At 39.1% G+C, this 72,089-nt stretch overlaps 1 protein-coding gene across 1 annotated transcript; it reads right to left on the bottom strand.

Moving 5' to 3' along the window:
- Positions 1-2,426: 2,426 nt before the first annotated feature.
- EGFL6 (EGF like domain multiple 6) lies at positions 2,427-35,473 on the bottom strand. The gene is made up of 11 exons (XM_032226157.1): positions 35,286-35,473; positions 31,689-31,781; positions 25,650-25,769; positions 23,829-23,948; positions 16,424-16,558; positions 16,104-16,226; positions 13,937-14,266; positions 6,078-6,140; positions 4,697-4,802; positions 4,087-4,303; positions 2,427-3,103 (listed from the first exon to the last, which is right to left on the bottom strand). The coding sequence occupies exons 1-11, from the start codon at positions 35,416-35,418 to the stop codon at positions 2,993-2,995; spliced, it is 1,551 nt and encodes a 516-aa protein (XP_032082048.1). The 5' UTR covers positions 35,419-35,473; the 3' UTR covers positions 2,427-2,992.
- Between the last annotated feature and the right edge of the window lie 36,616 nt (positions 35,474-72,089).

Below are 72,089 nucleotides of genomic sequence, written 5' to 3' on the forward strand. Positions count from 1 at the left end.
AATAAAACATTTGAAACAAACAAAAAAAAAAAGAACCCACATTTAAATCATGATTTATGGTGATAAACCATCCTTAAAGCAAATCATAAGGTGGCACCATATGTGAATTTGGTTGTTGAATGTTATCAACAATGCAGGAGTGATGTTGCTGTTATCTCATGATGATATCCCAGCTTGTTAATAAGTCCTGGTTAATACCTAAATTAAATTAATCTGAGTCTTCCCAACCTAAACCGACTATGAGCTATGAGATTTGGTTTAATATATCTAAAAGGATTTGGACAGTGTAAACAAAGATATGTGACATATCAACTAACAGCACAAAAATGTTTGCATATTGTTCTCTGAATCATAAATACTTAGAAAAATATTTCCAAAAGAAAACTTCAATGTTTAATAAAAGACCTTTAATGGATTTTCATTTAGAATACAGTTTGCCATATTTTTCCCTATATATATATGAGAACATTATCAAATTATGAATAAGTGAATTTATAAAAGAGAGAATCTATCTTCCATTTCCCAAATACATCATAGACACATATGTATACTGTTTTATGTGTTCAAGCCATATATATATATATAAATATATATAAATATATATATAGTGTATATGTGTATATGTATGTGTGTGTGTGTGTGTGTGTGTGTGTGTGTATATATATATATATATATATATATATATATATATATACACACACACACACACACACACACACACACACACACACAAATACATACTTACTTTTAAATGTATTTAATTCCCAGATGGGCTTTGGGTTGCTTTTTTTCCTGTCATGATATACAGAACCTGATCCAAAAATCCAGGAACACTCTGAAGTTGGACATAAACTCTTGGGAAACAGAGTCGGAGCCCTTAGTTTATATGTGAGGAATAATAAGAATGGGTACTGAGAGCTATTTCTTCACTGGAAAGGAAATTTTATACACAGTGAATCTCATCTCCGTATGCCTAGAAGTAGAACCAGTTGCCTTGGGAGGCGGACACGAGAACTCCATAAGGTGAAAATATGTTTCTATTATGATCAAAAATTGGAGCGTCATATGTTCCCTGTGGCATGAACGATAACCTTGATAAATTATCTTGGTATGTTGCTTTATAGCATGCATGTACAGTATTTATGTGAATGTACACACACAAACATGCACACACACACACACACACACACACACACACACACACACAGAGGCTTTTTATTGTTGTATCTAGCTTTGCAAAAAAAACCCCAACCAACCAACCAGAGGAGCACACTACTTTCACAAATTTTAGAAAAGCACTATCCAAAGCAAAGATTTTAATGTTTCTACCAGAAGCGTAGTATATTATTAGCTTCTAAGCATAATTTCCCCATTTATTTAACACAATAATAGCTGTATGTACTCATGGATAAGCCAAAAAAGATAGGTGCCAAAATGCACCAAAAATTGGATTTAGCATATTCCTGAATAGGCTTATCTGTGAGTATATATACATAATATTTTGAAAGAATAGTTGTATTTCCTGTATATATTACAGGTAGTTCTTGATGGCTTACAATCATTTATTAAGTGACTACTCAAAGTTACAAGAGCACCAAAATGTGACTTACAATTAGTCCTCATACTTATGACTGTTGCAGCATTCTCATGGTTACGTGATCAAAATCTCAGCACTTAGCAACTGGCATGTATTTATGGTAGTTGCTGCATCCCAGGGTCACGTGATCACCATTTGCAACCTTCCTAGCTGGCTTCCAACAGGCAAATTAAGGGGAACGCTATATTCAATTAATGACTGCATCATTTACTTAACAACTACAGTGATTTGCTTAATAACCATGCCATAAAACATTGAAAAACTTAGCATGACTCACTTAACAACTGGCTTTCTTATTAATGGAAATTCTGGTCCCTATTGTTGTCATACATTAAGGACTATCTATATTGTTTAAGCCCATCTGTGGATAAACAATCCCTCAAATATTGAACCAAAATACTATGAAAAATCTAGGTTGGCTTTTCTGCAGGTGGCACACTTTTCGTGGTATTTTGGTTAAACATTTGTGGGTCAGCTTATCCACAGATGGGCTTATATATGAGTATCCTGTACATATACTGGTACCAGTGTCAGTAAAAACATGAAGTACCTGAACAGTGAGTTTCAAAATGTTTTGAGATGTGTCTTATATACTATACATATTTATTGCAATAAGTGACAGTAACTCCAATAAACATCCACAGCGTAAGGCCATTTTTAGTGGCCATAAACTGGTGCAAGTTCTAAGACAGCAATTGGTGTGCCTTATATGATTGTGGCCATATTTAATGTACTTTGAGAGAGCCATATTATGTGAAACAAGTTTGCAAAATCAGCAATCATGTGATAGTCATACACATATATTCAGTAAGTAGGACCAAGACTTTATTTGAAGGTAGGGTCATTCTGGTTTTTTTTGTTTGTTGCTGTTGTTAGAAATTTATGTTAGAACTTTTATCATACTTTGTATGATTTGTTCTTCAGAATGTCAGGAAACCATGCCATCAGGTTTCAGCAACTATATTTTATAAAATAGTTCAAGGCCATAAAATAAGTGTCAAGTTAAACTTTGCCAAAGGCCTTTCATTTTTCACTGTGTTCTAAAACATCACAATATTATAGGAAAAGATAGGGAACATTCAAATAAAGCAAAATTTATCTTAAATGGATTTTAAGCACAGATTACTCTTGTAAAACCATTAGACATCTTTTTTTTTTGTATAACACAACAAGAAGTTACATAGTATAGTTTACACATAGTAGAAAATGTAATATGTTTAGGTACACATAAACTAACCAGAAACATCTAAATCTATCATTTAAAAAAAATCTGTATCACAGTTAAAGATGCAGTTTCCAGATCTACATTTTATCTAGGTTACAGCATTATAAAATCTCTGTCTGAGATTTTAAAATAATATTATATATAATATAATAGAAATTAAAACAATCTGTTTAGATATCCAACATTACGAGGTCTTCAGAACATAAATTAGAAAATAGTAGAATGGCATCAACTGCAGTTTCTCCAGTTTTACCTTTCCCACGTTCTGCCTCAAAAGTGATCTGATAAAGGAAGAAAGAAAATAATGATTCATAAAATTATGCTATCTATATAAGGGATGAGATAAAATAGAAGACACAGACTTTTGCTATCTTTTGCATCATTTTTAATTCATTATAAGAATCTAAATCCTACATATTCAACTACAATTATTTTATGTGATAATAGAGTAATAAACTTTCTAAGGAAGGAATACTAAGGAAGTTTATTGGTAGCTGTTACTTGGATGCAGATGCTTTCTCTACTTTAGATTGTTATCTTCTGCTAAAGGAAGGCGAAGAAATTCCACAATCTTCACAAGGCTATCCATGATGGCTGCAGTATGTCTGAGATTCAGATACTGCAATCTTGCAGGATAGCCAGATAGGCAACTACTACAAACTTGTCCTTTTCTTGAAACAATAATCTGCCTTCATGTAGGAATGTTTCATATAGGAATGTTTCCAATACTGTGTTAAAGTATTTCAAAAGCAAACCACAACCTGTGTGAACTCGTTTGCCTATCTAACAAAAAAGAAAAAAAAATGATTATCTCGTACAACTGTAAGCATCCCTGAATAACAACTGAAGTTTGTCCTAACATCTGAATGTCTTTGAATCTTCTGATTGGTTTTCCTCTCAGTCATCAAGAATACTCTCACAAGTTAAACATTTGGATTACATTAACAATAATTCATAATGAAATTTTAGAAAACACACAATCTAAAGCATTCACAAAATAGTGAATATTAACAATTTACTCATATTATAATTCACACTTATTTTCTGTTCTTGTAGCAATTGATTTAGCTGAAGGTCATTTTCAAATTGTTTTTTGCTATTTTGTGAATAACTGTTTTCATCTTTTAAGGAATAGCAAACCAAAATACAAATAGTTACAAGTGATCATTTATAGTATGCAACTTGACATACCCAGCCCTGTTGCATTCTACACATAAGGCAAAACCCTGAGAAGAGCAGTTTTAAAAAAAAAACTTTAGCTTACATTTATAGCTGTTTCAGCCCCTGTGTGTACTTCAATCTGTCCAATCCACCATCGTTCATCATTTCCCATACTTTGTTCCACCCTTTCTCCTGCAAGTCGATAACTAAAAATCAAACAAGAAATGCTCTTTGGCTCCAGATAGGTAAGAAGAAGTTTCATGCGCCCAACATCTCCCTTGTGACCTATGAAGGCTGGAACTGTCATATAATATCCATCAAAAACACACAGAAGGAAAATTACAGCAAGGGGAAAAGAGTGTGACATTTGTTTCATCCTGAGTGCTATGGTAACTTCCCCAAAAGTAAAAGGCCACAGCTGTTTAAGCAAAAAAAAAAAAAAAAAAAATCTGATTCAACCACGGATATCACCAGTTAAATAAGACCAGAAAGCAAGGAATTGAAAGATTCTGCTTGTGACTTTGGAGAGCTGTTAGAATTAGATGAATGTTCTTATTTGAAATATGCTCTAGGTCAAGGGGCTAGAAATCTTTCCAGAGAAAGACTCAATATGGCACCAAGTTTTGATAATAAACCTCCAACCCTATGAAAAAAAGCTGATTTATTTTCCTGCTAATGAATAGAACTTCATTAAATCAGGACATAATTAATTACCAAATTCATGATCTGCAGGATTCCAGTCAAAGTCGATTGCATCTTGTTGCCAAGCACAAGAACCTCGACCAAAGCTGCAGTCTACAACTGTGATGTCCAGAAACAGTGATTGACGTTCAGATCCAGAAAGACAAGAAAAATTAATCTAAATCTACAACAATAAAACTTAATTTAAAATATAACCAAAGAATTTTACCTACAATTTGTTACAGTAAAACAAATGCTATAAACCCCAAATAAAAGTATATTGTTGCATAAGAAGCAATCATCTCATGATGTTTCATGTAACAGATTTCTTTATCTTAGCAAGCCCCAGTCTGATCCCTTAGGGAAGAAAAACCCTCAACTCCATTTGGTTGAAATAAAGATACTTTTACTTAGAGATACTGGTTGCAGTAAAGCCAGGCAGAATCTGAATTTCCTGCACAAAATGACAAAACTATTTCCTTCAGTCCTGTCCCTCCCCACCCCCATCACCAGTTCAAACCCAGCCAATGGGATACAGCCTGGACATTTTGGGATCACTGTGGTGTTTCAGCTGCTAAGTTTCCACACTCAGGGCAAACGGCCTTGAAGATGCTTTGGCACAAAATGATCCCATGGTGATCTGGTCCCGTCCCCGTCCCTCCCGATGTCATCTCCCTCCCGAATTCCCACACAAAAATACAGGTTTATTGCTGTCCATTCGATTCTCTCTCCTCCCCATGCCCTCTAGTCCTTTGAGGCAAATGCCAGCAGGTTGCCAAGCCAAAGATGGTGGACTTGACACATGAGGTCAAATCATGCTGGCATTTGTATGGTTACCTCTTTTTTTTAATTACTAGGGCTATTGGAAGCCTCTGGAAGGCCCCTGAAGGCTCCAGAGGCCTAAAACCGGCTCTACAAGCAAACCGGAAGTTCATTCCTGAACTTCTGGTTTGCCCGTACGGCTGGTTTTTTGTGCTCCAGAGGCTTCAGGGAAGCTCCTGAAGCCTCCATAGGGCCTCCCAGGGGGGAGAGGCTGCTTTGGCCCTCCCTAGGCTTCTATAAATCCTCTGGAGCCCGGGAAGGGCGAAAAATGGCCTCAAAAAAAGGCTGAAGTCAGCTGGCCAGTGGTATACCTTGAAGAAAGCACAAGATTTAGTCAGTTGTCACCAACTCGATACCTTACAAACTAAGTAATAATTATAAAACTAAAGTAAGCCTTGAAAATGACTAGAGCCTTGTTTTTAAAAACATAAATTTTATAAATATAGCCAAATAAAAGTATGCTTATCCTTAAATGGCTCTGTCAGATTAGCTCTGATAAATGTGATACACAAGATATTTAAAGCAATTTTAATGACGTTAAACCAAACTTTAGCAGATCAAAACTTAAATTAAAATTTGCTCACCTTTTATATTTTCTTTTAAGCCTGGAATTTTTTTGTATGCTGTTAGGACCAAAAACAGCAGCTTCTTTGTCTAATTTATTTATTTATTTATTTTAAATATATTTTATTCATTTTTCACATTCCATTTGCAATCACTTATATACAGGGTATTTACTATAAGAAAAGAAAAAAAAAGGGAGATAAAACGAACAAAAAAAAGGAAACACAACTCATCATTCACAACCCCACCTAACCCTTCCATCCTCCATACACCCCATCTACCCCCTCCAACTTTCCTTTCTCCCTCTAACACTCCCCTCCTACTTCCCTTTCCCCTCAAGCCTTCCTTCTCCCCTTACTCCCCACACACCCTCCTTACATTCCCCTTACTCCTTCCTTACTCCTCCCTCTTCTTTCCCTCTACCTCCCTCCTTGGTGTATGCCTTTATTCGAGTGTTGTTTGATCTGATAAAAGTAAAATGAACCAAGGGAAAAAAAAAAGAAAAAAAAGAAAAAAAAGAACCACCGTATATAAATACATTCTTGTTCTTATTAAGACTATGTTAACACCCCCCCCCCACAAATCCCCATCCCTAATCCTCCCGACTTCCCAGGGCCCACACCTGGCACTACCTTCTGTCTAAAATATCTTGTATACATATGGATTAAAAAAATAAAAGTAATATGTCAAAAAAAAGAAAAACAGAAAAAAAGAAGAGAGAAAAGAAAAGAGAAAAGAAAAAAAAGAAAAAAAAAGAAACCACTCTTTGTGTTGATCTCAGCCCCCCATCTTTATCTATGCTTAAATAGTATAAATCATTCTATCTATATTTTATTCTCGTCTCTTACTTCTTTGCTATTTACCCCAACCTTCTGTAGACTCCCCCGTTCCTCTTCCTAAACCTTATGATCCCTTCCGATAAAATTTAAGCAACGTGGTTCATGCCACATATTCAAATTACTTTGCAGAAGAGTAATCAAGCTTTCCCTTCTAGTAAAATTTAAACAGCGTAAATGATCTTTCTTAACCTCCTTTTCAAACAGTAATTCAAAATAATCTAGCCAAGCTTCCCCTTCTTAGTAAAGTTAAGCAGCGTAGATCAAATATTACTTTACACAGAAATCAACTTCTATCTTAAGATAATTCCAACCGACTTTCTCTTCTAATAGGATTTAAATAACGTAGTTCATTCCCCATGCATTTTACCCTCATCCCTTACTTGTCTGATATTTACCACTATCAAATTTATGCTAACATTTGTTTGAGATCTAACTCAAAGCAATTTCAACCAACTTTCCCTTCTAATAAAAGTTAAATAGCATGGATCATTCCACATATTCAAATAATACTTTCAGCAAGAGTCAGTTAACCTTCTGTTTTAAAATAGTCCCTTCTAACAAAGTTTAAACAACATAAATCATTCCGCATTCTTTTTACACCTATCTTAAGATAATCCCAACCGGCTTTCTGTTCTAATAAGCTTTAAACAACGTAAATCATTCCACATATATTTTACCCTCATCCCTTGCTTGTCTAATGTTTACCACTATCAAATTTATGCTAACGTTAATTTAAAATCTAGCTCAAAGTAGTTTCACCCAGCTTTCCCTTCTGATAAGAATTAGTCCGCTTTTTCTACCGGAGAGAGGTCTCAAACCCCCATTCAGTCCTTAACTTTGGCGAATATTTTGAAATGTCTAAATTCTCGATCTCCGTTTTTCTGCTTCTCCGAGGGAGGAAAGGCTACCCCCTCCATCTTGCAGCCACATGGCCTGTCGTTTGCCTTCTCCTTCCGCTTGTCTCTCCTCTCTTCCAAGTGAGTCAGGAAGTCCCGCCTTCAAAGTCCTACAGTAGAAATCTTGAGCCTCCGAAACAGAGTTAAGACGAAATCTTTGATTCTTAAATGTAACCGTGATGCCGGCAGGGGCCTCCCATCTGTATCGAATCTGTTGACTCCTAAGCTCTTTAGTTAAAAAGGTGTAGTCCCTTCTTGCTTTCAACATCTGGAAAGGTATATCTTTGAAGACAATCAGGTCCTGGTCATCAACTCGGAGACTGTTGTTATGAAACTTTTGCACAATTGCGTTTCTAGCTTCTTTTGTAGAGAAATGTATAATTATGTCCCTCGGGAGCTGTCGCTGTTCCGCTATCAATGAGTTCTGGCGATAGATTTTCCGAATCTGCCAATCAAAATTAAGTCCCGGGCTTCCCACCGCATGGCTGAAGGCTTCAGCAAAGGTCTTTTTCAGATTCTCTTGCTCCTTTTCACGGAATCCTCTGACTCTTATTGCAAATGCCTTCCTATTAAAATTTATCATCATAAGCTGTTGTTCAGTGTCTCTAATTTTTTGTTGTAAAATTTGAATATTGGTAGTCAAATTAAAATTAGCCTTCTCCAAACTTTCCAATTTGTTCTCTATTTCAGCAGAATAATCTGACAGGGCAGACACGGCTGCAAACGTATTCGCCTTCATTTGATTAACTTTAGACTTTAAATCATCATATAGTTCCAATACAAATTCCTTAATTTCTTGTTTAAAATCATTAAACATTTTAAAGAAATATTCCTGTGTTAAAAGTTCTCCAGTAGAGGGCGTAGGAGACAAAGGCTGTGGTTCCAGTAAAAATTCTTTAAATTCTTTAGACACATTTGTAGCAAGGCGCTTCTTTGACCTGGGTGCCATAATAAATAAACAAGTAAGCAGCGCTTTGCTCCCCTCTGTTTCCAAAGAAGAAGAGTTTATTTTGTTAAGGAGCGGTCTGCAGGAAGGTAAAACCAGCTAAGTATATCCACTATCAATCATCCACGGAGAGAAATCGCCATTTTGAAATCCATTTAGACAAAGAAGTCTCTAAGACAAATGGTGCTGGTATTTAAGATAGTAATAAAAACATAAATCTCACAGGGGTGGGACCCGCCCGTATCAATTCTAGCTTGAAAAAAACTTTGTTTTGTCCTGGGGGGGGCTAGCCTGTCTGGGGCTGCCAAAAAAAAAAGGCAGCTGAGAAGAACTGGCTGGAGATAAAAGCTCCGCTCCGGCTGGATCTAATCTCTATCCACAGCCAAAAAAAGAAAAAGGCTGTGGCTCACGAATAGACCCTAGCCTACAGAGCTACTCCCTGCCCCTTTCTTAGCCAAAAAGGGGTGCTATCTATGATCTTATTTAGATATACAGACCAGATCTCTGAGGAGCTCGGTGGAGCCCTCCTCGGCAACAGGCCACGCCCCCAGGAAGTCTGTCTAATTTATTAAAGCATACATTATTAGTATCAATGCTAAACACACACACACACACGTTATCCAACAGAAAATTTCACATTATGAAGAATTACAAAAAAAAACATATAAGAAAACTCATCACAGAATGTATGTGCAATTGTAAATAAACCTTTATGGCTTTGTGCAATGGACCAACTCAGTTATCTGCAAATTATTCAACAAAGCATTTTTAAAAAAATGAAAACAAGTGTAGTGTGCAAGTCAGTCATAGCTTTTCATCAAACAAGCCTGCCAATCATGATCATTGTTTTGAATTTATACGTAAATTATGCTTTCAGTTTGTTGTGTTTGGAGAAAATCCAAAAGAGGGCATGGACTCAAAAACAGGAAGAGGTGTAGCACAATCAACTTTGGAAGATTCTCTTACAGCCAATCTCAATAAAAGAGCCTGTGGCCTAGTGGCTAATACAACTGCCTAATATGTAATACAGCCCAGGTTCGAATCTCAGTAAGGGTATGGCTAGCTGATGAGAGCTAAATAGCTTGAAATAGATCTATACTAGTCTCCCTTTATTTATTTATCAGCACAAATGCAACACAAATACAACAAATGCAACAGTAAAAATAATGGTTTTCTGTCTGGATGGTCTCTTGTGATGAGCCGATAGACAGAGAAAGGATTAGTATACCAGGGTTTGTGACACAATACATACACACACACACACACACACAAATACACACACACACACACACACACACACACACACACACACACACACACATATATATATATATATATATATATATATATATATATATATATATATATATAATCACAACCCCTGGTAAGCCCCAATTATGGGAGGAAGCTAACTGCTTCCATCATCTGTCAATCGGCTTGTCACAAGAGTCCATCACGACAGAAACCCAATATTTTTACTGTTGCCTTTGTTATATTTGTGTTTTTTATTTGTGCTGATAAATAAATAAAGGGAGACCAGTATAGATCTATTTCAAGCTATTTAGCTCTTGATCATAGATCTTGAAATAGATCTATACTACTCTCCCTTTATTTATCAGCACAAATAAAACACACACACACACACACACACACATATATATATATTGCATTTGTGCTGATAAACATCCCATATTTGGGCATACCAGGGGTTGTGACACTATATATATATATATATATATATATATATATATATATATATATATATATATATATATATATATATATGTGTGTGTGTGTGTGTGTGTGTGTGTGTGTGTGTGTGTGTGTGTGTGTGTGTGTGTTTTTATCTGCACAAATACAACATATGGTTTAGGTTTAGATTTATTGGACTTATATGCCGCCCATTACAAAAGAATATCCAAAAAACCAAATAGACATTTACAATGAGATTTAGAAATTAAATTAAAATTAATACTTAAAATTTATTTTATTCAGGCTAGGCCGGCTTGAATACATATATGTATGTATGTATGTATGTATGTATGTGTGTGTGTGTGTATATATATATAATAATATACTATATTATTTATTTATTTATTTAGAGTTCACTACTTCCATTCTCTGTCCATCGGCTCGTCACAAGAGACCATCCAGACAGAAATCCAATTTTTTTTAACTGTTGCCTTTTTGTTACATTTGTGTTGTATTTGTGCTGATAAATAAATAAAATGATAAATCTCCCTTTATTTATTTATCAGCACAAGTACAATACATTCTATATTATTATATATATATAATTCCATTTATATAGCCGCCTATCTCATGTGTGGCTATAATCCTCTGGTTCAAAGACACTTTGACCCATATAAGGAAGAAATCCTAGAACATATCTGGCAGAGATACAAAGTCATGAGCCTTAGCAAAGCCAGGTTATGTATACATCAGTCTCCTTTAAAAAAGAGAACAACTAAGAAGATGCTATGATCTGCCTTCATCTTTAGCAGTAGTGGAATCCAGCATCTGAGACTTAGGGCAGATTGTTACTGCGCACCCACTGTTTCTTTGTGGGTGGCTAAATACTAACATTCATTTTAAAAAAGCTACTATGTTCCTTTTGCTATGAGTATATTTCCTCTGAGGCTGTGGTCACTATAACCTATGGTCTGTTCTCAGCTTTGTTTTTTTTTTTTATTATTAAATGTTTTTTAGTTTTAGTTTAAAATGGGTACAGCATCTTTCTTAATATATCAATCAATTACAGATAATACAAAAAAAAGACAAAAACAACAATCAGAAAAACAAAACAAAACACAGGTGTCTATTATGAAAAAATAAGAAGTATATCAACTGGTTACAACATGTTTTGGTGCTTCTCTTCCGTTAGCTCCTATTAATTCAGATATCTTAACTCGAATATTTACCATATCAACATCATTATACCTCCAGTTTTAATTATTATGGTTATTTAAACATCCTTCATCCTTAGCTATGCTAAGGAATTAGTCCATAACACATGCTGGCAGTTCATTTACTTATTTGTAAAATCCTCTATTATCATCAAATCCTCATATTCTATTTTAGCTAAACATCCATAATATTCAATTATATCATATATCATAACATTTTCCCAGTATTGATTAACATTTGATTGTATGGATTTTATTTAGTTTTTTAATAGTGCTAATTATTATAGTTAATACTCTTTATGTATAATCTAAAGGTATTTTCTCATATCCAATTGTTAGTTATCATATCAACTCCACATTATATACATTACTATCAATATCAATTATTATTCAGCAATATCTGTTACACGAAAAAGCAATTGGGTTTAACTAGTTTTCAATTATATTCATCAATCTATCAGCCAGTTCCAAATTATATATATTGCTATCCATATCAGTCATTATTCAGCTATATCTATTACAAATTGAAGTAATCTGATCTAGCTAATTTTAAATTGTATTGTCCCATCTGTCAGCCTGTGTCCCTCCAACGAGATTTCCTCCGTCCGATAGCCATTCGTTGGATAAATTTACCAAATGTTTCCATAAGCAAATCCAAACAAAAATATTTCGGCACCTTTGGATTCTGAATGTCGGTGATGAAGTAATAATGTTGTCCTAGGCTTATAAAATTTCCCAAATTAACTTTAATTCTCAAGGGTGGATTCTCCATTCCTCCTGCACACTGTCTCTTTAAATGAATCGTCTTTATAGCTTCCCCCCTCCTTTCTTCCTCTGAGATAGACCAGACACCATTTCTCACATTTTCCATTTGTGTTTCAGGAACATTTAAGCATTCAACGATCTCAGTTTTAACTTCATATTTTAGAATCAATTGATCCAGTTTTCTTTCCAGTTTTTGGTAAGAATCAAAGAGTCCTCTACACGCAGAGAAAAGAGTCTGAAATGAAATCTTAGGGGTATTTTGGGACGCCATGATGTGTCGTAGTTAAAATAGAAGCTCTCTTTTTTTTCCTTACAGGCTTCGAAGCACTTTTTTTTTAGTCTCTTACAGGCTGTCAATCTTATCTAGTTGTAAACAGAACTAGATAGTAAAGTAATAAAAATGTCGAATCGTGACGGGCTAATTAGTAGGAGATAAGTTTTACGATCCACTTAGGGAGATTCAGAGGGGGGAGGATGTCGCGGAGTTTCTTGAAGCATTTAAAAAGTAAAGTAACCACCAGTCATAAATCCATTAGAAAGAGCCAATTCGCCGCTAAATCTTCCTGTTCTTTGGATTCAGTTAGCTTAATTTTTTTAACACGAACAGTCTCTCTTGGATAATAAAATCAGCTTACCAGATGACATCACTTCTTCCATTCTTAGGGGCAACCTGCAGTTTCAGTTAGCACGCAGCTAATCCAAAAAGGAATTGGCACGAGGAGTTAATACCCCCCCCCAGAGATTTGCGGATATCTCTGGGGTCCTGGGTCCCTCCCCACCTTCACTGTCGTCTCCGGGACAGCTAGAGTTCAAAGAACCCGTCCAAAAATCCTTTGGTATAGAGGAATTTCAGGAGTAGCCTAAAACTCCATCTTCTCACTGCTAAGCCCCGCCTTCTTCACCTGTTCTCAGCTTTGTTGAATCAGCCATCAAAGTCCATTCACATACTTCTGGCAATTGCCATCAGGGGCATGGAAAATCAATGGGTGTATTGAGGCAAAAATAATATATTGGCATTATGGGAATAAGTATAGAGGAACTTTGTGGTTGTGCTCTCTCTTCTCAGCTCTCCTGCAGCTGTCTGCAAAGTTTCATTTCAGACTGATCATCATTTAATACCCAGTTACCCTAATGGCTATTATAGCTATAATCTCAGGATATAAGAAATGCTCTACAGCAATGGTCCCCAACATTTCTGGTTCCACGAACTGGCAATGGAGGTGGATGGGGGGTAGAGGATGCATGCAACCTAATCCCATACTTGCACAAATGAAGCTTCACGTGCTCACCACAGACCAGTACCATCCACAGACCAGGGGTTGGGGCCCCTACTCTAGAGTACAGAATACTAACTTATATGAGATTTAAAGAATATAATATATAACAAAGGCATAATATTGTGTCTCCTTATTTGGCAGGATCTATTTACCAACTTTATGTTTAAAGTGCTTTGCCTTTAATTTATTGGATGAGTGCTATCAAAAACTGCCATAAACATATGGATTTTTTTTTGTGGGGGGAGAGTGACACTTACAAAATACATCTCCCCTGAGTTTCTTTTCATGGACAGTCTGGTTTTTGAGATGTTCAATTTCTCCTTCTTCTTCTTCAACACTTTCTTGTTCTATTGTTTTTCTGTCTTTTCTGATGTCTTCAGTGCTTTCCCCCCATTTACTGAAGGCACCTTCCAAATACAAGTCATCTTCATAGTCTAAAGGACTCACATGAGCTTTAGATGCTGGGATTGTATTTTTTATGTCATCATGCTTTTTTGCATTTTTCTTGGGAAGAAGCAGTTTCTTCCATTTCTCTTTGATAATGCCAGGCATTCTGTGAATTGCTTTCACAGAATTTTCATGAGCAACTAGGGAAACAGAAATAACAAAACATGTCCAAATTATCATACACATAGTAAAACTATTCCATCTTGATTTTGGAACAATCTGACATTGGGACACCCCAATTTCTCCAAAATCCTGATGTCTGTAGTTCAAATATGATTGAAAAAAGAAGACAGAGATAGTAGCGTTTTCTGTATTTTATTTTTGAATATTTCTTATGTTCTTCTTTTGACTAAAATTGCAACTATGAAGGAAAATATTTATTATCCATATAAAATCAAAATGAGCATATACTTCTATGGTTTTTTAAATCTAATATATTCAAAATTTAATATGAGAGAAACAATAGCATGATTTTCCAATGAATGCATTTCACTTTCAGTATTAGTATTAGCAGTATGGAGTCAATATTACTGATTAGCAATACTGTATTCATTTTATGAAGCGTTAGCTACAGTTTTTAGCAAGAGAAAACCTGAATCTGTCCGTCTTATGGATAATATGTTCAAATTTCTTTCATCCAGATGTCTACATGCCAATGTTATGTTATTACTTACTTAAGATTCTTTTTAAGTAATCACACATATCTCCATCCTATGGATAATATGTTCAAATTACTTTTATCCAGATGTCTATATGACAATACAATGTTCATGTTTAGTCCACTTGAATTCTTTTTCCCAGAGAGAGAAGTTATAAGAGAACATATTGTAATTTAACAGATACGGTTTACTGAATCTATTCAGGATATGATAGAGGAAACCCTAATTTGCTACAAATCTGTTTTTAGCAAAAGAAGATAAATCTCCAGTGCTTTAATAAACAAGCCCACAAACGATGTTTGACCAGTGAAGCAGAATATCTCCATATAGATCTGAGATTGAACCCCAAACTAAGATCCTTATTCATTGCTAGCCAATTGTAAGGCAAAGGAAAATATAGCAACTAGCAGGAAATCAGGGCCATTTCTAAACAACTTTGTAGGTAACCCTCTCTAGTATAAAATGTACCCAAGATAAGTGTTCTAGGCTATTTTTATTTTTTGCAGATCTATTCCTTGTTTTCCTTTTTTAGCAATAGCAATAGCACTTAGACTTATGTACTGTTTCACAGTGCTTTACAGTCCCCTTTTTCTTGCATATATGATACAGTAATCCAAATAACTGAGCAGAGCTGCAATTTTCTAAAATTAATTAGCAATAGACAAGCAAGAGGGTCATATCTATTTCAAAGACAGCAATTGCCTTCCCGGAAAGTTCTCTATTGAGAAAATGTTGTGCACTTGCAAGATTATATAACCACAAGGGGATTGCATTTTCTAATAATCCCCTGAAGAAGAAATGGGAAAAACACTTTCCCAATTATCGAACATTGCTTTTAAAATTTCATAGGCAATATAAAAGAAGTCAGAGATTTGTTGTTGAAGGCTGGGGAGGCAATCACCCTGAGGCTCAACTTTCACGCCTTCAAAAGACCTGATGGCTTATGGCCACAACAGGAGCCACAGGAGAGAAGTAATGCAAATAGAATAACCTAAACAAGCAGTTTACTCTTTCAATAAAGGAAAACCTGATCCCAGTGTTGTCTCTTAATTTTGCAGGTCCAAAAATGCAAAAAAAAAAAACCCCACCAAAATAAACAAAAAACATCAGTCAGCTCATTTTGCTTGAGTTGATTCATTTAATGTCTTTCTATGGGCTGTGACCCACTGTTTTAAACATAAAATAAGAGTATAATACCCTTCATCGGAAAAGACATATTCTGAAAAATGCCTAGATTTTTAAAAATCTGTGAAAAACATTGGAATGAGACTAGATATATATATATATATATATTTTAAACTACTGTTCTTCAACTTACCTGAGCATTCAAAACCATTGCCTCTATAGCCCAGTTTACATTTACACTTGAAGGAACCTTGAATGTTCAGGCATTCTGCATGTAAGTTACATTTTGGTGTACTTGCTATACATTCATTTATATCTAAAAAGGGAAATGTGAAATGTTAAGTAAAATGTATTGCTGAAGTTGGAAATTGGAAAATAAAGCAGTTTCTTTATACTGTGAAAAGATACAGCAACGGTAATTCTTGTGCACATATGTGAAATGTTAACTGAATACATCAGTTAAAGATGTATCAATCTTCCCATAATATAGGCAAAAGCAAATTTAATCCTTACCTACACAGTCATATCTGCCATTCAGGTGTTTCAGTTTATATCCAATCTGGTATTTGCAATAAAAACTTCCAAATGTGTTGATACATCTTCGATTGAAAGAGCAAACTGCTCTGCCAGTGGCACATTCATCAATATCTATCCCACGAAGATGAAATCTTGTGAGATCAGGCAATGATGAAACACAAGTCTAATTGTCATTGTCATACGGTACCAAGTTATTTATTTATTTATTTATTTACTGTACCTACAGCTTTAGATTGTCAGTGAAATCTACAAGTGCTAAACACAATGCAGTTCTAACAGCCTCAATTGCGAGCTTTGTTTAAAAATTAAATGTCACCTTTCAGATTAAATTTTTCTTAGAAACTAACTAATTAAGTTGACTTACATAAAACATATTTCAACCAGTATGTTTTAAAATGGAAGCCAGATTTACTTAACAACCGTGTTACTAAAGAATTGCATGATTCACTTAACAATGTGGCAAAAAAGTCGTAAAATGGAACAAAAGTCACTTAACTGTCTTGCTTAGCAACAGAAATGTTGGGTTCAGTTATGGTCATAAATTGAGGACTATCTGTAGTCTGTCCTTCAATGGCATATTTACTGTTCAGCCAGTTGAACTAAATATCCACATGGGCTTATTGTATAAGTCCTCAAAACATTTTCATTCATGAATTCCATATGCATCTTGCTTTTGCAGCTGCATGTTAAGGCAGCAATCCTCCAGAGCCATGCTTCCAAGCTGATGAATTTGCAGCTTGAAAGTTTATGAATATCTGTAGTTTCCGATAAACTTTATTTCCTGTGTTGTCAAATTTCTCTACAAAGTCCCCAGAGTCCATTGGGGTTTAAAAAGGACGTCGTTAAAAAAAGTTTTTATTTCTCTGAAGTGTCGTTCCCAATGTGGCCTTTAGAGGGCAGTGGTTTTCCTCCCTCCGCTCAGCTTGCTTGCAGTGCCCGACAAGGGGCGAGGCTCCTCCCTCCCCTCCTGCTCTTCCAAACACGATCATATCTCCCTTCCTTTCGATCTGGTTGCTTTTCTCTGGTTTCCTTTTGGTGAGGGGGGGTGGGAGGGGGGGAGAAGATCTGTCATTTTCCTTCGTTTAAAAAAAAAGGGGGGGGGGAACCCAGGATTTATTGCAAATAAAAAAATCCACCCCAAATGGATCGAGAGGCGGGAAGGGGGGGAGTGGGAATTAGGGGAAAGGGGGATTTTCCTCACGTGCCTTGGATTTCATTTATTTCTTTATTTTTTTAAAAAAAGTTGCTTTTCTTGTATTTCCTTTGCTCGTTTGTTTGGTTGAGGGGGGGTCAGTGGAGAAAAAAAAAGAGAGATCTGGGAGCTTGAATTGGTGCAGCTGGAATTGGGGCTGCGGGATGGGGAGGGCAGTGTCTGTGTGTATAATTTGGAAGAGGCGGGGGGGGGGGGATGGAGGAGATTTCCTTCTCTCCGCTGCTCTTCTCTCGTCTCTTTCTGTCAGATGGGGTTGGGAGTGGGTGGGTGGGGGCGTACGATCCCCTCTTATTTTTTTAATCTATCTCTTTCCTACCTTGTGATCTCCGATCCCCCTCCCTCCCCCGCGCCCCCTCCCTAGGTTCCCCCATTCCTCCTGAGATCTCCTAATTGCTGTAACCGAGCACTTAACAGCTGTAAATAAAAGACTCTACTAGCAATTCCCCTTTTGTTCCTGGTAAAAATGGTACACACACACACACACACACACACACATTTTTGACTGCTCTTTTTGTGCATCCAGTGTGATGTGAGCAGGAATGAAGGCTGGACACACACACATACACACACACACAGAGAGAGAGAGAGAGATTAATAACCCCTGTTTTGCAGCCCCAGACCCTTAAAAACTCATCCATCTTTCCCCCTTTTCATCCATCCATCCCTCTTCATTCTTTACATTTCTCTACACATTTCTCTATTTATCATATTAAGTCTATCTCTTTTTTTAAATTATTATTCTGCTGGTCTTCCTGGGCAGCCTTGATGCCCCCATTCCACTCCAAAAAGAGGCAAGTTAGAAATTTAAATTTTCATCCAGCATGACTAAGGGGTGCTTTATCCAATTTTCTCCTCTTGAGCTTCTGTGGGCAAGGGCAGTCTACCTGCCAGCATCAGGAGTCATGGGAAAGGACCAATATAGGGGGATTTACAAACTATATTCGTGTAGACTTTCTAAAGAGATTTAGCGATGATGGCATAATAGGATGTGACAAGGCTTGCATGATGCCATATAATGAACTTGGCTGCATTGAGTCATTAAAAAAAACTTACTTTTTTTAAAGGGGGCGTTCTATTTAGGAAACGTCTTCCTGCTTCCCCTCTGCAGATTCTGCTTTAAAGCAGTGGTCCCCAACCAGTGGTCCGTGGTGGACCACTGGTGGTCTGTGAGAAAATTTTGGTGGTCCGCAGATATTAACATCTATATCATTCTGATTGACTTGGAGTGCCTGCCTGCTGGTAAGTGAGCTGGGTTTTTTTCTTTTATATTTTTAATGTATTTTAAAATAATATTTTATTTATTGTGCCTAGGATTTTTTAAAATAGTTTTATTCTGTGTGGATTCTTTTTTTAAATTGTCTTAGACTATGTTTTAAATAGTCAGGAGTCATTGACACTGAATTTGCACTTTTAATAATCAGGAAGCACATACTGAGTTTCTTTGAAAAAAATCCAATAATTTAAAAATCCAATAATTTGTTTCCTAGTATAATTTGATTGCTTATTAGTAACCTATGACTATCACTAAGTGTTGTAGCTTATGATTCTTGATGAATGTATTTTTTTCTTTTATGTACACTGAGAGCCTATGCACCAAAGACAAATTCCTTGTGTGTCCAATCACACTTGGCTAATAAACTATTCTACTCTACTCTACTCTACTCTACTCTACTCTACTCTACTCTACTCTACTCTACTCTACTCTACTCTACTCTACTCATTTCTATTTCAATTCTAATAAGGACTTTAACTTCTCTCTCTTGAAAATGTAAGCTATCATAAGGCATTATAATGCAAGCTAGCCTTAGCTTTCAAACAGTTCATTTAGTGACCAAAGTTACAATGGCATTGAAAAAAGTGACTGATGACCATTTTTCACACTTATCGACCGTTGGAGCATCCTCATGGTCACGTGATCAAAATATTGATGTTTGGCAACAGATTCGTATTTATGATGATTTCAGTGTCCTGGGGTCACGTAATTGCCTTGTGTGACCTTTTGACAAAGTCAAATGGGGAAACCAGATTCACTATGTTACTAACTTATCAGCTGCAGTTATTCACTTAAGAACTGTGGCAAGAAAGGTGGTATAATGGGCTTAGTGACCAAAGTTACAATGGCATTGAAAAAAGTGACTGATGACCATTTTTCACACTTAGCAACCATTTTCACACTTATCGACCGTTGGAGCATCCTCATGGTCACGTGATCAAAATTTTGATGTTTGGCAACAGTTACAATTTATATTTGTAAATTGTAGTTATGTTGAAATAAAAAAAAATACAATACTATTTTTGCCTTGTATGAAAATTTTTGTTGCTCCGTATAAAATTTTTAATCAAGCCCCCCCCCCGGTCAAAGGTGTCCCTCTTTTTTGAGAAGGCGGGGCTTAGCAGTGAGAAGACGGATTTTCAGGCTACTCCTGAAATTCCTCTATTCCGAAGGATTTGGACAGTTCATTTTTGAACCTAAGCTGTCCCGGAGAGACAGTGAAAGGTTGAGGGAGATCCAGTGACCCCAGAGACGTTCGCAAGGTCCCTGGGGGCTTGGAATTTAACCTCCATTGCCAGTTCCTTCTGGATTAGCTGTAAGCTAACCGAAACTGCAGGTTGCCCCTAAGAATGGTGGAAGTGTTTTCAACTGGTAAGCTGATTTTATTACTCAAAGAGATACGGTCCGCATTAAAATTCAAGCTAATTGAAACCAAAGAACAGAAGAATCTAGCGGGAAATTGGTTTTTTTTATGGGTTTATGGTCGGTGGTTACCCTATTTCTTAAATGTTTTGAATGCTGTTTACGTGGATAAAGAAAAAATTACTTTACTCCAACATTCCCTCTGACTCTCCCTAAGTGGGCTGTAAACCAATTTACTATAATTTGGCTTCTTACAACTTGACACTTTTACTGCTTGGCTGTGTTGGTCTAAGATCAGATAAGATTGCACAGCTCCCAGCGTGTTCTTACTTGCAAATATCTTAAAGCTTCTAGCTGCGTCACAACATGGCGCCTATACATGCTTCAAATGATTCCTTTCAAATGATTTTCTCCGCATTTCAAAAGTTGTTTGACACATATGAAAAATCTGAAAAAAAACCTGGACTATTTGTTGTTTTTAACATTAAAATATGAAGAAAAAAGTGAGAACGTTGAATGTTTGAATGCTCCTGAAATACAAATGAAGAATGTTAGAAATGAAGTTTCTCAACTTGCTGACACGCCGGGTGTCTGGTTTACTTCGGAGGAGAAAGAGATGCAACGCTTGAAAGGGGGGCAGCCATACAGAAGATTTATTTCAAAAGACAGAGCGCAGGAGGAATGAGAAGCATTAAAGAATCTATACTTTATGAAACATTATTTGCAGAATTTTCGATACCACCCTTGAAAATTAAAGACAAACTGAAAAGTGCAACAAGCCGAAGACAACGTTATTACATCAGAGGCATCCTAAGCAAAAAGGTGCGAAGATATTCCTGTTTGGACTTGCTAATAAAAACGTTTGGTGAACTTGTTCCAAGAATGGTAATAGGACTAAGCAGGTTTTGTTATTGGAGAGACATAGGCTGATAGATGGAAGAATACAATTGAAAATTAGCTAAATCTAATTACTCTTATTTGTAATAGATATAGCTGAATAATAATTGATATTGATAGTAATGTATATAATGTGGAGTTGATATGATAAATAATAATTGGATATGAGAAAGGAAGGTTGGAAATATTTTTGGACCATATACAAAGGTTATTAATCACAATAATTATCACTATTAAAAAATAAAATAAAATATATACAGTTAAATGTTAATTAATATGGGGAAAATGTTACGATATACAATATAACTACATAAAGAAGGGAGAATGATAATAAACTATACTGCATGGAAGATGGAATTTTTGGTATTAAATATTATGGATGTTCAGCTAAAATAGGATATGAGGATTTGATGTTAATAGAGGATTTTACAAACAAGTAAATGAAATGTCAGCATGTGGTTATGGATTAATTCTTTGGCATAGTTAAGGATGAAGGATGTTTAAATAACTGTAGTTAACTAAAAGTGGAGGTATAATGATGTCAATATGGTAAACATTTGAGTTAAGATATTTGAATTAATATGAATTAATGGAAGAGATGCACCAAAACATGTTGTAACCAGCTGATATACTTTTTTTATAAGTATTTTGTTTTGTTTTTCTTTTTTTCTTTTTTTTGGTCTCTTTTTGGTTTTTCTTTTTTTTTTTCTTTTTTTTTTTCCCCTGCCTTGTTTTTTTGTTCTTTTTGTCTTTTTTTTCTTTCTTTTTTCTTTTCCCACTCGTGTGGGCATGTGTTGTTTAAGTAATAATAATAATAATAATTATTATTATTATTATTATTATTATTATTATTATTATTATACAATTGTATCACAGCGGCCAGTTGTTTCGCCGGATTTGGCATTGGTTACTAGTCAGGCCCCACCCAGGGGCCTAGGACGTCATAACGTATTTTCGTAATATGCGTGCAGATCCAAGCAGTGCGGCTTTTTGCATTTGACTGATGGTGATTTTGTCAATTTTTAACTGTTTTAAATGTAATTCCAGTGCTTTTGGAATAGCACCCAGTGTGCCAATTACCACTGGAATTATCACTGCTGGTTTGTGCCATAGTCGTTGAATTTCGATTTTTAAGTCCTGGTATCTTGCGATTTTTTCATGTTCCTTCTCGGCGACCCTGCTATCCCCTGGTATTGCGATGTCTATGATTGTGACCTTATTTTTCTCAACCAGTGTGATGTCTGGTGTATTATGCGCCAGTATTTTGTCGGTTTGTATACGGAAATCCCACAAGATCTTGACCATCTGATTTTCGGTGACTTTTTCAGGCTGATGTTCCCACCAGTTTGTTGCTGTTTTAATATTATAATTTTTGCACAAATTCCAATGGATCATTTGTGCTACTGAATTGTGCCTAAATTATTATTATTATTATTATTATTATTATTAATAACAATTATAGTCAAATGAAAATGGATATATGATGATGGTGACATGTATGAATATTTGAGTTAAAACGCTTGAGTTAACATGAATTATGTTTGTTGACTGTGGAAGACATGCACAAAAGTCTATTTGTAACCAACTGATACACTTTCTATAGTATGTAAAGAAGGATGTTGTATTTGTTTTAAATTAAAAATTAAAAAATTTTAATTAAAAAAAAAGGTGTCCCTCTTTACCAATCTGAAAATCTGGTCACCGCAAGTTTATTCCCTATAACGTAACAAGCTAACAATCGGAACAGCGCCTTCTCATCTGACAGCTCCCTTTTTATACTCGGGGCTGTCAGATGGTAAGCCAATCAGCTGTTGACTATTTCCCGCCTTAACACAACTTTAATGAGCATGCTCAGAACGTGACAAATACACTATTACCAACCACAGAATTGCTTTTTATATATGCATGTTCTCTTCAACATATTATTCTTTTAATATATTTTATTTTTTCCTTTAAATATATTGTAATGCTTTTGTTCATAATTAAATCTACACCTCCACTTCTTTTTCTTCAAATTAAGATCATGACATGTGAATCAATTCTATTATCTTCTTTCCCTTCTTTTAGTTTCACAGGTACCAATCATGCCTATGTTTCTTTCTTCATTTTGTTCATGTGCTTTTCCATTTCTCCTACATTTCAAGTTGCAATCTTCAATATACCATGAACATGTAGGCCACCTGGGCCCTTGGATATTTATCTCTGCTGCACATTGTAGCTTTGGTTAATCAGAGTTTTCACGTAAAGTTTTTTTTTAATAAGATAGAGAAGTTACAGCTTTAACTTCATTCATGTCACATGCAACATTTTCGGCTGATAGTAAGGACAGTATTGTTATTTTGCAACTTTTGGCTAGTAGTCCACATATTCAAGTAAAGCATATTGTAGTTTTACCCCAAACATTGTCTGTATCCAAGCTCTTTAGATAATATTGTGCAACTCAGCATAATACTGCCTGCATCTCACCAACTAAGAGCATCAAGTATGCTGACATATACTTGGGATGTGCACACTAGGGTTAATATTTATTCTAGAATTAAAAATTGCTATTTCTTCCATGTTTATATGAAGCACATACCAGATTTTGAGAAATGTTTGGAGTAATAATATCAAGAACATTAAAACAACTAACATACCTATGCAGGTTTTTTCATTTGGTGCTAACTGAAGTCCACTTAACGGACACAAGCATCGCACATCATCTTTCACTTCTTCACAACCATATTGACAATTCACCATGGTGCATGTTCTGGAATCTTTTAGAAAATATTATTTGTCAACACTTACCTAACTAGAAACACCTACTTTAGAAAACTATGCTTACTAAAAGAAGTGTTTTAAAGTCTGTTTAATAAAAAGACATTGGGATGCCCAAATCAGCATCTTTGCATCTTTTAATTGCTATTTTGACTCTTGCCATTCCTATTACCAAAATGACACAAACTTTTGTTAAAGTTAGCTCAAATTGATAAAGGCTTCAAAATAACTGTATTTTTAATTTTTAGATAGTTAGAAGGCTCTAGGCATGATATAAAATGGTGGTGGTGAACTATTAATCCTACATGGATTGTTATGTACCTGAACCACTTTACCTGATATGTACCAAAAGCACATTATCTGAATCTTACACTGAATGCTCTTTCCAGCTGTTATACATGAAGTTAGGCAAGTAAGATAGAAGGATTTTTTGGTCATGCTATCAGATGCACAAAGCACTCCATCTAGAAAACTGCTGTAGATTGATTTTGATTTGTTTTTATAGTGTCACATGAATACCCCTTTGATGGCATGGTGGTGCGGTGGTTAGAATGCAGTTTTGCAGGTTGACTGCTTACTGTCAGGAGTTTGATCCTGACCAGCTGAAGGTGGATTCAGCCTTCCATCATTCCGAGTTTGGTAAAATGAGGACCCAGATTGTAGGGGGCAATATGCTGACTCTGTAAACTGCTTAGAGAGGGCTGTAAAGCACTGTGAAGCAGTATATAAATCTAAGTGTTATTACTACTGCTATTTTATTAGATTTTTCTGTTGTGTTTGAAAGCTATTTTTAGTCATCCCTTTATTTGCCACGCTGAATTTATTCATCTACATAACTGCTGCTTTTATGATTTCTCAAGTTTAACTCTGAATTAGATATGTTGAGGTAAATAATTTAATATGAAGTGAACCGAGTCTACAGCTGAGATGTCTCGGTTCCACCACCACTGACCCACAGGGCTTGGCTGTTGCCGGCTGTCATTTGTAAGCGCAAGGACTAAACATAATAGGTATGTACAATTTCCATTTTTTTACACTGCAGCCACTCAATATGTTTTTAGATAGAATTAGGAATTATAATATTCCCTGGTTGCCCTGGCAACACATTTCTCAGTAAACTTTTTTCCCTGCATGCCTTTGAAAGCCCACCTGACATTTCATCCTGCAGCGTTTTGTTTCATGTTTCTTTTAGATCCATGAGAAAAAAACAACTAAGAAAAGTAAAAGAAAAATTACTAATAAAAACTTGTTGGTATCACAAATAATTTAGTGAGCATTTCCCTGGCTTAAATTTCATTTTCAACATTTACTGAAAGCCAGCAATTGGTTCAAACTTTGTGCTTTATGCCTTCCTAATTTTTCTCGATTCTACTATAAAGGTACGGTACAAATGTAAAGTGGAAAAAAATGGCAAGATCAAATATTTAAAAATATGTTCAAAACCACACATTTGTTTTTTCCTTCTCTCAAGCTGACAGGAAATGCTTTGAAGACAGCTAAAATGACTGATTTAGCATAGCATGGTTTTTCTATATGCAGTGGAAAATGAGCAGAACTAAAGAAATGAGTCCATGGTTTGCCTCCTAAAGGTGCAAATTAAATAACTTGTAACATCACCAACACTGCCATCACAATAATTTCCATATAATATCTACAACATAGATTTAACCCCCAAATCTCAAGTTAATATTGACATTTACTGGAACAGGTGCCATCTGGCATGAGCATGTACCTATTTAAACAATAGCATTTGTTGCTTCCATGAGTGTTCATGCATCTGTGTTCGCAAACATGTGGCTTTAATCCACATTCATTGATATCTGCAAAAATAATTAAAATAATTGAATTTGGACAGCTATGGGCGAAATACCATTGCAACGTACTCTGCATGGGGTGCCCTTGAAGAGCATCTAGAAGCTCCAGTTGGTGCAAAATGCAGCGGCCCCCATGGTTTTTATGCATGTATCATCTCTCCTGCAGGAGCTGCATTGGCTGCTGATTTGCTTCCGGGTGCAATTCAAGGTGTTGATTGTCACCTTTAAAGCCCTTCGTGGTTATCTGAGGGACCGCTTGTTGCCGGTTACATCTACCTGACACATCAGAGTGGGTGGGAAGGCAGGGAATATTATGGGTCCCATTCCTTAGGGCCATGATGGCGAATCTATGGCATGCGTGCCACAGGTACCACGTAGAGCCATATTTGCTGGCACACAAGCCATCAGCTCTGGTGCGCATGCAGGCACCGGCCAACTGATTTTTGGTCTTCCGGAAGGCCAGGAGAGGCTGTTTCACTCTCACCAGACTTCAGGAAAGCATATGGAGCCTGGGGAGGGCGAAAAATGGGCCCAATGGGCCAATTGGAAGTTCAGAAATGATCCATTTCCAGCTTCCGGAGGGCCAGGGGAGGCTGTTTTCGCCCTCCCCAGGCTTCAGGAAAGCCTCCCGAGCCTCGGGAGGGTGAAAACTCCCCCCCCCATGGGGAGAGTGTCATGTGCACATGCGCAGGTAGGTATGGTGCATTGAATTGCAGGTGTGGGCATGCACACACGATAGTGCTCACAGACATAATTTTGACACGCCTTTAAAAAAAGATTCGTCATCACTGCCTTAGGGAGCCCGGTGGGATCCAGAATAAGAGCCTGCTTCTGCCAGTGGGCCTGGGGAACCCAGAGTAGGATGGAGCCCATTAAATGGTTTGTGTGAGGTGCTGCCGCTGGAGTGGGGGAAGGTGTGATTTTAGTATATTTATTTAGACTTTTATTAGTTTTATTGTTTTTATATGGGGTTTTATACTCTGTAAGCGACCTTGAGTCACCATGTGTGAATAGGTAGCAATATAAATTTCCTAAATAAATAAATAAACAAACATCGGGTTGTGATTCATGACTTAAGTTTGTATTAGAAAATATTACTAATATGCTTATTATTACAAACAGGCTAGTATATTCAGGAAATATATTAAAAATGAAATCAAGGAATAATTTATTTTCAATAGTATGCTAAATATTTTGATTGAAATGGAAAGCTTGGTGATCTTGATTTAAAACACCCATTTGCATTAATAAAATGTCACTGCAGGAGTCTTGTATTTGACTGAACAATTTGCAGAGAGATTCAGCCAAGGCTATGGATGTGTTTATCAATCTCTTCCTCCATACTCAATGGAATGGAAGATACCCTGCCATAGTCAATGGAACAGATCTTAAACATAATGCTGTTTTAAAGATCCATCTGATCTTCTGAAAACAAATGTTTCTTTGGTTAAAACTAGATGGGAAGAACTCAATATAATGACAGTGAAGATTAGAAATATAATAGTTTAGTTTATTTACACACATATCCCAAACACATGAACAGTATATCTATATAAGTATTTCTAGACCACCCTTTATGGATGCTATGCAATTCACAGCAGAGCAAAAATAAAAACAAAGGCAAAAATTGTGAAACAAAAGAAGATTGCACATACATGAATGAAAGTGCCTGCAATCAGCATAATATCTTCTCCCCCCACTACCCACTGCCTCTCATAAAAACGTCATGGAAGAGAGGATTGAATTGGAAACAAGGAAGAACCTACAGTCCCATATTTCCTTGCAACTACTTGAAAACAATCAGAAAAACTTTGGGAAATAGTGAGTTTGTTGCTGATTTTATTACTTGTGAATCTGTTATTCATAAACAGTTTGTCAGGATTTTTGAGGAAGGGAATGCAATCTGTTACATTAATTAATTCCCAATGCAGTCATTCCCCAATGCAATGGATCCTGTTAGGATTTTAGCTGGAATAGGATCTATGACATCAACCTCTGTGTCTATGTGTTGAAGGCTCTGCAAGCCAGAAGAGCTCATGAAGCATACAGTGTCATGTCAAAAACAATATTAGCTATGCCAAGATTTCTTAATATATAACTACTTTATTTTTGACATGGAATAGATACAATGAATGTCTCTGATGTAATGTATCTATTAGAGTCGCAGAAGCCAAAGTCATTATAGAAAGCTCAGATTTTAAATAGCAGAATTCTAGAAATGACAAATCTCATATAGTAAAAGAAGAACCATCTAACCATTGAAAAAACTTTGCTTTAATGCTGTGCTCTAGTGTAGCATAACAACAGAAAGCTTGCATGTGGCTGAACTAGGGTGACCAGACTCCCGATTTTGGCGGGACAGTCACAATTTCGCAAAATTTGTCCCGCGTCCCAGGGCATTCTTAAAAAGTCCTGATTTTTATGACCGGACCCGGAAGTAAGCCTGCCCCACCCCCAGCCCTGTATACCCATCCCGGCCGGATGGTATTTTGTCCCTTCTGTCTCCCTGTTGCTCAGAAAAGCAACTTCGGGAAGGTCCTTTGCTAGCAGGCAGGTTCTAGGATGCCTGCTGCCACCAAAGGACCTTCCCGAAGTTGCTTTTCTGAGCAACGGGGAGACAGAAGGGACAAAGTACCCCCCGTTTTCCCCATGCCACGAGGGCAGCAGGAAGACTAGGACAGGGATCTCCTCTCGGCTCCAGCCTGGGAGAGAAGCAGCAGAGAAAGGTAAACCAGCATTTTATATTTTATTTGCTTTATTTGCTTTTGGCCCGAGCGGGGCGGGTAAAACACCTTGCCAGAGGCTGCTGGAGAACTCTTTCCGAAGAGAGGGTTTGGGAACTGGGCGGGCGAGATTGGAGCGGGCAGGCGGGGAGCACACTTGCTCCCCTTTTCCATGGCCCGCCTTTCCCCACGGAGCCTGTGGATGTGGCTGCTGGCTGTGCAGGTGGCCTGGAGAGAAGCCCCGAACCTCCTGGTGTGGACCTGGTGTTGGAGATCTGCATTTCCAAAGTGTAGCATTATTTCACTCCTCTCCCGTTTTCTGGGGGGGGGAGCTATGAGAAGCGGGTGGTGGCCACTTGGGGAATATTTGTGTCCCCCGGAGATCTGCTCTTCCCCACCTCTTACCTCCGAAGGGGAGGCCAGGTGTGGGAGAGAGTGCTAATGATAATGACCGATTCCCTCCTGTTTCTGCGGGTTTGGGAGGGGGGGAGAGAAGCTAATTGCAGAGCCTGGACTGAAGTTAGGAGGCAGTACAATAAGCAGTGACCATTATTTGGAGGAAGAAAAAGTGTAGCCATGCGACGGGGATTTGCTCTTTCAGAACCTGCATCATCTTTTTTTCAAACTTAAAAAAAAAGCCTTTTAAACATTCTTATTCCTAAAGGCAAAAAACCCCATGAGGCTTGCTGGAGAATGGAGTGGAGGTGACGTGCGAGGGGGAGGCGGGGTGCCGTGGTGGTGGGAGATGTTGCTGAATTAATTCAATCTGTCAGGAACTCGGAGGTGGGGAGGGAGGTCAGTGGGAAGCCTTTGCCGGCCCAATGCCAGCCGTAGCTCTGAAGTTGCTTTCCTTTCTACTGAAGCCCCTGCTCAGCAAAGCAAGTCTGGGGAAGTCCTTTGCGCCGGCTAGAAAAGGTCTTCACTCCCTCCCTCTTGCAGCACGCCCCGATGCGAAAAACGCCGAGATCGGCGCACTTGGGGCTGCTGCTGCTGCGACATCCAGGGAGGCTCCGCTGGTCTGAAACCCATCCATGGGGGGAGGGATCTCCCTCCTGTTACTCGTCTTCCCAGATGGGCTGGAAAGGGAATACAAAAGGTTTTTCTCCAGTCCCAGGTTTCAGCTTCTTGGCTTCATTATCTCTTTCCAGCTTCTTTTGTTGAGCCTGTAATTAAGGTTCTTTTTTATGTCTTAGGAAAGATCACCTGGTTAAAAAGAAGGAAGAGGCTCCGCTGGTCCGGAGCCCATCTGCAGGTTGGGAGGGAGGGAGAGACAGACAGAAAGACAGGCAGACAGAGACACAGACACACACACACACACAGAGTGAGTGATTAAGTGAGTGTGTGAGTGAGAGACAGACAGACGCACATATACACACAGAGTGACAGAGAGGAAGGGAGGAGAGAGAGATAGAGAGGGAGGGAGAGAGACAGAGAGAGACACACACAGAGTGAGTGATTAAGTGAGTGAGTGAGTGAGTGAGTGAGAGACAGACAGACAAACGCACACATATACACACAGAGTGACAGAGAGAGAGGAAGGGAGGGGAGAGAGATAGAGAGAGAGGGAGGGAGAGAGGCAGAGAGAGACACACACAGAGTGAGTGATTAAGTGAGTGAGAGACAGACACACACACACAAACACACATACACACAGAGTGACAGAGAGAGAGGAAGGGAGGGGAGAGAGATAGAGAGGGAGGGAGGGAGAGAGCTTTCAATTTGTAGGGATGTAACCTGGCTGTTTTTGCCTGCTCTCAAAAAGATGAGCAGGGTTGAATCTGGCTAATAATTGGAGGGGAACCCACCTGGGAATCTCAGTACTATATATTTAATAGGAAAATATTAAAAATTGTCTAAAAGTAATAATGACAATTTCCATACTAGTGCTAAGAAAATTATGACACATCAATAAAATTATAGGAACTGAGTTTAACTCAAGAGAAACTTTTCTAAAGATAGACAGTTATATAACAATTCCACAATTCTGAAAGAACAAGCTTGTTCTATATGAAATTTAATGCTACAGCAGAATGAAGTAACACTGAAGATAAGTGCAGGTAGTCCTCAATGCACGACCACAATTGAGCCCAAACTTTATGTTGTTAAGTGAGAAATTTATTGCGTTTTGCCCTATTTTACAATTTTTCTTGCCACATTTGTTAAGTGAAAAAAAATTTTTTTTAATCAACACCCCCCCCCCCCGGTCAATGGTGTCCCTCTTTACCAATGTTAAAATCTGGTCACCTTAGGCTGAACCAAGAATATTTAAAGAACAAATAATACATGCAACAATAAAAGACTTGTGCCAACAAAAGTGCCCAGGAAGCTTTCAGCTGTTGCTGATGGGGGAATGACATTGTTGGAGACAGGCATCTCTGCAAGATAGGAGGAATATGTTTTGTATAGTCCTTTGGGCCAAGTTAAAGATACAATTTAATTTCTTCATAACCTACACACTTTTCTGTATGAGTAATGCAAACATTCTTCAAAATGAGATGTTTCTCATTTAATCATTCTGTTTTGTTGGTCATTGACTGAATAAAAAGAATTGTTTTGTACTGTTTTCTCCATGGAATGAAGAATCAGGATAATAGTGTATCCCATTTGAAAATTTTCCAATCATCAGAAGATGGTCCAGTTTGCTTGCATAGAAAATGAAACCACACAATATATAATATTTTGCTTTCTGAATGGCTAGCCACATAAATTGTAGATTAAGATGCTAAATATCAAAGTGAAAACTGAAGTGAAAATAGTTTGGAAGAAGAAGTGCTAAATCTGGAAATAACAAACAGTTGGGGGGGGGGAATCTTTTCCTCACTGTTTTCCTAACAACCATGAGCACCTCAATGCATTCAAGCTGAATACTATTGTGTTATCTAAGAATTGTTAAAAATAGTACACTATTATTATCTAATAGTGTTGCATATATTTTATATTACCACATCTACAATTATTCTTCCATACTGACTTATTCAATTTAATCAGTCATTTGATTAGAATTTTTAATGAAATATTAGGTAAGCTGTGCAATATTTCTAAGTAAAATGATATAGAATTCAATAGACAAGAAACCCATGATGAAAGGAATTCAGAAGCTCTCTTTGCATTTCACTTTTTCTCATCCTAAATAGTTGATATAGAAGTAGAAAGGCTATATTGGTCGAAAAGATATTGTTTACCAGAAAAAGCATCAATTTACCTTGGTTGCAGGTTTTCCCTGTGTATCCAGGGTAACATTTACATGTATCTGGCAACACACATTCACCATATTTGCATCTATCTACACAGATAGCTGTGAAAGGAATGCAAGAAAAGGAAAAAAATGAAACAGACAGAAACTGAATAAAGTTAAGATAGTTTCTAGAGATTTGGATTTAGTAGCACTAAAGTAAATGAGGAAAATTGGCATATCCTGGCTTCGGAAATCCTTTGTTCTGCTCTGAATCATGTGACCAGAAGGAAACATTTTTCTGAGTGCAGCAATCAGCAATATTCTAAGCTAGTGTTTTTCAAGATGTGTGGATTTCAATTCTTAGAATTCTGGGAACTGAAGTCCACACACCTGAAGTTGCCAAGGTTGAAAAACACTGTTCTAAGCTGTTGCCAACTGCCTATCCCATTGAAACGTAATGGGATTTTTTTTCCATTTTTCACCCTGCAGCTTCCAACTGAATTCAACTCAATTTCAAACATAATCTTGCTTTTGCAGGATTATTTCCCAGTATGAAGTTTGGCCCATTTTGCATTTTGTTTTTGGAAAATCATCCTGCTGATAAAGGACATTTGGCAGAATCTGAAGTCTCTTTGTGAAATTAATTTCAAATATTCTATAAAGTTTCAAATAATATAATGGATTAATGTAGAAAAGTAAAAAGTTGGAGCTTGAAATGTCCACTTTGATTGAAATAAAAAGAATCTCTACACTGACTAAAGATCAGCATGAATGGTAGAAATATGTTGACATCAGTGACATACAGTGAGGTTTATGGCTGGTGAGGCACTGACACAGGGGTTTCAAATTTTTTTAGACTTGTGGACTTCAACGCCCAGAATTCCACAGCCAGGCATGCTCAGTTCTGATTTAAAGCGACAGCATTTGTTTTTCTCCTTTGCGAAAAAGTTTCCTTCATTCTTTTTCTTCTCCCTCCCCCTCCTTCCTCCCTCTCTCCCCCCTCTCTCAAACAGACACACGCACACAGAGAAGTTGGATCCCACTCTCTCTCTCACTCTCTCTCAAACAAACACAAACACAGAAGTTGGATTGGATATATTTTCCAATGGCTTGAAAGCAGCTCCTCTGCCATACCCCACCATTCCCCTGCTGCCTTCCGATCTGAGCCTTTGATTGCAGATGGAGCCACGTTGCCTTTTCAAACTTGTAATCAATGAAGCTGGGCTTATATAGTTTTATCCAGCTGTGTGTATGTGTATGTGTGTGTGTTTGAAAAGGCAACATGGCTCTGCAATCAAACTACACTTGAGGATGAAGTTTGAATTCTTCCCCCTCCCTCTGATCCAGACCCACACATACCTTTTCCAGCTGTTTCAGAGAGGATTTCAACTCTGCTCTTGCCTGCCATCATGAAAAGAAAAAAATGTAAAAGGCATTATTGAGACAACTGTAACCTGCATTACTGAGAATCCATAGACAAGAAGAAAAGAGTTCTGAGTTTCAGCTGCTCAACCCACCTGTTGATGTCTGGAGATACATTTTCCAGAGGAAGATTCTCTAGACATTTAGTCTCTTTAGGAAATTGAAAAATAACTCTGAATCAGACTTGATTAAGCATCAGAGAACTTTAAGATATAAATTACCATGAAACAAATGATTACAACCCTCATCAAGGCTAAGTACAAGAGGAGAAATAGATAGGAATAAAATATAAACTAAGGCAAGGCACTGGCTAAAGGTGGGGATTTGATAATTGAATGCAATTTAATTTTTATTGTAGGTCTTTTCAAAAGAGGTTATAATATCTTTGGCAAAAGTAAGCTTGATAATACTGCCAATTCTCAATTCATGAATTCCAATGGCTTTTTTATATCCTACTTTTCTTTGCACCTGATTTGGATAGGTGGGGCAATACCATGCTATAGTAGAGGAAGTCATTCTCAGAACCCAACCATACTTTCTGGAAATTCATGAATTTACACAAGATGGAACCTGAAAACAAATGTTTCAAAAGCATTTTTGCCTTTATTCTCTCTATACAGTTCCAAGCTTCTGATTCTCTCATAATATCTTCCGAGGTCCTATGCCATCTTTGCAGCCAAGAACAATTCAACAACATAGCATTTTTCTGCATTTTCTTTCTGCATTCTATACATTTTATATATCTATATCTGACACACATTTTGGACACAGAATTTGAGCTTTAAGTTATAATATAAAAGATTTTTCTTTACACTTACTTTGTCTTGACAATTATAAAGTTTTCTAAATTTAACCCAACCAATTGTCTCATATAATGTTCTTCTGAAATCTATTACGCAATATTATCTGGCGACTTCAATCATTCTGTGTTCTAAATTAGTTAACAATATTTTACACAAACAGCACCAGCAAAACCCCTGCCTTAAGGAAATCTTGATCAAAGGTGTCTTAATGTGAAAGGAATAGCGTAATAAAAGAAACAAATACAACAAAGAATGTTGGCACATTAATTCATATCTTCAGCATCATGCCTGACCAGAAATCTGGGGACAGAACAATTTAAAAAGTTTTTGAGAAGTGAATACTGATAGATTATTCATGCTTCACTTGCTGCTTTGAAAGATTTTTATTTGTTACCTTTTTCAACATACCATATTCTTGGGCAGCTGAACTAGGTTTATCCAAACAATTAAAAAGCATTATTAATAAAGGATCTCCTCATGCAGCATATGGAAATACTTTAACTTATGGCAACTATCTGCTATATATATTCATAGATATTCAAGAGAAACATATTTTTTGGCAGCATTCCCCCTTGTATAACCATCTGATAAATATATCAATTATAACGTGAACCTTTGCTCATCTGTATTGGGCAATCCAGTTCTAAATTCCTCAAAACAGCAGATGCAATACCTATGAAATAAATTATCCTAAAGTCACTATTTTATTACTTTAGGTAGCTTGCCAGAATCTAGCCAGAGAAATATTTTAACCTTTCTCTTATATTTATACTTCTATTATTAATAATAGTATCAATATCATTAAATAATTATGGGCTTTTGTTAATCTAATTCCCCAGAGGCCTAAAACAGAGACCCAGCACAGGCAATCTTCAAATGTTTTTATAATGAACAGTTCAAAATCATCAATTATCTACTTATGAGGAAATGTGAAGACAATTTATGTTGTTTAATGAAAAGCATCTGTCTATAAATAACTCTCTGTGGCCTACGTACAAGTTGTCTTCTCCTGAATTTCCTTAATGTCTACCATTATGGGCTTGGGCAGATATTAAAGGTTAACAGGATAGAGAAAACATGCAGAAATCGAATTCTTTTCAACTTCTTAATAGTACTCTCCTCTGAATTGTCTTTGCAGAAAAGAAGAGAAAGAGCAAACTTAGAATGGAAGCATTGGTAACATGCAATATTACTGCATTGGGGGAATTTGTTCCCATTTGAAATGTATCTCTCTTTTGTTCGTTGGTTTCACCATCATAATTCTAATCTTGGACTATTAACCTGCTAATGGACTGTCCATTTGGCAATGAGACAAACAGGGTTCTCTGTGAGCCAGAGTAATTCAAATTTAGGCACATTTTTACAGAAAAAAAATGGAGCAACAAGTAGGCATGGTTACCTTCACAGTGCTGTTTGTGATTTCTTTTCCAGCCATAGCAGCAATCAGACATAGATCCATAACGACAGACCCCAGGCCCATTCACAGAGAGCAGCTGCCTGTGACCTCTTAAACAGTGCAAAAAACAGAACATGAATTCTAGCTAAGGAATTAACAAAGGCTCATGTTCTGGACATATGTCCCATCTATCCAATTGAGAAGTCTGGTTATATTGCCATAACATCATTAGAAACTCTTTCCGCTGAAGCTGAACTTTATCCATTATAAGTAATAATAATCTGCATATTTTTAACAGAACACAACTGACTTCCTCAATTTAGTAAGTACTTGCTTCATTTTTATTGATTAATAGATGTACTGTCTTTCTAATGTCAACAACAGCAGGGAGCAGAGTTTCTGTGTGGCTTTGCCTCCATATCCTGCTTAAAACCAAAACAGTTAGTTTTAAGGCAAGTATCCACACGCCATCCATGTTGGAGCCATAACACATTGATATAGTGCTAGTATTTTTAAGTAAAAGATGCTGAAACAATGTGGATTTTTAAAAACATCTAATGCCTTCCCTACATTCATTTTTCTGGATATGACAAATGACACAGACTTTTTAGCATGCAAAATTCATTTTCAGCATCACAATTTGTGCTTCAATCTGTAAAACCTATTCAAGACACCAGGACTATATTCCAAATTACATGGCTGTAATTACAAAATGCTTTTTAGCCATTTTGGAAGCCAGTTAACACCTGGAAAATTTTGTATCAGTCTGTGCATGTCATATTTAAATGAAATTTAACATTGCAACTAAATATGTTGTTAAAAAGTTTGGTGAAACAATGCAAAAAGCTGGAGATTAAATTTAGAAAGAATGCTGTTATGTATTTCCTTGTATTTAAGTTAAAAGCAGCCTGGATAGAGTATAAATCCAAAAAGAAGAATTATAGTTAAGGATATTTTTGTTGTTTAACTCTAGTTATTTTCTACTTGAAAATCTTGAACAGCTGATTTTTCACCAGGGTGGAAGCCACTATCTCTAATTTTAAAAACATTTCATTGCAGGGATGGAAATCAATGAAAGAAAAGAAAGGACCAGCCTTCTTTGGGTGCCCTCCTAATATGAAATGCTGTTTAATTGGTGCTCTTCTTTCCCATTGAATAGTTACCCTGAAAAGTTATCATATTGGCTTTTGCGAACTTTATATGAACTTTCATAATAGCAAAATGAGAATGTCCCAAAGATAAATGTCATTAATATAGCCACAGATCCAATGAACAAACTTTCCTTTCAACTGAAGAACACAATATAAATATTTTTAGAAAAGAAAAAGACAGGCATTCCTCTTGGGTGGGCTATTTGAATTAAGCAAATTCACCCCACATGGCACGACAGCAAAGGCTAATCTATCACTACTGTTATTACTCATAAGAATGGTGAAGTAGTAGTCTTTGGTATAATATGGTCAAATTAGAAGGGAGGAAGGAAGGAAGCTAATATCAAGCCTCCACAGAGTCTCTGACTTTGGCAATCTTTGACCAGGACAATTGATCAGATTCTATGTCAGGACCTTCTACATGCTCCCAAAGCATCTTTACTGCCACTGAGCATTCTTGCTACTTCATGTCACTGTGACAAACAACCAGTTTTAGCTCACTCCAATGCTCATATTAGTCACTGTTGTACAATAAAATGAAGGACATTTATGTGTGCACCCACCCACTTTGCATACTAAATATGTGCAACAACATTGCAATTCACAATTCTGCCATGAAAATTTCTATGAAATCATTGTATGCTTCAAGAAATAAAAAAAACACCGACTTCCTGGGAGGAGCCTGCTGGTGGTGGCAGCAAAAAAATCAGCTGCCTCCGAATTCCTGGCTACGTACCTGTTTAGAGGATCTTCCATCTGACATCTTATCAGGTTTTCTTATCCTTCAGGCAAGAAGGAAAGAAGAAATTGTTTTGCTGGCAAATGCTCTTCGATTTTTGCAGCTTTTGTGTTTGCAGGGAAAGGGGGGCTAGCCCAAGGCAGAACGGCTGTCCGTGCTGGGAACTTCAAACTGCCTTGTGCCGGACAAAGCAGGTCTCCCCCACTCAGTTCAAAGTTTTGTTTGATTTAATCTTATCACGAGCTGAATCCGTTCGCATGGACAATAATTGTTTATCAACATTTTAGCTTCTTTTCTTTTTCTCCTCCGAAAAATTATTTACTTAGAGGCTTTTAAAATGGCGCCGAGCAGGCTGGTTTCTCCGGTAATAAGGAACACTTTTTGTTAATTCTCACAAGAATTCAAAACAAAAGAGATTGTTTATCATATGTTTTGGTTTCACAATAGGCCAGCAGAAGCTTTTTAATTAGTTTCATTTTTACAAGAATTTCACTCCTTCATTAATCTTGCTTATCTGGAAGTTAAATGGTGATGAATCTGCTGAACAGTCTTGTTACAATGTTTACTCACTGAAAGTTTTGCCAAGCCTTAACTTCAAAATAAAAGGGGAACTCAGCCTCTTTACTTAAAGCTGCATATTCAGGCAATAGAGTTTTATTAACTGCAGGCAGATAAATTTTGAAATGGCTTCAAAACCAAATATTAACTCAAAGTCGTCACATTCTACTTCCAGGGGCACACCCTCAGTGCCTGGCACAAAGCTGCAGCCTCCGCTTCCTACGCCCCCTGCTGGGGATGTGTTAACGAAAGAATTTTTCCTGAGCAATCTAAGCGAGGCTCTTAATGCACAGACAATTAAAATGGAAGATAAGTTTAGAGATAATAGAGAGTTGGTAAAGCAGGAGAGAAAAGAGGAAATAAAAGAAATGAAAGAAGAAATCAAAAGTGAAATAAAAGGACTTAAACAGGAGCTGTATGAGAAAATTGACGCTAAGGTTGGTAAAATTAGAGACGAAATGCTGAGACTTGTAACTGTATTAACAGAACATATCTCTGGACTGGAAGATACTGTAGAGGTTCTTAATGATGCCAATGCTAACTTGACATTGAAAACAGAGGTGGTGGAACAAAAAGTGGAAAATGCTGAAAAAGAAATTATTATGATACAGTACCGACAAATGGAGTTCGCATTAAGAGTAAGGGGGCTGCGTGAGGAGAAACAGGAGAACCTGAAACAGATTCTATCGGAAGCTTTTGACTGCTTGATGGGAAGACCAGGGACCAACCTTGACTGGCAAATCGACAAAGCTTACCGCGTTAACTCCTGGCTGGCAAAGCAGAAGCAGCTTCCTCGAGACATCGTTATATATTTTACTACAAGAGAGCTTAGAAATATGGTACTACAAGCGTCTTATAACACTAAGCTTCAAATTGGCGGTCAAGACCTGAATGTTTTGAAAGAGATACCACCTCAAATGTTAAGAGCCAGGAGAGACTATGCTTTTTTGGTCGGAGAACTCAGAAATCGTCAGATACAGTATGGGATGCACCATTTGGCATCATATTTACATTTGATAAGCAAAGGTACCGCCTCAACTCTGTATGGAAAGCCCGAGATTTTTATTATAATATATTGAAGGTCGGATATCCTGCACCATCTGGACCTAGAGAAAGACCACAAGAAGGACAGGATAGACAGCAAACTACACAACCACCAGACAAGGAACAAAAACCTAGCCATATGACTACTAGACGTATGGAGAAACAAGCTAAAAAGCAACAGCATCAACAATCATCGGCCATCGATCAAGGAACTACAATAACAAATCTGGAAGCAGTGGGAGGAGCTAGATCTAAGGTTAAATAGGCCATGCAGGAAGCTCTAAAAATGCTTCAACCAACCAAAGATGATAACTAAGATTTTAACATGGAATGTCAACGGACTGAATTCTCCACAGAAGAGGAAGAAAATATTTCATTATCTCAAACAGTTTAAGAACAATGTAATTTGTTTGCAAAAAAATCATATCAAGTCAACTGATCAAAAATATTTGATCAACTCAAAACTTGGTCAACATTTTGTAGCTTCCGCTATGGAAAAGAAGAATGGTATAGTTGTATACTTAAGAAAAGATATGAAAGCTGTATACTATTGGGTGACTGGAATGGAGTGATAGATACTAAGAGAGATAAGAAGATTTCCCGCCTCAATACTAAGATGCGAGCAAAGTTACCCAAACCTTTCTTTGACATTATGGATGACTTTGAATTGAGAGATATTTGGCAAGAAAGAAATGCAGAGGAATATGACTTCCTATGAATCCCTTTCAAGGATTGATTTTATTCTAACCACTAATGATTTGCTTTCTAGGGTCAAGAAGACAAAGATTGCGGCTAGGGTCCTTTCGGACCATAACCCAGTTTGGATGGAGTTGGGAAGGGTAGTGCAGGCAAGAAGGTCTTGGAGATTGAATGAAAACTTATTTAGATATGAAAAGTATATTAATGATTGTAAAAAATTACTATCTGAATATTTTGTTTCGAATATGAATAAGGGTACATCTATGGAATTTGTATGGGATGCAAGCTAAGCGTATATGAGAGGAGTCTTGATGAATATAAATAAAACACATAGAAATAAGCAAGGGTTAAAACGAACAGAACTGGAAGAGGAAATTAAGAGAAAAGAGCTGGAGTTAACAATGAACCCAGACGATACAAAGGTTAAGGAAGGGAGGTGTGGTTTTCTCGATGCTACATATTATCATATATGGTGGACCTGCCAAAAGGTTAAGCAGAAATGATTTAAACTGTTAAAAGTTAGTTCAGTAAGAAGAAGCTAAGGTCAATGTAGAATGTCATTAATTTCTTTATTTCTTTTTTCTCAATAGATTTTAGACTGTGTTAGTTAAAAATCCATACCGTGTACGGGTTCTGGGAAGTCGGGGGGGGGGAAGGAGGAGGGGGGTTGGGGGGGTGGAGGGAGGGAGGGGCACACACACAAAAAAAATTGTACTTCAACGTCTTAATGATTGACAAATGACGAAATATTTGTGTGTGTTTTTTTTTTTAAAGAAATAAGAATCTATGTATGAGCAGTAAATATTCTGAACTTCAATTTTAGATATATTCCTGATTCTTTGTTCCTGACAGTAATTCCATCACTGTATATTTATTTTACATTGCCATGAAACAGCATATTTATTCTGCCTTGTTTCCTCATCAGTCATAGAATACATTAATTTCGCTTAAAAAAAAAACAAAAAAAAACACACCCAATTGTTGCTATTTGAATGGATGTCAAGCACAGCAGCAGGAAGGATGGATCCAATATTGATGTGCTTTAGCAACTGATTGAGAAGCCTTCTGCTAGGGGGGGAGGAGCCTGCCGCCGTCGGGAGCTCAACGAAGCTCCTCTCAGGATTCTGGTCTGTATATCTTATAAGATCTATAGATATCTCCCCTTTCTGGCAGAAAGGGGCAGGGAGAAGGTCAGTCGTTAGGATCTCTTTGTAATTCATAGCTTTTTTTTTGCTGTGAATGGAGAAGAGGTTCAACATTAGCTGAGCTTTTACTCCAGCCAGTTCTCCGCAGCTGCCTTTTTTGCAGCCCTAGGCAGATTGCCCCCCCCCCCCAGGACAAAGCTAAGCTATTTAAAAATTAATCCGGGCGGGGACCATTCCTGAGGAATTTTTTTTATTACTATCTAAAATACCAGCTTCAACTTTGCAAAAGGCTCCCTTTTCTAGCTGCGTCACAAGATGGCGATCTTATAGCTTTTGTGTTTGATGTGACGTACTTAGTCAGCCCTACTCTCCTGAAGGCTTCTCCGTATTAACTGTTAAAAGATTAACTGAGGGGAGCAGAGACTTTGATTCTTGGCTAGCCTGATTGCTTGTCTTTTATTTTTATTCTGGAATGGCTCCCAAATCTAAGCAGAAGCGCTTCCTTAATAACATATCTCAAAAAACTGCTATGAAGCCGCTACCCTTGCCTCCTACGTCCTCCACTGGAGATTTGTTAACACAAGAATTTCTTCTCAAAACGCTTAATAATTTCAGACAGGAAATTAATCAACTGATATCGGATTTATATGATCAATTTGATGCTAAAATTGCTCAAGCAAAGGAGGATATGATCGGAGTAATGACAGTCATGACAGATTATATTGCTGAAACGGAGGATAAATTGGAACTTTTGGAAGAAACTAACTTTAATTTGACATCCAAAATTCAAACGTTACAACAGGAAATTGAAAATGCTCAAAAACAGCTTGTCATGATAAATTATAATAAGACTGCCTTCGCAATAAGAGTTAGAGGACTGCGTGAAAACGAACAGGAGAATTTGAAACAGATCTTCTTTGAGGCTCTTAGCCGCTCGGTGGGAAGTCCGGGACTTAACTTTGATTGGCAGATTCAAAAAATTTACCGCCAGAATTCGTGGGTAGCAAAACAGTGACAGCTTCCGAGGGACATAATTATATACTTTACCACAAGGGAATCCAGAAATGTGATAATACAGAAGCTTTACAACAAGAGGTTGAGAATTGATGGACAGGACTTGATTGTTTTTAAAGAGATACCATCTCAAATATTAAGAGCAAGGAGAGATTACATTTTCTTAACTGAAGAACTCAGAAATTCTCAGATTCCATACAAATGGGAAGTCCCAGCTGGCATTACAGTTACATTTGGCAATCAAAAACACCGCATTAATTCTGTCTGTGAAGCCCGAGAATTTTATTACAAGACCCTGAAGGCGGGACTTCCTGATTCATCCGGACCTGGAGAGAGACAAGGAGAAGGAGAAGACAAGCAGCGAGACACGTGGCTACAAGGCGGAGGGTGTTGCTTTCCTCTTCCGGAAGGGCAGAAGAGTAAAGAATAAAGACTTAGCGATGTTCTTAAAACTTTATGATTTCTGCCTGGGATAAAATGGAAAAGTTGTATATCGATGATGAGACATGGAGACTGAAAGAAGCGTTGCTGATTGTGGACATATATTGTATATAAGATTTGTTTGAACTCTAACTCAAATTGCGCATGAATTATTTTCCTAGGCGAGGAGAGCGGAGATCGCGATCTTTTTGAGTTGTGGTCTGGGACGAACGGAGTTGGGAGGCGCGTGGGAGAGGGAAGGGTAGCGAAAGCTTAACTAGACTACTTGGGGCTAGAATGCAAGCTGATGTTTGTATCAATTGCTATTTCAATATAAGGTTAAGAAAGATTAGTCAGAGAGTCTCCAGGAAGGTGGAGTAAATATGTGAGGAGCAATGGACGCGGATAAAATATATATGTGGATATGGATAAAGGCAGGGTGGAAGGTAAAAAAATTTACATGTGGATCTGGGTAAGGATAGAATGGGAGGTGTTGGAAATGAAAAATGAAAGAAGTACTTGAGTTTAATGGTTTTATAAAAAGGTTTGGATATTCGGATAAAAAAGAGATAAATTAAAGGTCTGAATAGATAGATAAAGCAATGAGACTTTTAGTTGGGGAATCCTAATTGATTAACTTACCTGGCTGTAATACAGTTTGAAACCCTGCAAGTAGTAAAATAACCGAAATTTGGAATGAGCTACATTGTTTAAGATTTACAGATGATGGGAAGCTGTGTTAATGTAGTGGGTTTATTGATCTTTCTTGTTTTTCTTTTTTTTTCTGTGTGTGTTTTTTTCTTTTCTATTTTTTACTATTCCCTTTTTTTTTGTTTTTCTTTTATTTTTTTAACTTTAAAGTTAGCTGGCTTTATTATACTCAAGTGCTTGTTAAAGAACTATGCCGGGTATGGGACCTGGGAAGCCGTAAGGGGGTTAGGGAGGGGGGATTATAGGGGGGAGGGGGGAGGGTGGAATTACAGTTTCAATTCTTAGAACAATAAGAATTCACTTGTATACTGCGGCTCGTTTTCCTTTTTTTTTTTTCTCTCTTTTATTTTCTAAAAAATAAACTGAATAGATTAATTGTAGGGATACACCAAAGTGAGGAGAAGAGGGAAAGAAGAGGGAGAAGTAAAGAGGGAGCGAGAGGGGAATGTAAGGAGGGTGAGATGGAGGGGGGGGAGATGTCTGAGGGGGAAGGGAAGTAGAAGAGGGGAATGCTGGAGGGGAGAAATGAAAGTTGGAGGGGGAGAAGAAAGGGTGTATGGGGGATTGAAGTGTCATGTTGGGTTTTTTTTTTATGGTGGATTTTTTCCTTTTTTTTTTTTTTTCGTTACGTACAGTATATAAGTGATTGTATAAAATGAAAATGAAAATGAAATAAATAAAATGTTTAATGAAAAAAAAAAAAAGAGAAGCCTTCTGCTAGACATGTAGAGAACTTCTCACCATGTCCCCTCTTCTGCCAGCCACACTTCTAGAAGCTGTCCCAAATGTAACTCATGTGTTTTTCTCATTCTTCTTTCTTTCAGACTATCAAAAGGGTCAGTGTGATTCTGTTCATTTACTGCTTTGTGCCTTTGAATTCAGATTTAAATTAGGCTGAGTGTAAGTGAGTGAAGAATACAAAATGCCTAAATGCATTAGTGCTTACACTCCATCAACAGTCTTCAGCTGCCCTGCAGGGTTCTGGAAAAAAAGAAACAACAGATTTGGAGTAGGAGAAAATCCTAAAGGTCTGGGGAATGTCTGTTTATAGTTGCATCCTAATGTGGTTGCTGCACCTTTCAACTCTGAGCTGGTTTTAAAGATAACTGATTTTTCTTAAATGCAATTCCAGAAGTAATTCCTAGCCCAGCATCCCAGCTGGTTTTGGTTGTTCAGTGATCATTACTGTAAAATGCCTTCTCCATATGCTCAGAAACATTCTCCAGACAAAAGCCTAACTTCAATTGTCAATCAGCCACGTTGCTTAAATATATTACATTTTCTGCACATGTGCACAGAACTTGTCTATCATCCTATATTCCCCAACCGAGCCTCTCTGTGTTGGGTATGACTCCCATCGTTCCGTACCAACACGGGAGCAACCCAGAATCCCAGTTACTTTATTTCAGCTCCCAAGGGACCGCATCTCTGTCTCTCAATTGCTCTGCCGAGAGAGAGGCAAGCCCATGAGAGTCATCCCGACTGATGAAAGGCGAAGCAAGAAGGCAGAGGAGACGAACGAATAAATCCCCCAGCCCCTCTTCTGGCCGGATTCGAACGACCGCCAGGCTTATAACTGGCTACTATTTTAAGCTCAATGAATCGTGTGAATGCTGCCGAACCGGAAGAAAGGGCTTAAAATTCGCGTCTGTTCGTCCCCACTACCACCACACACACACTTGGCAACTCACCTGCCGCTTCCAGTGAAGGATAGCTGGGGAAGAGCGAGACAAGTGCCCCAAGCGAGCAACCACAACCCCATGCCGGAGAGGGTGGCGCAGCGCCCGCAAAGCTGGTTCGCTGATCAGGATCGCTTCTACTGTCGCTCGCTCTCTCACCGTTACTGCCTTGGGCTGCTGGGTGGTTTTTCTAGTCCAGTTGCACAGCTATTCCGGGGGCCTTTCCAACGAGGAGATAGATGGGAAAACAATGGGAGGGGGATCCACAAGGATCAGCCAGACTGCCATGCAAAAAACTCACCCCGGGGTCTGCATTGGGCTTCTGCCCCGTGGGATCTATATGCTTTGGCGGGGGTGAAGTGGGGCGGATCACAGCTTTGCATTGGAGACCCGCCCCCACAATTCGCCCAAGTTAGTCGTTTTTTCGTTCTCTCTCCCAATGCGGGTATTGTATTACATGAAAACTTGAGTAGTTCCAATACTAAGTGAAATAATAATAAACGGCGACTTCACTGAAACTCAGTTTTGGGCGAGAAACCAAAGCAATATCTATCGAAACAAATAAAGCAAAAACTCAGACCGGGATGCCCGCTGGCAAAAGGGAACGAACGGCGAAGTTCCACGTCCTAGTCAGGCAGAAGAGATTTCCATGAGAAACAAATAGTAGTCCTAATTTGGGAAACAGCAGGTCCAACCAATTTAGCATCATCATAAGACACCAAAATGCAGCATTGCAGGCTAACTGCCCACAGTCAGGAGTTCAATCCTGACCCACTCAAAGTCGACTCAGCCTTCCATCCTTCTGAGATCAGTAAAATAAGGAGCCAGATTGTTGCTAGCTCTGTAAACTGCTTAAAGAGGGTTGTAAAAGCACTATGGGACAGTATATAAGTCTGCTTTTTTGTTATTGCTACTCACATTTCTCTTCCATCCCCAACATCGGTTACAACAAGAGGTACTCCTGAGCTCCTGAGAGTACCTGATGTCATTTCTGTGACTAATGTTATTCCACCATTGTCCACTCTGGTGGCCTCTCAACTCCGACGGTCCTTGGATGAAACCGATTATCTAGATTCCTATCAGTTGGGTTTCAGGCCTGGTTACAGCACGGAAACTGCTTTGGTTGCGCTGATCGATGATCTCTGGCGAGCCAGGGATAGGAGTCACCCCTCTATCCTTGTGCTCCTTGACCTCTCAGCGGCCTTTGATACCATCGACCATGGTATCCTTCTGCAATGGTTGCGAGAGGTGGGAGTGGGAGGCACCGTTCTTCGGTGGTTCTCCTCCTACCTCTCGGGCAGGTCGTAGTCGGTGTTGGTCGGAGGGCAGAGGTCGACCCCAAGGCCCCTCAACTATGGGGTGCCGCAGGGCTCGGTCCTGTCCCCCCTCCTATTTAACATCTACATGAAGCCACTGGGTGAGATCATACGCCGGCACGGGATTAAGTACCACCAATACGCGGATAATACGCAGCTGTATCTGTCCGCCCTGTGCCAACTCAGCGAAGCAGTAGAAGTGATGTGCCAGTGCCTGGAGGCTGTTAGGGTCTGGATGGGAGCAAACAAGTTGGCACTCAATCCAGACAAGACTGAGTGGCTTCTGATGTTCCCTCCCAAAGATTGGCCAACTATTCCATCTCTCAGGCTGGGGGGTGAAATTATACGCCTCTCAGAGAGGGTCCGCAATTTGGGAGTCCTCCTGGATCCCCAGCTGACTTTAGAACACCATTTGTCGGCTGTGACCAGGGGGACCTTTGCCCAGGTTCGCCTGGTGCACCAATTGCGACCCTACCTGGATCGGGAGGCCCTTCAGACAGTCACTCACGCCCTTGTGACCTCAAGACTGGATTACTGTAATGCGTTCTACATGGGGCTGCCCTTGAAGAGTGTTCGAAGACTTCAGTTAGTCCAGAATGCAGCTGCGCGAGCGATTGTGGGTGCACCTAGGTACACCCACGTCACACCTATCCTCCGCGAGCTGCACTGGCTACCCATTAGTCTCCGGACCCACTTCAAGGTGCTGGTCATTACCTATAAAGCCCTACATGGCATCGGACCTGGGTACCTGAGAGACCGCCTCCTGCCGATTATCTCCCATAGACCGATTAGATCTCACAGGTTAGGTCTCCTCCGGATTCCATCTGCCAGCCAATGTCGGCTGGCGACTCCCCGTGGGAGAGCCTTCTCTGTTGCAGCTCCAGCCCTCTGGAATGACCTCCCCGTGGAGATCCGGACCCTTACTACCCTCCCGGCCTTCCGCAAAGCCACCAAGTCCTGGCTGCTCCAGCAGGCCGGGGGGCTTGTGAAACATCCAGCCCCATGGAAATTGTGAATGTTGCAGTTTTTTTAAAGTGTTGTCTTTGTCTATTTGTCCCCCTTCCCTTGTCTATTGTGAGCCGCCCGGAGTCCTTCGGGAGTTGGCGGCATACAAGACAAATAAACTAAACTAAACTAAACTACCCATGTAGGTATAAGGAACAAGGAACACAGAAACCGTAGCTTGCCTGAACCCACCACTCCTTTTGTGGATTTGGAATACTTTGTCCAGTGCCCACAATTGTTTCCCCCACCCCCTTTCCAAACTGTTCTGTCATAACCAGGATGCCTATTCATCAATCATACTTTTCCACCCTCTAAGGGTAAGGAAGGGGGGGAGGGCACAAGGAGGGCAGTTTCCTGTGGCATTATTTTCAGCTAGTCTGCTGCTTGCTGCCATGGAAAAGTGGAGAGGGGTCAGTGGAGAATTTTTCATTGCAGCTTGGCAATTAGGGTCTGGGCTTTGCTTATCTCTCCAAGGTCATTTCTTCTAGTTTTGGTTTGCAGCAGCCCTCTGGTTGCTTTAGCTACAAGGGAGTTGGGCTTTATAGTTTATTTCAATTTGCTGCTTCGCCCACTTTTGCCTCAGATCTTGCCTGAAACTTGTTGCATTCGGTTCACTCCTAGTAAAAGTACCTTTTTTCTGAATCTATGGAGCCAAGAGTTTTTTCTTATCTAGGAAATGGACAGAGGCAGCCCTGATAATTAGTTTCACTCTACAGTCTCTTTGTTGCAAGATGGGAAAGATATTATGGGATTAAAATTGTATTAGAGTATGGTGGCAAAAAATCAGGAGTCCAAAATCACCTTTTTCAACTAATAAATTTTATTTAAAAGCATAAGATTATTTCAAGTGGTCCAGTAAGAGTTATTATGATAGGCTGCCACCATTCAGGTTAAACTTTCTGGAAGATGGGAAGGCACATACACCATCTTTTCATCCAGTCCTTTCTTGTGTGAATCATAAGAGTTAGTTTATTTTCTTTTATTCTGCCCCCCCCCCCTTACAATCCATACGCTTACATGGTTTAAACCTATTGCTTTATCATTTGCAAATCTGATTATCATACATATCATTTGCGATATTTTAGAGGAAGCAGTATAAAAATAAATACGTAATTTTAAGAGAAAATATTGGAATAATAGTACTATCACGAGACATGAGACATCCCCACCCTCACCAGAAGCGGCAGCATTGGCCCTGCAGAATATATTGAAGTTGGCATCCCATAAATTAAAAAGGAAGGTTGATTTTTCTAAAACTGCATAGTCCTTCTTCTGCCTCAATAGATTGATCTATATTTTTACTTGTGCCTAGCACTTTCATTGTTCACTTTTCAGCCTTTTCTCTATTTACAGCTTCACTTCTTGTTTTTGCCCAAAAGATCTGAATATCCTGGATACAGGTATCTGGTTATAGTCACTGTTCCCTCTAAGCTGCGCGGCTGCACGGCCGCGCACATGTCAAGAAAATGCTGCACAGCAGTTTCCAACTGTCGTGCAGTGTTTTTTAGCATGATAAATCCTCGGCTCTACCAGCCGCCTTCCTCCCCCAAAATGAAACTGCCCAGCCAGGGCAAGCAATGAAGCTGAAATGATGCCATGCAATTCAGGACCGAGAGGAATTGACAAGCCCGGCAGGTACTATTTGCGTATGAAAGGGCTGTATATTAAATGAGCCATTTAATATATTGAAAACCAACTTTATTTTCTGTTGGTTCATCCTCTCAAAGGTGACTGATCAGATTTCTTTAGCAAGTTCAAATTGGCCTAGCCTCCATGTAGATTGTTTTGGTAGCAGTAAAGAGTCTACTAGCTTTTGGGAGATCAGCCATGGTCAGCTAGGTGTTACCATCCATAGCATTGATACAGCAAATGGTTCCAGTTCTTGGATCATCATATAAAAACAAATGGTTAAATATAGCTAGCCAATATATAAATGTTGTAGACATGCAACTCAATAAATAATAGGTTTATATACCCCAATTGCTAATCTACATCAATGGGTAATTTATTCATAACTTGCTAATATCACTGCAGACTATTGGATAGTAAAGGGGGAAGTATAAAGCATATAAAGTAATTCATAGTATGGAAAATGTGGATAGAGGGAAGTGTTGATCCTTTCCGCAGAGTCTCATCCATTGAACTTGAATACAAATAGTCCTCAACTTACTATATATATTATATAATTATATATTATGTAACACTTTTAATTAAGTGGGTACCTTGAATAAACATAACTTTGAGTTTCAAATAACACTGATTTCATTGTTGTCTTGGGTGACATCTGTGAAGAAAATTCAGGTGCTCAGACATGAAAATGTGTCGCTCAAACACTATACTTTTCCGCACACATGAAAAAAAATTAGAGGGAACATTGGTTATAGTCCCACCTCAATACAGAAGATCAAGTACCTCACAAGATAGTTGTTGTGAGGGAAAATAACAAGCATAACACTGTGTAGGCCACAATTCCCACATGGAAGATGGGATATAAAAAATAGTTTATAAAAGTATGCAAAATAGTGCTATTCTGTGAGGCAAGGTGGATTATTTTGACATAGGAAGATTCTCCCCATTAAACGACCACCACTTCTTCTTCTGCAATGTGCAGGATTGGTCAGAGGGTTCAGCTTTGCTTTGAGATTTGGAAGCTGGAGGCTATTCCGTTTGGTCAAGGCCCCTTAAGGAGGTTGGTTATATGAGTGAAGCTTCATTGAGGCAAACAGCCATTTCAAAGATCCACACATGCCTATTGACACATTAAACAGATTCCATGGCTTTAAATAATAACATTGTATGTGGCACAATGTGGAGTTTAATTTAAGAAGCGTGTGAAATAATCATGATATTATTTAATATATTTTATACAATGCATTATAAAAAATACAGCACTAAAATTACAACAGAACCATTGCTTATTGGTACTTATGAAGCACAGTCATTTTTATTAAGAGCTGATAATAATGAGTATCCCATTCCAAATGTGGCAGAAAATCAGACCATCCTAAGATTAAATCCTTGGAAACAGCCATATCCAAGCATGAGGATGTTCCAAAACACATGTCCACCTGCCTCTGTCTGTATCCCAGTTTTCTTTTTGCAACCTGAGGACAAGTTAAGATAATATGATCTTCAATGGGGCTTTCTCTAATATCCATTTACAATACACTATGTGCCGACAGCTTAGAATCCCCTGATGCACTTTGTGGAGGTGGTGTGTAATGGTGGCCTCTGTGCTATTTTACTTGCCTAGAGTCCCTTCGGTTTTGGTGGCGTCCTGTGGGACTATGGATAGTCTTCAACTTACAACCACAACTGAGCCCAAGATTTCTGTTGCTAAACGAGATAGTTAAGTGAGTTTTGTTGAGCTTTTATGACTTTTCTTGCCATAGTTAAGTGAAACAACCGTCATTAAGATACATCAGTTGTCAAGCATCTGAATTTTGATCATATGACCATAAGGATGCTGCAATGGTCATAAGTGTGAAAAATGATCACTTTTTTCAGTGCCACTGTAACTCTGAATGGTTGTTAAATGAAAAGTAAATCAAGGACTACCTGTTGTGTCTTCAATAGTTCTATTCTTCTTTATCCTTCGTTTAGTTAGCTGGTATACGGGTAGTTTGCAGTCTTAGCAATCCTTTCTAATTTCACTGCATGTTTTAGCTTCCCAGCTACACATTCCTCCTTCTTGACCCTTCCACTTTTTATATGTACCCCTTTGATTTTCCAGATTTTCATTAAATGGATCTGCTGCTGTTGTCAATTTTCCCCATTATATTTCTGTAATTATGCTTTAACTAATCCTTTTTAAGGCTCTTTTCTCAGCAGCTTCTGTTATCATTACGTGTTTTCACTACTGTTCTGGGTTAACAAATGGTTGTGAAGAAAATAGGAAGAGGAAGATATTTTAGATATGTTTGCCACCTTGAATTATTTGTAAAAATAATAAAGGTTAGATATAAAGTTGCCTTGTGTCCAATGTGATTTCTTCAGAAAACATTCATTCCACCTTCAATAGAGATATTGTTCAGGGTTATCACGCTATGCCTTTCAGATAATAATTTTTAATGCTAATTAATAATAATTTTTAATGCTGAAAGAGTAATAATTCTCTTCTTGCAATTTATATGAAACCAAGTTCTCATCATTCATCAAAGGGATATCCCACACATTAACAACAGGCTACTCCAAGATTTCAGGGCCACCATGTTCTACCACAGCCTTGGCAGTCAGAATGAGAGCAGAGTTCAGCCTGAGGCCACAGAGAAATCCAGAGCAATTTAGCTAAGTGAAAATTTCCTTCTCAACAGAACAACGATAACAATAGATGCAGTTCACATCTATGGTAGATCCAAAATAGATCCTTAAAGTGTAATTCTTGGGCTGTGTCTATTTTTCTCCCCCTTTTTAGAGTATCTATACAATGCTGTACTTCAATTTTTGGCTCTTTTGGAGTATTTCCCTCCCATTTAATTTGACTGTAAAAATCTTTCTTTAATGGAAAAAAAAAAAAGAGGGGGGGAACCCCGGATAAGCAATACCTACTCTTCCAAATGTTATAAGGAACATGGCCTTTATCTTCATAGTGGCTTTTAAAATTCTTTACCGTGTCCCATTTCCCATACCAGAGCTAGTTTTTAAAATCTAGGGAAAATGTTGTTTAAAGTCTGTTTTAATAAAATCAAAATATTAACCACTGAAGGCCCTGTGATCAGAATGCATAACATGAAGCCCCAGAGCTGCTTCAAATTCCAAAAACTTTAAATCTAACCTCCAGAAAGATGACACCAAATTGTAGTTTTCAGTAGAAAAGATGGGGGAGGGTAACATTCACAGGATGCAGTAATGTTAGATTAATTTAACTTAATTCATTTCTAAGTTTATTTCCATTTCTTTGTCAGAGTCCCATGCAGGTTTAGAACTTACTTTAAGAATGTTACTTCAAGGCCCACATGTATATCTTATGAGATGATCAGATAACTAAATCATTGCACTGAATGAACTGACCATCTGCTATTGAAAGAGTTTATTTGCAATGTATTTAATAAATCATTTGTTTTCAGATTGACCATAAGAAATCTAATGCTATTGTTAATACTACTGTAGTGAAAGGAAGTGAGCCTTTAAAAATGATTAGCCATTTTTGTACAGGGATCACACTTCTCTAAAGCAAGAACTTATTTGAATCTTACTATGACGTTATCATTAAGTATTACTGGGCTTTATCGAAAGCTCATGTCATTTCCTGAATAAAATGGCAAGAAAATGTGGGTATCACCATTAAATCAAGTCATGTTGGTGGACTTTTGCAGTATAAAACATAACTGGGCAGTGGGTAAACCTGTATGCCAATGACTATCTTCCATTTTTGAAATTGATAAGATTATGATTTAGCTGTTTGTTAGATTTATATCTCCCCTCCAAAATTTTGAGGCAGTATGGGTAAGATTCCCACCTACAATTTTTCCTCCCAAGAATCCTGTGAGGTAGGCTGGGCTAAGAGATAGTGACCAGCCCAATCTCATCCAGCAAATTTCTGTGGCTGAGAGGAAATATGTATCATGGTTTACCCATTCTTATTCCAATAGCTTAAGTCAGTATTTCTCAATCTTAGCAACTTTTAAGTTCAGTGGGCTTTACTGGGGAATTCTGGGAAATGAATTTCACCCATGTTAAAATTGCCAAGGTTGAGAAAAATTGACTTAAGCGCCAGGCAACATTGGTTCTGTCAATGTTAACATGTCCTAAAGAACGTCTACAAATAATTTTAAAAATGATGCTACAGCTCTTTTCTTTCTTCTGTGTCCTTCTAAATATCTCCTTTGGGACTTTACCTCTTCAAATTTACAAAATGCATGTAAAAGAGGCTGAGGAATGTGCTATTAACTATCTCAGACAGGGTACTTGAGTAATACAATTCATCTTTGAAAAATAGCCTGCAGATGCACTTTAATAGCTGTCAGTTCTAAGGATATTTTCATGCTTTTTAACATTATCCATAGTTTTTTCTAATTCAAAGCCTGAAGAAAATATTATCTAGAATCCCTGTCACCAATATTATTCTATCTCCAGGTGTTTAAAATATTTGTCAGTAAAAGTTCAAGGCTCAGCACTTGTACTACAGTACTGCTGCAATTACATTTAAAAAATGTAACTATTTAATTAAAATGAATTTACACATTTGGTTCTCAATACATTTCTGATTGTCAGAGGTAGGGGTTTTTTTTTTTTTAGTTAATTTGACTCAAACTGAAAAGATCCAGCAAAACCACAGGATCCTAGACCAACAGTTCCCAACCTTTCTGGCTTTGCGGACCAACAGCAGCAGGGAGGGGGGACAGGGGATGGTTACATGCGAGTGGCAGGCGAGCGCATGTTCTGCTCCATTTGTGCAAGTGGCAGGTGTGCACCCATGCCAAACACACAAATGGAGCTTTGCGTGCACACATGCTCACCGGCTGCTTTCGCAAGTGGAGCTGCATGCACACACATACTTGCTTGCCTCTTGTGCTCCCTGATTCTGAACAGGCTGAGACCTGATACTAGGTCGCGGCCATAAAGGTTGGGGATCCCTGTCCTAGACAATTGGACTTTTTAAAATCACCCTGTAAGAGTTGGGGAGATGTTTGAAAAACTATCTAACACACAAAAGTGAAACATACAAACCTTATATGCACAAGCTTTTCTACGTTTACTGTCTTATACTATATTCTATTTATAATGTCTATTATTATTTATACTATATAATGTTATCTTTACTATATTCTATTATTACACCATATACTATTACTTATTCTTCTATGCTATATTATACAATTTCTGCTACAAGCATGCTATTGCTACTATGCTACTACTATTACTAGTATACAACAGTATTTTACCGATTATAGAACTTGGTCTGTCTTTCAATCTTCTGTCTCTGAGATTTCTTCTATTGGTATTTTCTGCTTTATTAACGGACACGTAAAGCATCGACACCTTTCCAACAGTATGTTTCACTTTGTTTTGCTTTGTCTCTTCTTTTTCTTCTTGTTCCTTCCATTTTCATGAAAAGAAACCCCTTCCTATATTTGGCTGCTTTGGGGGGTTATGGTGGCTGATGCAGAGTTTGCAAAATATGCTTGTCTCCTCCACTATCTGTTTCAAGATTGGAGATTTTATAAGCAGTTTTGCCCTGCTGATGCTGGGGAGAAGGATCAAATAGGAGGGTAGAAGGCAGCACAGGTACCTGCAATCTTGCTAGCTGCTTACTCTTCCACAGTGACAAACCATAGGATGGGGTTGGAAAATTACTGGCGAACATCTTGGCTACTGATTTAAAATAGCAGGACTCAGTAGGAAATCCCAGAATTGCCTGGGAAATACCTTCTTTTATGTTGTGGCAAATCCTAAGGGAAGAAGAAAAAGAATCTCACAGATGTTCTGATAAGTCACTACCCTGTTTCCCCGAAAATACGACAGGGTCTAATTTTCTTTTTACCTACAAAATATGGCTTGGGCTTTATTATGGCGGGAGGGTTTATTGTTTTGGGGTTGCCGGGTGGCTGCTCTCTTGCTTGTTTGCTGCCGCCCAGCTCCCGTGGCTTGGTGCCTTCCAAATGCCAGTGAATGGCGCTCTGCACGGCTGGAGATGGGGGGTGCGCGAGCGGCTGTTCCGCTCTCGCTCACCCTCCTCTCAGCCTGACAATGCATGGCCCATCTCTCATTATGGAGCCAGGGCATCTCTGCTGCCGCCATCCCAGTCTGGCTATTTCCACGGCTTCCAACCCAAATCTTTTGGCAGTGGCCATTCTGGGCACACACTCTATGGTTGTGGGCCAGCTGCCTGCTGAGTGTACAACCATAGAGCATGTGCCGAGTGGCCACTGCCAAAAGACTTGGGTCAGAAGCTGTGGAAAAAGCCAGGCTGGGATGGTGGCGGCGGCAGCGGAGGTGCCTTGGCTGCGTAATGAGAGCTGGGCCATGCATCGTGAGGCTGGGAGGCGGGTGAGCGAGAGCGGAACAGCTGCTCGCACAACCCCCCTCCAGTCATGGAGAGCGCCATTCACTAGCATTTTGAAGGCGCCAAGCCGCGGGAGCCAGGTGGCAGCGAACAGGCACTCACGTGGCTTGGCGATATCCCCAGGTCAGTGAATGGCACTGTGCCTGGCTGCAAAGGGGGTTTGCCGGGTGGCTGCTCGTGAGCGTGGTTGCTTCATGGCTGTTGTGTTGTGCTGCTGCGACAGTGCAACACAGCCATTCGCCCATGAGGCTATGCCCAGCTCTTTGGGAGCCCACTTGCAAGAGAGCAGCCGCCCGGCAATCCCCCTCTTCAGCTGACCACAGTGCTGCTCACCAACCTAGCGGTATCCCGAAGGCGCCAAGCTACGCGATCACCTTTGCCTCCCCCCAGGTTCCCGTAGCTTGGCACCTTCAGGATACTGCTAGGTTGGTGAGTGGCGCTCTGCCTGGCTGGAGGTGGGGGGTTGTCCAGGGGGTTTATATGTGGGGGTGGACTTATATTTTTGACAATCAGAAAAATGTAGCATGGCTGTATTATGAGGACATGTCGTATTTTCGGGAAAAAACGGTAGCTTAGATGATTCTGAAAAGAATTCAAAATAAAATGTTCAATACCAGTTTGTCATAAGGTTATTATGAATACACAATCAGAGCCAATTGGGCTTCTGGGCATTGGTTGCAAAAGAGCAAGAAATGGAAAAGATTACTGCTTTTATGTTTAGTTTATGGATTTTTGGAGTAACAACTAAATAATCTTATTGCCTTGATTCCTAAGTACAGCTATGATCTCAATCCTGATCCTCTAATCCAGGGGTGTCAAACTGGAGATCTGCAGGCCAGATGCGTCATGCGCAGGCCATGCCCACCATAGCTCTGCAAAGGGAACAATGTCACTATACGTCACATGACGACAACATGATGCCGCGAGTTTGACACCCGTGCTCTAATCCTTAACTTCATTTATTTATCCATTCATTCATTCCACTTGTAAGGTCACCTATCTAATTTATTCTGCTACTGTTAAAGTCAAGGGCCATTTCTCTGGACATTAATACAAATTATAATAGTTCCTAACATTTCTTCTCTAGCTCCCAATATTCCTAACCAGCATGGTCACAGTCACATCCTTCAACTCTTAAGTCCCTCAGTTTAAGACAAGAACAATGGAGATAGCCAAATCACCTTCAAGTTAGAAAAGAAGCAATCTCTACATTGTCATTATAGGAAGCTATAAGCCAATTCATTTGCTTCTCATTATTGCTCCTTACTTTGTCTGGAAATCATGCTGATAGGAAGAAGATCAGCTATGCTTCAACAGAGTTTGAATAATTACAGACTACATTGAGTAATTTACGAGTATGCTGTTTGCTTTTGTAATATTCAAAAAAGCATTTCCAAACCAAAGGCCTGGAGCTCTTAAACCAACCGTTTTGGTTCTTCATCCACTATTATAAGTTTTCCGCCCATTAATTTCTTTGAAAGCAATTTGAATTCTTGCCAAGAATCTGACAGGATTCAGCATGAGGCACTTTTGCTGTTTCTGGAAATCAGTTAATGAAATTCCCTCAGGACCCCAAAATGAAAAGGCGTATCTTTGACAGTTTAATTTCTGCTATACCCATTTTGGATTAGTTCATTGTGAAAGGATATTCTTCATTTTGAAATAAAATTGTTTTTTTTTCCTTTCACCTATTCCAGTGCTCAGCATTTCCTTTTCTTCCCTCCTTTCTTCCATACAAATTCTGATTTTTTTAAAAAATTCTCAGGAGCCAAATACAGTTTAGAATTGATTTGTTCTCTTTAGAGAACACTGGGACCAGAATAGTGATTTATTGACGTTCTGGCATGAGTGTGTATGAGATATTGGAAATGAGATTTTGGGTAGACCTTGACTTGATTTATTATCTTGGTTCCCCCCCCCCCTTTTAATGGATTGGATATGTTTTTCTTCTGGTTCCTGGATAAAATAAAGAAACCAAGGGAGAATAAGATGATTACAATAGTAATATGACATCATCTGGACTCCCCTCCCCCTATGAGTAGGTGTCACCTGGCTCAACAGCAGTAACTGTGAACAGGATCTAAGCTTCCTAGTAGGTGGCGCAGTGGTTAAATGCAGCACTGCAGGCTACTTCAGCTGACTGCAGTTCAGCAGTTCGGCTGTTCAAATCCCACTAGGCTCAAGGTTGACTCAGCCTTCCATCCTTCCGAGGTGGGTAAAATGAGGACCCAGATTGTTGTTGGGGGCAATATGCTGACTCTGTAAACCGCTTAGAGAGGGCTGAAAGCCCTATGAAGCAGTATATAAGTCTAACTATTGCTATTGCTATTCCTAGTAGACAACCACTTAAATATGAGCCAGAAGTGTGCTCCAATTGCCAAAACAGCCAATGCAATCCTAGGCTGCATCAACAGAGAGACAATATGAAGATGAAATTTTAGTACTGCTTTATACTGCATTGGTAGGACCACACTTGGAATACTGTATCCACTTTTAGTCACTACTACACAAAAAGATGTTGAAACTCTAAAAAGAGTTCAGAGAAGAGCAACAAACATAATTAGGGGACTGTACGATGAACAGTTGTGGGAACTATATAGTTCAACAAAAAAAGGACCAGAAGTAATATAACAGCAGTCTTCCTGTCTTCCTTCACAATATCCAGTCTTCCTTCACAATGAGGAGGAGGTCAACCTATTCTCTAAAGTATCTGAGGCCAGGACAAGAAGTACCAAGTGGAAGCTGAACAAAGAGAGATCCAATCTAGAATTAAGAGAATTTTCCTGTCAGTGAGAACAATTAATCAGTGGAACGGCTTGCCTTCAGACGTCATGGGTGCTCTATCACTGGAGGTTTTCAAGAAAAGATTAGACAGTCATTTGTCTGGAATGGTATATGGTATCCTGCATGAGCAAAAGAGAAGACTAGAAGATCTCTAAGGTCCCTTTGAATTCTGCTAGTCCCTGGATATGAGGGTTCCTTCAGCGAATTTTCACCAGAACGAATGAATTCAGAAAGGATACTTATGTTAGAAATCCAGAACTGCGATCAAAAATAGGCGTCTGTGACCTGGATTCAGTCACTGCTGCAGCAGCCACCATTTTTAACTCTGTGTCTTACTTGGGCTGTTTGGGCTTACGAGGAAATTTCCGGAAGCCAGCAGGGTCCCCCCCCCCCCCGCTGGTTACATAGCCAAACAAGATCCCATGATCTTTGCAGCCAGCCTGATTCCAAAAGTTTTTGTTTGTTTGTTTGGTGCTGCGTGTAGGATCTGCTGCTGCCTGGATTGAGAACTACTGGTAGTGTGCTAGAATTGCTCCCATATTTTTTTTAAATTTTTTTTGTTACTCTACAGTATAGTATAGTTTGTAAGCACTTTGGGAACTGCTCTGCTTCTTTTTAAGTACTGTACTACACTTTGCAAACTACAGTATTGTGTTCGTAGGTACAGTTCTTTGCAAAAATAAAGTTTGTCTGCATTTACTTTAAAACTGCTTGTAGAAATGCTAGCCAACATCTATACAAAGCATTCTATAATGTTGTATGCTGTATCTTTTCTCTAAACTGCTGATTTTCAAATTTGCAAGCTATTTATATGAATTTTTGGATTTTGCCTGGAGAGGCTTGTGCTGATCAGGACGGTGTTTTTTTTAATAAAGGGGTTTTAAATCTAAATTAGTTTCCCCTTCGGCTGTACTGGAAACAGCTGAGCAGCAGAGATGGAAACAGCTGATTGGTGGTGGGCTGGAAGTAAGTCATATCTTCATTCATTTCACGAGACATTTGATTCAATTAATGAATTTGATTTTAAAAATTTGTAAAATTGGGTCTCATTCATTTAATTATTTTTTTTGACTTATGAACCTAATGGGCAGGCTCCATTAGGCTCGTACCTCAAGGACTACCTGTATTCTGTATTGAGTTTTTGAGATCACCCAAGATCAGGTGGTGCTGCCACCTGCTGATACAATTTTAAAACAACATTCCTGATGTAGTTTGTTCCTTAAATTTCTGGCAGTAAGGTAAAATGTCCCCCCTTTACAGAACATTCCAGCTGCTATCTGGAGAATCAGCCTCTCCAGGGCCAAGGAACAATGGTATTCTGATTCTTGCTTATACTAGCTCCCATAGAAGATTTGTCCCTGTGCTGCATGACTAAGCTATTGATATGTTACATAGCACTTAGCAATAGCACTTGGACATATACATTGCTCAGTGGTTGGTTGCAGGCAGTACGCCCCAGTATGGGCCTACCGGAGCCAGCCCAGAGCACTGGATACCATTCCAGTACGGTGCTTTGGAGGGCCCACCCGCCCGCCTGAGCTCCTTACTGGAGTTTAAAGGCTTCTGTGTTTCCGCACAAGCGCATTGTGCGTACAGCACCTGCATGACACTCTGTGGAGCAGCTGTAGCATCACAGAGCGTCGTGGAGGCGCTTGAAGGCATGGGTGCGCTGCGCGCATCCATGAGGGTGCCACCACCCCATTCCAACCGTACCAGTTGGAACGGGATTTGCAACTCACCACTGACACAGCTCCATAGTGCTTTTAGAGCACTCTCTGAGTTATTTACAATGTCAGCATATTTCCCCCCCCCCCAAACAATCTGGGTCCTCACTTTACCAACCTTGGGTAGATGGGAAATTGAGTCAAACTCAAGCCCCATAAGGATCTATAGTAGCTTCAGATTGTGGGTAGTTAGCCTGCAATACTGCACTTTAAGCACTGTGCCACAGGGCTCCTCCTACATAACTTAGTAATGCTTTTTGTTGTTGTTGTGGCAGGCACAAAGTTTCCCTCCCCAAAATTAAAAAAATACAGTGGAGAGGCAGAAGTGAACTTTCTAGATCCTGACCATTAGGACTTTCTCTTTAGTTATTAAGAAAATATCCATCAAATTTTGGAATATTGGAACTTTCTCCAGCAAAAGGTAGATGAAGGAGTGTGAGAGTAGTGATGTGGATGAAGCTACAATATGCTTAGAATTCAATGGTTCTCTCTGTGTAAGACTAGTACCGATGGTGTCTGCTGAAGGTACATACTGTGTTTACCTGAAAATAAAACCTGGTCTCATTTTCTTTTGAGCCCCCAAATAAGCCTTATTTTGGCCTTATTTTTGGGGTGGTCTTATTTTTTTATCACAAGGCCCAGCCTGGCCAGATACCTCTGCCCCATGCACACAGAAGGCAACAATTGTGCAGAGGCCAAGTACAGCAGCAGGTAGAAGGATGCAGGCATACAAAGGGCATCGGCCTGCGCACCTCGATTCAGCTGCAGGCCACTGTGTAGAGCATGGCTGGTGCCACTGTCATAAGGTGGGATGAGAGAGCGAGAGAATAATCTGATCAAACCTGTCTGTGTGAGAGAGAGAAAGAGTGAGAGAGACAGAGAACACCACTGCCAGTCCTGGTATAACTGTCTTGAGGTTGGATTGGATCACTGTCTCTCAAACACACACAAACACACACACACAGAGGTTGGACTGGATCATTCTCTTGCTCTCTCTCTTACTGTGGCAGCAGTGAAAGTGCTTCAGTTCCTGGTCACCCAACTGCTTTCCCTCTTTCTTCTTCCTGCTCTTCCTCCTTCAGACAAAAGCTGTGGTTTTCATCTGTCCATTGCAGCACAGACCACAGGATTTACTTTGACAGCGGTGGGGCTTGAGAGATGGTCAATCCACATTGGTGGGGTGGAGAAGGTGGAAGGCAATCCCCACCCCCCAAACCAGACCAGCCTAGTGGGGGTAGGACAGAAACAGAGTAGCGCCAAAAGCAGCTGAAAATATGCAAGCCCTTCAGCTGCTTTCGCCAACCCTTGGTTTCCCACCCTACCCCTGCCAGGCTGGTCTGGTCTGGTGGGAGGGATTGTCTTCCACCTTGTCCACCACACTACAAACAGGGATTGATCATTCTCCAAGCCACACCACTGTCAAAATAAATCAGACACTGCACTGTAATGGACAAATGAAAAGCACAATTTTTGTCTGAAGGAAGGACGGGGAGAGAGGGAAACCGGTTGAGTGAGACGCGCCCTGCGGGCCAGGAACTGAAGCATGGTCACTGCCCTACCCCCACCCTAGCTTGTTTTTTAATCCTGCGCCTCATCCCACTTTGTACAACCAGGCAGTTGGCGGGCCTTAACTAGGCCTTATTTTGGGGGTAGGGTTGATTTTAGGCACAGGCATGAAAATCAAGCTAGGGCTTGTTTTTGGGGTAGGTCATATTTTCTGGGAAAAAAGGTAATTATCTCTAAAATGTTCTACTAGCCTATCAATAAATAAAGCAGAATTATAAGGTATTTACATCCCCAGCTCTAACTTCTACAAGAATAATTTCTCCTGCAGTATTGCTTTAGAGGCTTCTTTCTACTAAGAGATATGGAGAATACAATCTAATTTTGAAAATAAATTAGTGAAAAAAGGAAGATAAAGCAAAGAAACACAAATACTGTCTTGTCTAGAAAGTTTTTTATACACCTATGACATCAGGTGTTCCAAAAACCAATATTTTCCCCCCTGTGCTAGTTTGAAATGGAAAATTTTCAGAGTTGTCCATTGTTTTCCACTGAGACAAATACATTTTTTTATATAAAGGAAGAGTGACACCCAATGGTGGAACATAGTTTGTTTCTATTGTCATTATTGTGTACAATAATGTCACGGCTGCTTTGTCCAGGGTTCCTATCATGTTGGTAACATTATGTTATCCAGACTGTATATTTAATACATTTGTTTCTCCAGCTTGGTAAGTTTACTTGGAATGCGTCCCACTGAATTGATAGGAGAATAATAACACATACTGTCCTGAGAATAATTTTAATATTACCTCAATGGCAATTTATTATTCATCAAGCTTGGATTTCAACAGCAACCAAGCAGTGATATTTCAGCATAATTATTCAGAATGAGTAGGAAGAATTTACCAAATAGGGTAAAACTCAGTTTTTAAATAGAAGTATGGAGATTTAAGGTCAAAGCACTCCAAACTTAAGAGGGAAAACAATATTTTCAGCACTTGTGCAATTTGAAATCTTTAAATGAGTCTTATAGTTTAAGAACCCAACATCTAAGATTTCATTTCACTGAAATGTACTTTCCACATAGAAAGTAAACATATTGGGGGAAGCTTATTGCCGAAAGGCATTACCTATATTATGTATCAACCTGTTCAAATACAGGTAGTCTTTGACTTACAACCATCTAAAGTTACAACAGCGCTCAAAAAAGTGAGGTACCACTGTTTCTTACACTTACAATTGTTGCAGCATTGCCTAGCCCCTTGATCAAAATTCCGGTTCTTATTAATTAGCATTGCCCCAGAATCATGTGATTACTATTTGTAACCTTCCCAGTTGGCTTCCAAAAAGCAAAGTCAAGGGGAGGGGGAGAACAGATTCACTTAACAATTGCAGTGATTTGTTAATAACAATGGCAAAAAGGCCATCAAATGAGGTGCAACTCAACTATTATCTTGCTTTGCAACAAAAATGTTGGGCTCAATTGTGGTTGTAATAATGTTGTGTGACTCCTGGAACCACTGAGTTATATATAAATATGCTTAATTATTTTAGCACTCAAAGTAGTAATAATCAAGGTGTGCCAATATGTTTTTAAAAGATAATTTAAAATTTTGATAAAGGCTTTTTTTTAAAAAAACAACTTAACACCAATAGTAACACATAACTCTCATACCTTGAAGCAAAAAATTCCTCATAAAATGGCAAATAGTATTATCACCTTCATAACACAAATTCAAGAATCTGTTCTAAATAATACAATTTAACTCATAGTTCATTTATAGTGGATCAAGCTGTAAAGAACAGTCTTTACTGAATTCTCCTCTGATTACCTTAAATTTTGCATATGCTGTCTTCATTGTTTTGCTATTGTAATTTCAGTATTATTTGGTACCCAATCTTATTTGGGGCTTCATCCCTCTAATTTCAATAATATTTTCCATGAACTTTAATCCATTTTCAAGCGTATAGCCTATATTTCCACTTACTAGGTCTCATCTCCAGGGAGTCTTGCAGAAAATGTGTGTTTTTTCTCTGCAGACTGGAAGACAATTGCAGAATCCATTATAATCAATAATGTGGTTCTTGATTGAGTTTTTCCTCTGAGAGATTTCTGCACAATTCATGCTGTACTTGGTGCTGGGAAATATTCTGAAAACATGAGTACATTGACTCAGCTTGCTTTTTTCTTTATAAATACCAGTCTTGGCTTCCTTTAAGTGTATGCCGAAGGACAACCTTTATTAAGAACTCCAGACTGACTTGCCTGTTCTTCTTAGGGCTGAATAGCAAAATATTTCTTCGGGAGGTCCGTAGAGGCATAATAATCCTTGCAGTCATTCACAAAGGAAATGTCCTCTCTGTAATAAGGATGAGTTCAAGACCCTTTTTCATACGATTTTTTCTGCCAACTTCGACTCGAAGTATTCTGTATTTATCTTCAATTTCAGCATAATGGTCAGATTACTTTTAAAAACATCAATAGCCTTGTCAACGCCATTCTACACCATGCTCAACAGATGGCAGTAGGCGCCATGCTATATCGGGGTCTTTCCCTATTACAGAGTTAAACTGCAAAAAAAGAAGAAAAAATGACATGCAGGCTTTGTTCTCCCCCTTTTCCACGTGATCAGCCCGTAAGCAAAAAACCCACCAATTACAGTACAGTAGCAGTAGGTTGGGACTTACTGCAGGATTGTGATCTTTCGGCGGTTTCCTGTCTTCAACCTCCTACTCCCCATTTTGTCACAACCCATGCTAGTTTTTTTTTAATCTGAGTCACAAAAGGAGCTGAGTCACAGGCAGCACTTTTCCTTAAGGTCCCTCTGCTGTTTCTTTTCTTTTTCTGAGGTAGTCAAAGTCAATACATGCTGATTTCCAGATGCCTGCATGCTTTGTTCGTGCAGGCCAGGGGCGGAGGTGGCACATCGTTCCATTGGTTTGCTATTTAAACTACGCACCACGCGGCAAAATCTATACAACGTATTAAAGTTCTTTCTGTATTCCCAGCTAAGCACGCCAGCAGTTAGGCAGTGGCATGGCTTACGGCTTGCAGCTCCCTAGGGAAACAATAGAATAGCCAAATAGAGGAGGCAGCTTCATCTCATTCTGAAACAACCAATACACATCCCTGACTGACCCTCCCCGCTGCTAACCACCTGATTTGACCTCGGTCGCAATGACTAGCAAAGTAATTTGGGGTTTTCACTGGCTTTAGAATAGAATATTCTTTATTGGCCAAGTGCGATTGGACACACAAGATATTTGTCTCCGATGCATAAGCTCTCCGTGTACATACAAACAACCAAGTGGTAAGTCATTGATCATAAATCACAGTTACACTTATAATTCATAAGACGCAAACAAGTGATAAATCATAATATACTAATAGAAGGTAGTAAGAAAAAATGAGAAGGATAATAGTAATACAGCTACACTACATGGGTAAATATATTTAAAATACAGCAAACATTTAGCAAGGAAACGCTACTTTAACCTCAAAACACTTTAGAATGACTCAAGCCCATCATACTCATGGGTTGAGAGGAGGTGGAGCTTTAAGAACAGGGCAGGAAAAAACGTTGCCAAGATATTTCATACTGCGACTGCCGACATGGCCTCTGGGCTTGCTTAGGCAAGCATGCGCTAGCCGATTCCCTGGTACCCAATGTTTGGAGCAGTCAGCAATGGCAGCTTGGAAATACTTTGAAGTGTGAAATGTTTCCTTTTAGCGAGTTTTAACCCCTTTAATTCCCTCTCCTCAAGATTCCTGGGCTCGTCATTTGTGTGAGCTCGTCGTCTCAGAGGCGCCTTTTCGCGAAGCTCTTTGCAAGCCAGATTCGGCGGGTAAAGGGCTTTGGCTTGAGCCTTGAAAGAAATTTGAGTCTGGAAGATGGGTGCAGTGGATCTGTTGTAGCGCTTCGCCAAGTTTTCCTTCCGCTTTTCTCTCGAAAAAACAGATCTATTTTTAATTGCATATGCTCAGGTCCCGAAATCAAAGGTACAAAAGCCAGCCTCTCACCGTCTGTACTCCGGAAGGGGGAGGGACTCTGCTTAAGGTTCCTTAGAAAACGACGGAGAAAGCGCAACTTTGAGTCAAGAACGGAGGCTCTTTATTATTCTCTGTAATTAGGTCATAAAAACCTGGAGAAGGTAATCGGCTTCTTTATTTGCTCAGTCACAAAGGTACACTTTTCTTCTGATGACACCGCCCTTGGGGGGAAAAAACAATTCAATGCGTCCTGTGTATGTACAAGCACGCACCTTGCCCATAACTCTCCCCACAAAACCCACAGCTGGTTGGATGAGGAGGTGGATAAGTGAAGGGCGGGACCGAAGGAACAACGCCCAATTTGGCTCCGCTGCGCGGACAATGAAAGAAGAGGAGATGAAGAAAGCCACCCTGCCTATCCAACGCCGCTAAAGTATCTTGCTGCGTCCGCTTGACTGGCCAGGCTGACTGTTCGGACTTTCCCCATTTCAGTTACAAACGAATTGTTCTCTCCCGTTCGACATGCCTCAATATCATCGATGATTTTGTGTGTCCCAAATAGAAGCCTCTTCTGCCTAATCTTTATAGATGCTCTTCCTATCAAGTGACAGCTGGTCAATATGCCAGACTTCCCTATAAAGATTGGGTATGTATTTGCATACATACTCAATATGGAAATTGTGTCTATTCCACACATCCTTCTAAAATGCCCACTATACGCTCATTGGCAATACTGCTTGAGCCAGATAGACCCTACTCATGAAGAGACTGAGGTATTTCCAAGGCAATAGCAAAATTTTACCTTACAGAAATCTTTTGGTACAGCCAATTAATTCCTTATAAGGTTTCTTCCTCATATATGTAAGAATTATTTTTCTACTGTATTTTAAATTTGTGACTTGGTCTTGGACAACAGATAGACAGAATTTCTCTTTCCTTGGGCACTTTGAATTTTTTGAATTGAGTTTTGCCACCGTGGGCTGATTAACAATTGAAAGGGAAACCCTCATTTTCTGTTTCTGTTTTCTACCTCAGCCTAGAAAGCCAAAATATTTGTTTTTTCACCCAGCTCCCTGAGGGCAGAAATCAGAGAAAACAGGTTTGTGAGTTCTACAGTCACTATATCTGGTGCCCAAACTGACCACTGAAATAACAAGGAATTTAATATTACACTGTTAATGTCCATCATGCAATGCATCTTAAAAGGTCAGATTAATCATTCAGTAAACCCAGTGGTTACAGGATTTCTATATATGTTCAACCATAATGATGTTGTAGTTGTAAAGTCTGGTTTATGGGCTAATGCTATGTGTGATGCTGTTGAAAGAAATATCCATCTGGTTCAGTTCCAAGTGGGGAGAAAGAGAATGGAAACATGGAGGCTGATTGGAAAGATGGTTTATTGATGAACAGGACCACATGGGTTTTGAGGTCCTGGGCAGCTGACTACATGGAGTTGAGAATAAATGAAGGTTATTTATACCTCCTCTTGGGTCTTGACCTTGAGTTTCCTGTTCCTGTGCAAGAATATGTATTCTATTGGTTGTTGTAGGGGTCATAGCAGAGATGGTGTTCAGCAGGTTCTGACCAGTTCTGGAGAACCAGTAGTGGAAATTTTGAGTAGTTCGGAGAACCGGTAAATACCACCTCTGACTGGCCCCGTCCCCATCTCTTCTCTGCCTCCCGAGTCCCAGATGATCAGGAGGAAATGGGGATTTTGCAGTAACCTTCCCCTGGAGTGGCGAGGGAATGGAGATTTTACAGTATCCTTCTCCTACAGCACCCACCAAGCCACGCCCACAGAACCGGTAGTAAAAAAAATTGAACCCCACCACTGGGTCATAGGTAACTTTGTAGGTACTGATCAGGGGTGGGTTCCTCCCGGTTCGCACCGGTTCTTGCGATCCGGTTCGTCAGTGAACCCGGAAGTAATTAACTTCCGGGTTCCTAGCCCCTGTCGCTGGGTGCCTGCAGGGTTTTTCTTTTTAAAAAACGCCTCTCCGGAGAGGAAGCCCTGTCAAAGCGCACCTTTCCCGCGTCGGCGGCTGCAGGGACCGCCCTGCCCCTTTCTCTTCCTCCTCCTCCTCTTCCCCTTCTGCCATGAGCAGCAGCAACGGCAGCCGAGCTGGGAAAGGGGCGCTTTAGCAGGGCTGTGGGAGCCCTGTCAAAGCGCACCTTTCCCGCGTCGGCGGCTGCAGGGACCGCCCCGCCGCTTTATCTTCTTCCTCCTCCTCCTCCCCTTCCGCCCGCAGCAGCAGCAACGGCAGCAGAGCCGGGAAAGGAGCGCTTTTGCAGGGCTTCTGCCGCGCCCCCAAGGACCGCTGACCTCGCGCCTCCGTTTCTTCTTCTTCCCCAGCCTTCCCAGTTAGCTTGCTTGAAGCTCCGAGGAGGCGGGAGGAGGGTCGCAGGAGTGGAAGTGGGGGGAGGTCTTCCCAGCCGGGAAGAGCTGAGAGGCTGCCGGCCCCTTTCGCAGGAAAGTTAACTTTTCTTGGCGAAATCCTGCCCCCCCCCCGCGTGGGTGAGTGGTAGGCTGTCCTCTTCCCGCAAGCCGCCCGGAGTTACCTGTGTGTGAGGTGGGCTGCCCTATGCATTTGCGTGTGTGCGCTGGAAAGAGAGTGAAAAAGAGAGGGAGAAATAATTATATTAATTAGATAGATCAGTCTTTCTCCACCTTGGAGACTTGAAAGTGTGTGGACTTCAACTCCCAGAAAGGGAGTTGGGAGAAAGGGAGAAAGGAGGAGAGAATGAAAGGAAGATGGGGGAAAGAAGAAAGAGGTAAGGAGAGGAGGATGGAAAGGAGAGAAAGAGGGGGAGAGAGGGTAGAAAGGGGAAGAGGAAGAGCAGGAGTAGGAGAAAGGGAAGGGAAGAAGGAAGGGGAAGGAGAGGAAGAAGGAGGAAAGTAGAGAAGGGAGGGAGGGTGAAAAGAAAGAGGTAAGGAGAGGAGGATGGAAAGGAGAGAAACAGGAGGAGAGAGGATAGGAAGGGGATGAGGAAGAGCAGGAGTAGGAGAAAGGTACAGGAAGAAGGAAGGGAAAGGAGAGCAGGAAGGAAGAAAGTAGAGAAAGGAGGAAGGGAGAAAAGAAAGGGAAAATAAGGTGGTGTTATAACAGGAGGAAGGGATGGTAAACAAAGCAACCCAAACTGTATATTATAACCTATTAAATGAAATAATAAATGTATAAGAATGATAAATGTTAAAACACTTGTAACCAAACGACATGCTATATGTGATGATGGGTTTTTTTCTTTTTGTTTTGTTTTGTTTTTATTGTTGTGGGTATGTGTCGTCTATGTAACAAAAAAAATTAAAAAAATTATTTTTATAAAAAGGTGGAGAAACACTGAGATAGATGATAATGAGGGAGGGAGAGAGAGAGAGAGACCATAACTAGATAGACAGATAGGCAGGCAGATAGACGGATGGATAGAGAGAAAGAGAGAGAGATAGGTAGGCAAGCAGATAGATGGATGGAGAAAGAGAGGGGGAAAGAGGGAGAGGGATACCATAACTAGATAGGCAGGCAGATAGACAGACAGATGGATGGATAGAGAGAGAGAGGATGTATATAATTAAGGTGACCAGACGTCCCTAGCGAGGTCGCGGGCTGGCAGTAACTGCTGCGGCCTAGCTCCCCCCCCCCCCGGTCAATGGTGTCCCTCTTTACCAATCTGAAAATCTGATCACCTTACTTGTTTAGGTAATTCTGAGGTGGTTGATGGTTCTGTGAGTGCCTGTCCTTTATAATTTTCCACATTGCCTTGATGGTTTTTATTCCAGTGACTTTGTCTTTCCTGTTCTTAGGCTTAGGGAAAAAAAACTGGTTTCATTGGCAGTCTTTCTTTTGGGGGGGGGGGGGGATTTTTATTTTTTTGGTGTTTTCCTAGCACTGTCATAGTTTGTGGGTGTGGGTGGGTGTGTAATGTCCCACAGTTATCTATGCATTAATAATGATCTAGTAATATTAATAATATCTAGCAATTAGTAATATCTAGTAATAACATCGTCTTGGCCACTCCCACCAGGTCACATGGGCGGCAGGCCACTCCCATCCGGTCACATGGGCAGCAAGCCACTCCCATCCGGTCACATGGGCGGCAAGCCACTCCCATCCGGTCACATGGGCGGCAAGCCACTCCCACAAAGGAGGCCACGCCCACTGAGGTGGTTCGAACAATTTTTGAAACCCACCCCTGGTACTGATGCAATGAAAGGGTTTGTTGGGCAACTCCTATTATGGTTGAGGGCTAATCCTACCTTTGCTCAGAATATCCTGTCTTGATTGGATTACCAAATCTGCATTTCTAAAAGTTGGCCCCTTAGTTTCTACTTGGGACAGAGAGCTAAGTCTCTGAGATTCTGTCTTTAGAAAGATGTTTCTCCTTTAGGGAACTATAATAGTCTGCGTTTTTAATATTTCTCCAAATATTTCATTCTTCTGGGAGGGGGTGACTTCCCTCAATGCCAAGAAGCACAGAGGCATACTTACATACTTTTGCCATACTTACAAAATTGTGTATAGCCATTCAATCTATTGGTACTAGAAGTGCAATAGAAGCAGTGGAGTATTTGCTAGAAAAAAAGAGTTAATGTTAATAGAAAGAAGATTGGAACTTGTTTGTTTTAAAGTCTGGTAGTGTCATCAGATGTTATAAACTTGTTGCATTTATTTCAAAGGCATTATATAAACGCACACCCATCAAATACTTTTTTAACAATGTTATTTGTTTGTACATGATGCAGAATCATATTCTTTAGTTTTTATTAGATTGTGTAGCTAGCCAGTTTAACATTCAAAACACAGTTATAGCTAAATAAGGCAATGCTTTTTCTTTTGTTTGTTATATGCACTAACTATGAGTCAGGAAATAGAACCAGGAAAGGCCTTGACAGTTTATCTTCTTTAAAGGAGTGGGGAGGTGGGGGGAGAGATTTTTGTGGTGACTCAACCTTCCTAGGCAGGGAGCTTGGAAAGTTAAGTTTGGTGAGGAAAGGAGGGACGTATTTGAGATCAAATGGAGATTTGGACAGTGAATTAAATCAGAATGACAAAGTTCTTTTAAAGCAAGTTCTGCCCTTTAGTTTGATATAGAAAATATGCATAAAAGACTTTCTGCATCCCAGTTTAGACATTGAATGTATATTTTTCTTTTTCTTTCAAGTTGCTACAACAGTCAGTTCTGTACCCAGATGATGATGATGCTTCTGTTCAATCCAATGTCCAATTCTCAGTGATTCTGTGGACCAGCTCTTTCCACATTTTCTAATCTTGTATGGTTTCTTTCAGTTGTTTGATGTTCTGGGTGGTGTCAGCTTTGATAGTGTCTAGCCATTATGTTTTTGAAAGTCTCATTTCCTTTTACAGTTGACCATTCCAATGACATATTGGCCTTTTCCAATGACTGGCCAATGTATTCACTTCAGTTACACAACGTGATGTAATTATCCATTGGCTTTCTTTCATATTCTCATCTGCCCCTAGCACAAATTCTTGTTGATTGTTTAGAATTCCCAGTAGCCTTGCTGATTGGGATAGTCAGAGTTGTACTCCTTGCAGGTGAAGGCACTAACTTCTAAAACGTTTCTTCAAATTCTCTTGTAAGGAAAAGCAAGCAGTGACTCCCATGTTTATGTAGCTTCCAGAACTACCTGTTATGGCATCAGATTTACAGAGAAAAGTGTAGCTTACATTCCCAAAAGTTTGCCCATCCTCTCCTATATTTTTGATACTTATAATGCTTTCCATTATCTCCTGCTCCAAGTATACAAATTCTATAATTTGTGTCATGTGTAATATGCATAATCAGATTTCACCTCATCCCAGTTTAAATCCGAAATCAGTGTAGCTTTTTTGTCATCTGATGACATAAGCTACAACTCATGAAAGCCTATGCCTTTTCATAAAACTAGTTAGTTGGAAAAGATGCTATTAGACTCCTGATTTTTATTTTTATTTTGCTATGTGAGCTAACCCAAATCTCCTACTGATATTTTCCCTGTAAGTTCTATTTCTCCCAAAGGTTCCTTGTCTGCATTGCTATTTATTCCCAATTTAATCAAACATTTGCCCATATTAACATAGGCACAAGTAAAATATATTTTAGATACAAAGATATATTATATGGCCATATGCCACTCTGGGATATGTTGCTGTAAGGACCTGCCCCAGCTGGTCTCTCAGAAAAGTATGACTCTTGAATCCATTGACTTAAATCAAAAGAACTTCTATTGAGAGAAAGTTATTACAGTAAACAGTTCTTTCATTTCCCCAAACCCAACCCCCTTAACTAGTCCACCGTCATCCAATGTAATCCCGGGAAGATGTTTTGAGCATACTGAGGTGTGAGGCAGATAACAGGTCACTCTCAGGGCACAATGGCCTTGGAACCAGGCTGGAATTGCCTGGGAGAGAGTCTGTCCTATCTCCAAAGACATTCCCCCTCCCTAATTCCCAAGTATCCAGGCAAAGGCAAAAGCATCCAAAACATGTCAGCCTTCCTCCCTTCCAATAGAATGGCAGAACACCTGGTTGACCTGACAGTCTCGTCATTAAAGGAAGAAAAAAACTATCTTGTAAAAGTTCCTTCCAGGTGTGATCTGACAGTTTTTTTCCATTGTAAACTGGATGGTTATCTGACTCCAGAATTGGATAGTGAAACAGAGCAGGCTTACCCTTGACAGCTAGTCCATTATTACAAGACATGTAAAACTAGAGTGCTTATTTCTTTCCCCACAAGTAATTATTGTTTATAATAAATGTAAATAAACTGCAAATGAGCAGGTAACGTTTGTGAGTAATGCACTACAGGGAATATTTAGATCAGAGGTGGGGAATGATGGCCCTGCTATGACTTGTGGACTTGGACTCCCACAATTCCTGAGCCAGCATGGCTGTCTCAGGAATTGTGGGAGTTGAAGTCCCTAAGTCATAAAGGGGCCATAGTTCCCTACTCCTGAGCTAGATGAACTGCTAAATGCTATCAAATGAAGCAGCCTTCTCACTTTCCAAGATACAGTATTTACATTGCTGAGAAAATTATTCCTGGAATGTCAAGTAGCTGCTAATTGATTTTTGAGTTGCATCAGTTTTGCCTCAGTGGTAGCTAAAAAATTATTTTTTCATGTAGCCTCATAGTATGTAAGTAATACTACAATTACACAGGTAAAATAAAAAAATACAATAAGAGTTACAGCTGTTAACAGAAAAGAAATCTCTGTTAGAGGATTTTATTCTAATTTTTGCATTTCCCAAAATTTATAAGTAATGATTAGAATAATTTGTTAATGTGTAAATTCTAAATGAATTTTATATAAGCAG

The sequence above is a fragment of the Thamnophis elegans genome, chromosome 11 (genome assembly GCF_009769535.1).
Source record: "Thamnophis elegans isolate rThaEle1 chromosome 11, rThaEle1.pri, whole genome shotgun sequence".
In the NCBI taxonomy this organism is placed as follows: domain Eukaryota; kingdom Metazoa; phylum Chordata; class Lepidosauria; order Squamata; family Colubridae; genus Thamnophis; species Thamnophis elegans.

Excerpts from the sequence above, each read along its gene's own strand:
- EGFL6 (XM_032226157.1), bottom strand. The coding sequence starts at position 35,418 with ATGTTCTGTTTTTTGCACTGTTTAAGAGGTCACAGGCAGCTGCTCTCT. Across the intron at positions 31,782-35,285 it reads TCACAAACAGCACTGTGAAG|CTATCTGTGTAGATAGATGC; the intron begins GTAACCATGCCT and ends TTCCTTTCACAG. Across the intron at positions 25,770-31,688 it reads AGGGAAAACCTGCAACCAAG|ATATCAATGAATGTGGATTA; the intron begins GTAAATTGATGC and ends TTATTTTTGCAG.